The 71,486-nt window shown below is 41.9% G+C and overlaps 4 protein-coding genes across 7 annotated transcripts; 2 read left to right on the top strand and 2 right to left on the bottom strand.

Annotated features, from left to right (window-relative positions):
- Positions 1 to 578: 578 nt before the first annotated feature.
- Positions 579 to 13,033, top strand: LOC115135623 (steroid hormone receptor ERR1-like). 4 transcript variants are annotated; one of them, XM_029670518.2, is made up of 8 exons: positions 579 to 1,103; positions 5,308 to 5,425; positions 8,979 to 9,362; positions 9,517 to 9,633; positions 9,841 to 9,954; positions 10,580 to 10,747; positions 11,008 to 11,277; positions 11,782 to 13,033. In XM_029670518.2, the coding sequence occupies exons 3-8, from the start codon at positions 8,984 to 8,986 to the stop codon at positions 12,033 to 12,035; spliced, it is 1,302 nt and encodes a 433-aa protein (XP_029526378.2). In that variant the 5' UTR covers positions 579 to 1,103; positions 5,308 to 5,425; positions 8,979 to 8,983; the 3' UTR covers positions 12,036 to 13,033. The 4 variants fall into 4 exon arrangements, with proteins under 4 accessions (XP_029526378.2, XP_029526379.2, XP_029526381.2 ...); XM_029670519.2 differs by lacking the exon at positions 5,308 to 5,425; XM_029670521.2 differs by lacking the exons at positions 579 to 1,103; positions 5,308 to 5,425 and adding an exon at positions 5,718 to 5,932.
- Positions 13,034 to 24,252: 11,219 nt separating this feature from the next.
- On the top strand, positions 24,253 to 30,758 carry LOC115135638 (peroxiredoxin-5, mitochondrial-like). Its single transcript, XM_029670537.2, has 6 exons — positions 24,253 to 24,454; positions 27,558 to 27,692; positions 27,848 to 27,979; positions 30,139 to 30,177; positions 30,255 to 30,319; positions 30,476 to 30,758. Exons 1-6 carry the CDS (start codon positions 24,362 to 24,364, stop codon positions 30,582 to 30,584), a joined length of 573 nt encoding a protein of 190 aa, XP_029526397.1. The 5' UTR covers positions 24,253 to 24,361; the 3' UTR covers positions 30,585 to 30,758.
- Positions 30,759 to 30,964: 206 nt separating this feature from the next.
- LOC115135610 (nuclear RNA export factor 1-like) lies at positions 30,965 to 46,345 on the bottom strand. The gene is made up of 21 exons (XM_029670500.2): positions 46,142 to 46,345; positions 45,260 to 45,491; positions 45,021 to 45,156; positions 44,838 to 44,921; positions 44,589 to 44,693; positions 39,292 to 39,372; positions 39,099 to 39,168; positions 38,892 to 38,980; positions 38,704 to 38,811; positions 38,376 to 38,485; positions 35,330 to 35,366; positions 35,129 to 35,200; positions 34,960 to 35,015; positions 34,562 to 34,669; positions 34,390 to 34,448; positions 34,074 to 34,189; positions 33,940 to 33,982; positions 33,776 to 33,848; positions 32,380 to 32,562; positions 31,242 to 31,302; positions 30,965 to 31,125 (listed from the first exon to the last, which is right to left on the bottom strand). The coding sequence occupies exons 1-21, from the start codon at positions 46,173 to 46,175 to the stop codon at positions 31,087 to 31,089; spliced, it is 1,896 nt and encodes a 631-aa protein (XP_029526360.1). The 5' UTR covers positions 46,176 to 46,345; the 3' UTR covers positions 30,965 to 31,086.
- Positions 46,346 to 56,662: 10,317 nt separating this feature from the next.
- On the bottom strand, positions 56,663 to 61,818 carry LOC115135631 (seipin-like). Its single transcript, XM_029670531.2, has 9 exons — positions 61,587 to 61,818; positions 61,244 to 61,325; positions 60,951 to 61,094; positions 60,599 to 60,733; positions 59,202 to 59,299; positions 58,892 to 59,027; positions 58,685 to 58,757; positions 58,523 to 58,603; positions 56,663 to 57,744 (listed from the first exon to the last, which is right to left on the bottom strand). Exons 1-9 carry the CDS (start codon positions 61,793 to 61,795, stop codon positions 57,737 to 57,739), a joined length of 966 nt encoding a protein of 321 aa, XP_029526391.1. The 5' UTR covers positions 61,796 to 61,818; the 3' UTR covers positions 56,663 to 57,736.
- Between the last annotated feature and the right edge of the window lie 9,668 nt (positions 61,819 to 71,486).

Consider the following 71,486-nt stretch of genomic DNA (forward strand, 5'->3'; position numbering starts at 1 on the left):
AGAATTGACATTGTGTAGCCTAAGTAAATGCGGATTGCATAATCAAATAGCCACCTCAGAAATTAAGTAGACCTACAAATGATCAAACTGCATAGGCAATCCAAAGAGCAGCCTTTATGGAAGTTTGTAGGCCCAACTACGGGGTAGTTCTAGGCATTATATCGGTCCAACTATTTAACATTTCAAATGTGGGCTACACATTTAAATTTCTATTGAAATCCCTGAAACCTGTTAATTAAACAAATTATGGCATATTACTGGTTTGCATTGGAGCCTAGAGACAGTATATCATTCGATATTAGATACAAGAATAAACCAGGTAATGTTACTGTGCTTTCTCATGTTGGTAGTGAGAATGATCTAAATAGTATAGGACCTATATGGCCTGGGTTATGATCACAACATTTATTTTTCAATACATGGGTCGTATTTTTTTTAACTACACCAGTTAGTCAGGCAGACGCTACATTAGACTACCGTAGACCTAGGATTTTTCATTGTTGCTACGCCGATTACGCTAATATAAGGAGGCTGGATTGGAGGGCGTGCACGGATGTAACGGATTACGGAGACACAGCAGACGCAAATGGAGAGAGGGAGGAGAATGGATAAGGGATATACGTAACTAGAGCCTCAATTGTGGCAGCGAAAATAATATAGAACACACAGTAGGCTACAGAAAGTAACATCAATATGCGGGACTAGGCTGGATAAGAGAATAGCCTATGGATTAAATAGTCTACCAAATTGGGTTGACCAATTGTATCACCTGCAATCATTCTTTCAACGCTGTGGCCCTTGATACATTGTTTTTATTTTCAAGCAATAATTTTGGAAACATTTTGCGCTACGACGACTCGTCGCCTCTGAGATCCTGCTATTTAAATATAGGCCTACATAAATGTTATAGGATATATATTTTTTTGTTGGGGGGGGGGGTTCACGATCTGCATCCACTCTTATGGCAATGTCGATAACACCGTGATCTTAACTGTGGCTAAACCGGTCGACATACATCATTGTGGTGGAGTTATCTGTGACTTCCGTAGCTACGGTACTGCCTGGGTTGAGAACTCTTTCCAGCGATGTTCTCACAAATACATGTAAGTATTTCATAATGGTCAACATTGTAAATCTGTGCACATATTGTTTACTGTATTACTTTGGCTCGCACGGTTCCTCTATTCCGCAGCTGATTAACTTTGCGTGACAACGATAATGGTAACCGTGCGTGCTTTAATAATAAACTACCGAATGCTTTGGCATGTGTGTTGTGTCTCTAGGACTTCGTGACTGATCCATTGAGCAAGATCCACCCCCTCTATAACCTATTGTATATAGCCTACTTGTACTGTCAGTCTTCAGCACAATTTGGTCATCTACAGATTCCCATGAAGTCTACAGCATGTATCAATCCAACCAGATTGGTATGAAATGGAACCAAACACATGTATAAAGTAGCTTTACTTTAGCGATAGTGGATATGGTTTTTGGATTGCAATTGACTACTTCTGGTTTCTGATCTTTGCCTAACGCATACAATTATTTTCTCCAGGTAAAGGCTAGTCCTGACCAATAGTCTTTGATGGCATACTGAGTGACAACCATAATTTGAACAGTCTGATGCTTTACACAGTCATGTTCAACACACATACAGTCCAGTTTCTCAACTGCTGTTGAGTTAGTAACCTACATTTAATCGGTGTTCAGAATGAAATTGAATATGCAATGGCGTCAGTCCAGCTAAACCTTGGGTAGGGGAAAGCCTACTTTTACATTTTTGGTCTTGAGCTAGGCTTTATATATATATATATATACACTAGATGACTGACAGGGGGCACTGTTTTGAAGCCAACGCGCCTTCCCCCCACCGTTGTAAAACCGATTTTGGAAGCTATAGAAATGCATTTATTAATGTCTACATTTCTTTTTTTGCCACGGTTATTCTACCTAAATTCATACTTTAAAGTATATTGTGTGAGCTAAACATAAAAAATATAGAAACATTTTCCTTAATGTATACTTTTGGGAAAGTTATGTTACTGTCCCCACTACAACATACTTTAAAAACTTGTAATTTTGACAAAAACATTTTTCTATTTCAATACTGTAGAATTCCACTCATTCCTATGGAGGACTGATTCTTCTGGGGAGTGCCAATATGGCCGACCGGTGGTATAAAAGCCTCTTATTGCCCAATACATAGCATCAGCAATCCAGGGTTTATATACATCATTGTACACAACTGACACCCCTGGAATAGTCTCCCAAGGCAATGGCCTGTGCAAATTATGGCCCTCCAGGACCTGATTGAGATTCCTGATCCAGTATCCCTACACATTGTAAACATGGTACTGGAACTGACCCTGTATATAGATAGTATGCTTACTTACTTTATCATCTTATTCTTATTCTTCTTTTTATATCTTGTTTTTTTTCTACCTTGTTATTTTGAGTATTACATTGTTATTGATTACTGCATTGTTGGGTTTAGGGCTTGCAAGAAAGGTATTTCACTGTACTTGTGCATGTGACTTGAAACTTAAAGGTCTGATGCAGCCGTTTTTATCTCAATGTCAAATAATTTCTGGGTAACAATGAAGTACCTTACTCTGATTGTTTTCTTGGTTTTTACCATTTAAAGTTAAAACAAAAATATTCTTAGCTAAGAGCAATTTCTCAAACGAGAAATTTGCTTGGACTGTCTGGGAATTGTTTTGAGTGGGGAGGTGGAAATTGAAAACGAGCTGTTATTGGCAGAGGTTTGGAACTCTTTCTTATTGGTCTATTAACTAATTTATCCCATGGTGACGTCACCGTGGAAGGCCAAAACTCCCTTCCACCAAAACAGGCTGAAATTTCAGGTGGTCTTTTCAAACAGCTCTCACACTAAAGGACATTATAATTTTCACAATTTCACATTATTATTCCAACCTCCTATTGTGGAAATATAGTGCAGTCGGAAAATATTCAGACCCCATCCCTTTTCCACATTTTGTTATGTTACAGCCTTATTCTAAAATGGATTAAATAAAAAATGCCTCATCAATCTACACACAATACCCCATAAATGACAAAGCGAAAACATGTTTTTCAAAATGTTTGCAAATTTAAAAATAAATACAAAACTTAAATCAAGTTTACATAAGTATTCAAACCCTTTCCAATGAGACTTGAAATTGAGCTCACATACATACTATTTCCACTGATCATCCTTGAGATGTTTATATAACTTGATTGGAGTCCAACATTTGTAAATTCAATTGATTGGACATGACTTACAGTCGATGTCGGAAGTTTACATACACCTTAGCCAAATACATTTAACCTCAGTTTTTCAAAATTCCTGACATTTAATTCTAGTAAAAATTCCCTGTCTTAGGTCAGTTAGGATCCCCACTTTATTTTAAGAATGTGAAATGTCAGAATAATAATAGAGAGAATGATTTATTTCAGCTTTTATTTCTTTCATCACATTTTACAAGTTTACATGCACTCAATTAGTATTTGATAGCATTGACTTTAAATTGTTTAACTTGGGTCAAACATTTCGGATAGCCTTCCTTTAGTTCTGGCCTCCACAATCACCTGACAACCCAATTGAGATGGTTTGGTATGAGTTGGACCTCAGAGTGAAGGACAAGCAGCCAACAAGTGCTCAGTATATATGGGAACTCCTTCAAGTCTGTTGAAAAAGCATTCAGTGTGTTGCTGGTTGAGAGAATGCCAAGAGTGTGCAAAGCTGTCATGAAGGCAAAAGGTGGCTACTTTGAAGAATATAAAATGTATTTTGATTTGTTTAACACTTTTTTGGTTACTACATGATTCCATATGTGTTATTTCATAGTTCTGATGTCTTCACTATTATTCTACAATGTAGAAAATGTTAAAAATAAAGAAAAACCCTTGAATGAGTAGGTGTGTCCAAACCTTTGACTGGTACTGTATATAGTTAACTAAAAAACTAATACCAGACAAAGGAAGTAGAGACAGAAGGGTATTTTGATGATGCTGTTGGCATTGTTTGAAGTGTCAACTGTCAAGATAGGTTTACTGTGCTCAGAGCTCACAATGGTCATTCAAAGCCTTTTAAACCTTTTTATAATGCACTAGATGAGCTATAATCATGCAGAACTTGAGTTAGTAAACAGATGACACTATCTAGTAACTGTTTTAGACTTGTTATTTGTCTGTCGGGTAAACTGGATAGTTTTAAAGCTTCACTTTAGATTCAACTATTGTGATGCGTGTGAACAGTAGTTATGGCACTGTGTCATATCCCAAAGACAAGTTGTTGTTTTATTTACCTCAAATATGATGTTATACTTATACATGTAAATCAGATATTTTATCATTATATATTTTACCCAGTAATATACCCATTTTGTCATTTTATCCCCTAACATTTCTTCCAATATTTGATTTGCCCCCCCCCCCCCTTCTCTCAAAACTTTGTGAATTATCACCCAATTTAAGCCTTTGTGTGTGTGTGTGTGTGTGTGTGTGTGTGTGTGTGTGTGTGTGTGTGTGTGTGTGTGTGTGTGTGTGTGTGTGTGTGTGTGTGTGTGTGTGTGTGTGTGTGTGTGAGAGAGAGAGAGGCAGAATTGCAGTTACTCTATCTGTCCTTCAAGCTTTCCTGTGACTTTGACCTTTGGAATGTGTCAGAGGGTGAGAGTAAGGGGGAGGGGTGGTTGGGTGTAGTGTGCAGAAACATGTGCTTGAGTGCTTGTATGGTAATGAGAAAAGGCTACTGCAATGAGCTAAATTGTGCCTGTGAGAAAGTCAAAGCAATGGTTTCGACTTCTGTCTAGCAATTTAAACCAAATGGTGTTGATGAAGAGAACAGGACACAGTGTATGATACAGTCACTCAGTTATACCTTACTATTTGTTTTAGAGATTAGGAGTAGCTTAGTAGTTTTACAAAGCTTTTCACAAATCTCTGTAACTCTCTGTCTCCAACACACACACACACACACACACACACACACACACACACACTTTCTTGGCTATACATTTCCATACCCTAATAAGTTGGAAACACCTAGACAGAGTGCTTAAAATACAATTGACCCCTCTATGACAAGGATGAATGCTAGCATCTTCAGGCTTATGTTGGATAAAGCAACCATTTATATAGTGTTGGAGTTAAGATTTCGAAAATATAAAGTCAGAAATGGGAGACCAAGAGTTCATATGTTATGTCCTTGTCCTGTGATACACTCTTCAGGACACATGGATTTTGAACATGAACATAATAAGACATGGCGTGAGGAGAAATCAGTAAATGTTTTGTCTGCCTTCTTAGGTTTCCTAATAATTGGACTGTTCTACCCAGACCATAGCCACAATTCTAAACCAATAGAGAGTGAGTGTGGTTACCAGCAGAAGAGACCAATAAGGCTTTCCTGCAGCACAGCACACAGGTAATTGCTTTTTCTATGGCCTTTAATCAAATCTGAACCACCAATAATTATGGATGTAAAATAGCCAGTGATCTAAATATTGCTGTTGTGAAGTTGTATGCTGAAACTATTTTGAAGATATGTTCAAACTGATTGATTTTAAGCACTAAGATAAAGTGTTGGCCTCTCAGCCTGTGGATAAACCTCATGAAAGTTTGAGGAGTTGAATCATTTCACAGATCAGAAGGTAAAGTGTTTTTATTTTTTCCCCCTGCCTTTTGTCATATGCAGCGAACTGTAGTAGCCACTACCCCCGTACTGTGTCACCCATCTCTGTCATTGAAATATTAGTAGCTACTTCCTATCATGCACCAGACCTCCCATCTCTCCAATCCTGTCTGAAAACCAACATTTGAATTCGACACGTTTTTAGAAGCGTTATAGCGCGTTACCTACGTTGTGTATCCTGTCAACACAAACGCCCGTGGTAATATCGCCGAGGGCAACCAGATACTTGGGGAACTCAAGGTACCTTGAGGGAGTAGGGCTAGTCAGTTTGGTAACTAACTAGCTAGCTTAGCTAGAAGTAAGTTGATGTCACCTGATGAGGAAAGCCAACACATACGAATGGTATGCTAGCTAGCTACTGCTTGGTTATTTTCTTTAGCCCTTAAACTTGTGATGAACTAACTTTAGCTACCTAGCTGTTAACTAAATGTACGTTTTCCATTCAGCTAAATACCTGAACATCCACACAGATCTTAATAGTTCATATTAGCCCGAAAGGCTAGTTGTCTTGAGGGTGTACAAACGCCACACATGGAACTTGTTAACACGGCTAACTGTGATACCTAGCTGTAACGTTAGCTAATTGTATAGCCACATTCCTCGTCAATTCTAGCAACATAATAGGGATGTGGCATTCATTTTCTTATTGTCCTCACTCTTTCCTTTACCTGCTCGGTGGCATTCATTTTCTTATTGTCCTCACTCTTTCCTTTACCTGCTCGATGGCATTCATTTTCTTATTGTCCTCACTCTTTCCTTTACCTGCTCGGTGGCATTCATTTTCTTATTGTCCTCACTCTTTCCTTTACCTGCTCGGTGGCATTCATTTTCTTATTGTCCTCACTCTTTCCCTTTACCTGCTCGGTGGCATTCATTTTCTTATTGTCCTCACTCTTTCCTTTACCTGCTCGGTGGCATTCATTTTCTTATGGTCCTCACTCTTTCCTTTACCTGCTCGGTGGCATTCATTTTCTTATTGTGCTCACTCTTTCCTTTACCTGCTCGGTGGCATTCATTTTCTTATTGTGCTCACTCTTTCCTTTACCTGCTCGGTGGCATTCATTTTCTTATTGTGCTCACTCTTTCCTTTACCTGCTCGGTGGCATTCATTTTCTTATTGTCCTCACTCTTTCCTTTACCTGCTCGGTGGCATTCATTTTCTTATTATCCTCACTCTTTCCTTTATCTGCTCGGTGGCATTCATTTTCTTACTGTCCTCACTCTTTCCTTTACCTGCTCGGTGGCATTCATTTTCTTATTGTCCTCACTCTTTCCTTTACCTGCTCGGTGGCATTCATTTTCTTATTGTGCTCACTCTTTCCTTTACCTGCTCGGTGGCATTCATTTTCTTATTGTCCTCACTCTTTCCTTTACCTGCTCGGTGGCATTCATTTTCTTATTATCCTCACTCTTTCCTTTATCTGCTCGGTGGCATTCATTTTCTTACTGTCCTCACTCTTTCCTTTACCTGCTCGGTGGCATTCATTTTCTTATTGTCCTCACTCTTTCCTTTACCTGCTCGGTGGCATTCATTTTCTTATTGTCCTCACTCTTTCCTTTATCTGCTCGGTGGCATTCATTTTCTTATTGTCCTCGCTCTTTTATTTACCTGCTCGGTGGCATTAATTTTCTTATTGTCCTCACTCTTTCCTTTACCTGCTCGGTGGCATTCATTTTCTTACTGTCCTCACTCTTTCCTTTATCTGCTCAACCTGCCTCCTTCACAATCTCACGAATGGCTTTGCCCGGCTTCAAGTGCATTCAAATAGCTAGCAAAGGCATTGCTGCTAACACCTTAGCTTGCTAACTGGGGGGGTGAAGACCTCCCGGCATTTGTCAGATCATTTACATGTCTGTTTTGGCACTTCAAGTTTAAGACATGTTAATTTGTGAAGACTGGAAAATATTTTGATCTGTGGCTAGGGATCATCATTATCAGACAATGTTAATTATTGAATATCTTCACAGATGATGGGGAATTGATACAAAAAATAGTCATCCATGCCAAATGTGGGAGCTACAACAGCCGTACAATCTTTACACTGTAGTAGGGTGGACATGTTATGTAAAGGCATAAAGATTACAGGCCAGAGTGTACAGGCCAGAGTGTACAGCGTTTGAGAAGCATTGGGCCACTGGACCAAAAGAAGTACTATGTCCCACATTTCACCACCTGCTGAGTTGTGGAAAGGAAAGGAGGAGTCGGGGTAAACCCAGTGGCCTACAGTCTAGAGTTCAGACAGAAATTCCCTGTTTTACACAATCCCTGTCTGTGTGCTGTCATAATCCCAGAATCTCTGTATTTGAAGTTACATTTTTACATTGCATTTTGAAAGTGAATTGTACAATCACCCTTGCAAAAGTGTCAGCATTCAATAGAACACAGAACTCTGATGCTGTCTGTAGGTTCTGGTGGGACATAATGGAGAGTGTTTTCCATCTCCTTACTGGGAATTCCTTATGTGGGTTTCATTAAGGGATTGCTGCTCTTCTGCTGTGGATTAATTACCCTAATCTGGAGAGGGCAGAGTAGGTTGGAGCTGGGATTATGGTCTCTCTCACAGCCCGTAGCATTTTAGCACTCACTTTAGCACAAACATACAGTACTTCCCCACGCACGCACAAACACACTCTCTCACTCGCCCTTCACTCCCCATTCTCTGTCTCTTCAAAATATCCCATTATGTCAGATTATTCTTTGCTGGTTTGCAGCAGCCATTTTTCTTATAGGCTACTTGTTGTTGCTGTGCGGTATATTTATTAGGCAATAGGCACACACACTGCAAGCTCCAGTAGGCCTACATTTTTTGTTTATGTTTAATAAGGGAAAAGGACACGCATAGCGTGTGCAAACATCATGTTCAGTCTATGTAGTTCTCCGTTGAAGGCTTGACAGTCGACCCAAAGGAGTGTTCGTCGTGACTTGTCAGTTGTCAAGCTAGTGATATAATTCAGCGCCAGTTTTGATTATCTTAATGTTTTTTTAGTTAACTAGGCAAGTCAGTTAAGAACAAGTTCTTATTTACAATGACGGCCTAGGAACAGTGGGTTAACTGCCTCGTTCAGGGGCAGAACAACAGATTTTGACCTTGTCAGCTCGGGGATTCAATCTAGCAACCTTTACGGTTACTGGCCCAATGCTCTAACCACTAGGCTACCTGCCAGGATTGATGATTGTCCTGGTTGTCTGGATGGGCACATTAGAAGTGGGTGTGTGACAGTCTAATACCTCTGTCTCACTTTTTTTCCCTCCCTCCCCCTCCCATCGCTCTCCCTCCATCTGCAGTGACCATGTCTTCCAGGGAGCGTCGGTCAGAACTGTACATCAAGGCAGAGCCCAGCAGTCCAGATGGAGGTGGTGGGGGCCGGGCCAGCCCAGGGGGAGCCTCCTCAGACTCCTCCCAGAGTGGTGGAGGTGGAAATAGAAGAGATGGGGTTGGGCGCTACTCACCCCATCTGTACACCCCAGCCCTGCGCTGCCACTTCAAGGAGGAGGGTGGGGACGGGGCAGAGGAGGGATCCACAGGTAGCGGAGGAGGGCGGTGCAAGTATGCCCTGAGCACGCTACCTAAGAGACTGTGTTTAGTGTGTGGAGACGTAGCCTCTGGCTACCACTACGGTGTAGCCTCGTGTGAAGCCTGCAAGGCCTTCTTCAAGAGAACCATCCAGGGTAAGGATGCTTGTGGGGGTGAAGTTGAGTGTGTGACAGTATGAGGATTGAAATGGGGTAGACCTTGATTGCTTTGACAAAAGTCTTATATCGCTGTTTTTTTTCTTCCTTCTCATCTCTCCGTCCTTCTTTCCACCAACTTGCCTTACCTAAGGTAACATTGAATATAGCTGTCCGGCGTCAAACGAATGTGAGATCACCAAGAGGCGCAGAAAGGCTTGCCAGGCGTGCCGCTTCACCAAGTGCCTCAAAGTGGGCATGCTGAAAGAGGGTGAGCATATGATCCATCACCCTTAACTATTGGACTGGTCTGGTCTGGAGGCACTGTTTGATGCCTTGTGACAAGTAGTTATTTGATTAAGATCTGCCTCTTTATCTCCATCCTTCTCCAAGCAAAGGGAACTTTGTTGTCTCTCTTTCCCTCTCCCCTACTCTCTTTATCACGCTCTCTTCATTGTCGCGGTGTTGTGTGTCGTAGGAGTCCGTCTGGACCGAGTCAGAGGAGGGAGGCAGAAGTATAAAAGACGTCCAGAGGTGGAGAGCGCGACCTATCAGAGTGCCGCTTTACCGCTTAGGAAGGAAGGGGAGAAAGGTAAGGAAGGGACTGAGAAAACCGTGTCAGGTTCTGTCTTGAAAGAACACAACTGTGGGCCTCCAGAGTGGCACTAGAGATTCTGGGTTCAAGTCAAAGCTCTGTTACAGCCGTCCGTGACCGGGAGACCCACGGGGTGGCGCACAATTGGCCCAGCATCGACCGGGTTAGGGGAGGGTTTGGCCGGCAGGGATGTCCTTGTCCCATCACACACTAGTCACTCCTGTGTTGGGCCGGGTGTAGTGCACACTGACACGGTTGCCAGGTGTATGATGTTTCCTCTGACACATTGGTGTGGCTGGCTTCCTTGTTAAGTGGGCATTGTGTCAAGAAGCAGTGTGTCTTGGTTGGGTTCTGTTTCGGAGGATGCACAGCTATTGACCTTCGCCTCTCCCAAGTCTATACGGGAGTTGCAGCAATGAGTCAAGACTGTAACTATAAATTGGATGTCACAAAATTGGGGAGAAAAAGGGGTAAAAAGAAAGAACACAACTCTGCAGGCAAGTTTTCTAAAGAGCCCTCATTTCCCAACAAAACCATTATATTAACATAATATCTTTTGTTTTATGGTAAATGTAACAGCTGTTGTGCCATAATGCTTGCTTTCTGTGTGTGTGTGACCCAGGATCCTCCAGCATCATTGTGTCCCACCTCCTGGTGGCAGAGCCAGAGAAACTGTTTGCCATGCCTGACCCCCTGCAGCCTGATACGGCTCAGCGCACACTCACCACCCTCTGTGACCTCGCCGACCGCGAACTGGTCGTCATCATCGGCTGGGCCAAACACATCCCCGGTAAGGGGGGTAGGGAAGAGGGGTGGGTGAGGGAGGGAGATTGGCATGGGAAGAGAATGGAGGAATGTAGTATGGGTCCACGGTGAAATAAGTTGGTTGGAACTAGCCCTCAGCACTTATCAGTAGCCCTGCAGTGGTTCACTATGTCTTATTCAGGGACTAGAATGCTGTCTCTTTGTATCAGCTGTCTGCCTAGTGATTGAGCAGTCAGTCTGCTCTAACCCTAACCCTCCCTTCCCTTCATGTGTCCACCCTTGCAGGCTTCCTGTCGCTGTCCCTGGCAGACCAGATGTCGGTGCTGCAGTCGGTGTGGCTGGAGGTGCTGGTGCTGGGTGTGGCCTTCCGCTCCCTGGGCTGTGAGGATGAGGTCGTGTTCGCTGAGGACTTTGTCCTTGACGAGGAGATGTCTCGCGTGGCTGGACTGACAGAGCTCAACGCAGCCGTCAGCCAGCTGGCCCGACGCTTCCGCTCCCTGCAGCTGGACCGGGAGGAGTTTGTCATGCTCAAAGCCATCGCACTCACCAACTCAGGTAAACTAGCTATACAAAGTATAATCATAGAATATCCATCCAATCAGCATTATGTGGAGTGACATAACATGAAAATGTGATGAAAGCATTAGGTGAGACTGAAATATCGAACCCTCCATATGCACAATAAGCTACTAACATTCTTTATTGGAAGCACTACTCTACTTCAGTTTCATTTAGCAGATTGGTCCAAACAGTTTATTTCAGAGAAAATACACCCCAGAAAAATCAGCGCAGACAGATTAGTAAAGATTGTTGAAGTGCATAACTCCAGCCCTGAGGGACTGACAGACGATTACTGTAAACAGCAAATTCACCCCCACGGTCTGCTTAGCGTACAAAGGCACTATTTCTTTTATATTTGTCACGTTAGGGACCATTGCGTCCTATTACTTAATCACCTACGTTTACTGCCATACACAATCTTACAAAACCCTCTGTCCAAAAGGCAAAAGGAAGCTTTTAGAAATACACGCTGACCATGCTCGCCCTCTCCCCTGCCAGACTCTGTGTACATAGAGGACATAGAGGCGGTGCAGAAGCTGAGGGACCTCCTTCACCAGACCCTGTTGGAGCTAGAGTGCCAGCGACGCCCCGAGGACCCCCAGCGGGCGGGCCGTCTCCTCCTCACCCTCCCCCTTCTCCGCCAGACGGCTGGTCGCGCCCTCACCACCTTCTACAGCATCAAGACCCGAGGCGGCGTGCCCATGCACAAACTCTTCCTAGAGATGCTGGAAGCCATGATGGACTCGCCCTAGAGAGAAGAGAGGAAAGCCAAGGAAAGAGGATGCAAGGGCATGAGAGACAGGGAATCTGCAAAGAATGAATGGCTGGCTAGTGTGATTGGAGAAGTTTTTATTCGATTTTGATAATGAAGAATGTGGAGATTGTCTCTGGATTGTTTTTGTTTTTTTATCATCGACCTCTTCAGAGATTCAAGTGTGTTTAAAAACAGAGAGAACCCATGTACATTTATTAGATGCCCTCTGTGGAGGTTGATGGTGGAATATAACTCCTTAATACATGACCGCCAAACTTTGTTGAAAGACTCCAAGACTCGGTCAGTTCAAATATGGGAATAAACTACATCCAATCAATCTGAATGACAGAATCATATTAGATGTCCACTATCCCTAACCTTCAGATGATAAACTACTGAAGGACTGCAGTGAGATATCTAAGACCAGACTGTAACCTTGTGGCTAAGACTTTATGGCGAACGATGCAATTACCTCCCTCCACACAAAAGCCATACTAAAATACCAGACAAAGAAATAGCCATTGGCAATGACTGCAGTATGGGGTCAGACCGACATGCACCCATAAGAGTATTTGTAGGTTTCTCTACATACACAGTCTTACAATGCATTCATATGAATTACTTGCAATGTGTTTTTAAGCAATACTTTACAATTAATTGCAAGAAAAATAATAGTTGTGACTCGTATGGCAATGACTGGCTATACATATAGGCTTAGGTGGCCAGGTGGGTGTGGAAAAACTGCTTTATAAAAGGCTGTGCAATTGATTATTAGTCTAAGAAAAGAAGAGTATTATGATTGTCAACAAAATGTTGATGTGTCTCTTTACTTGGGAGTTGTTAGATTTTATTTATACTGTAAGTAGACTCAATGGGTACACAAAAAATGGAATACTGCTCAAGTAGTTGTGTGCGAGACAGAAGGGAAGGTTTACTGCAGTGTTGGCACCACATTGAAGCAATGAAGGTGCAGCAAAATCAGGGGGGGGGGGGGGGGGGGGGGCGACAGTTCTACTTTTTGGAATAATTGATTCTCCAGATCTCTTCGCTAGTCCTCTCCAACCAGTCTGATTCAGATGGAATGTGCTGCTTGAAACCGTTCGTTTGATTAACTGAATAGGCCATTATGAGTGATCAAATTGACTTGGGACTCAAATTATGAATTTAAACGGTTATATTTTCATTGTTGTGCCAGCGAAACAGATTGCTGCTGCTCTTGCAGCCGCTCAAAGACTGAAGAAAGGGACCTCTGTTGTTTTGACCTGGAGGTCCTCGTACTGTGTATGATCTTTGAACTGCAAGCATATCGGTGCCCAAATGGGGCATTGAATTGCAACACATTCAGCCTCATATGGGAAGCTCCAGCCCAGTCTGACAGATACCATAGTTTTAATCCTTTTCAAACCCACTGAGCACACACTGGTTGAATCAATGTGGCTTCCACACAATTTCAATGAAACTACATTGAACCAACGTGGAATAGACGTATTACTAGAAATAACTGAAAACCGTTTTGAATGTGTGTTTTCACTGTTAAAGAAAACGTTTGAACATGCCAATGAGAGCTGAAGCCTGTAAATGTAGGAGACGGTCCCTGACATGAATGATGGAATAGATTAGACTGGTTGCCACTGTTAATTGAAATTCATGCTTGAGTATCTGGATTTTCCAACGTAGTTTTTTCTTTCTTGGATTTTAAGGCTCTCGCATTTAAATTGTTACACTTGGCCTCAGGTTTGGTACTGAAATAAAGCAATCCATTGAGAATGTTGTGACTTATGTTTTTCAAATGGATTTTAGTATGAATTTTTTTCTTCTGACAATGCTTTGAATCTGTGAAGAAAACCATGTCCTTTAGGAATTGTTACACCATTACTGAATTGACATACTCCCCTCTTAAGTATCCCACCTACATTATCTGTCAGAGATTCTGCAGTCTGTTCACTCTCCCAAACAAATGTTCTAGATTTATAATGTACCCATTAATTTCTGTTCTTCATGGCTGTGGATTGTTTGCATTTGACGTTTTGATTTGTGACTATTTGAAATCTTTTTATTTTTTATATTTTTTGTTTTTTATTGAACAGTAGCATTAGGTGCCAATTGGCTCAACTCTGTTCTATATCTTGCGGTCTGATTTGTTCTTTGTTCAATCATTATTTTGTCATTTTGTTTCTCAAAGGCGACTTGGAATTTTTGAAAATGTGTAAACAAACATGGATGCCTGGGTCCAGTTTAAGAAAGTTGTAAAAATATATATATAAATGTTTGTGTCAATAATAACTAATATAATAATACAAAGGTAGTGTTTTCAGAAGGATACGCATTATGTAATGTCACTTTGTCTGTCATATATAGGTACGGTTCGGGGGGCATTTAGAGTATCACAATTTAGAGGATGTAAAATCATTGGTGGTTGTTGTAAAATGAGCAATACAAGAAATTACCAAAACTCTGTTTCACATTTCCTTGTATAGTCACAATGTAAATTCAACATAAACAGTAATAATAATAATAATGACATTTAATAGTAGTACTAAAGCTTATAACATGGAAAAGTTCAAATCAATATTTGTATTTTTAAAAATACTGTATTTAAAAGATTAAATGATATTTTTTACTCAATTTGCTGATATTTGTTGATACTCATTTGATCTTTTGTGTGGGTTTAAGTCAAATGGCTGTGAATGTCTGTGTGTGTATGTACTGTTTTTCAGTAAGCTACAATGGTTATTTTGATGTGACTGTCTAAACAAAATTATTAAATTACAGGTGCATTATTACTATGAAGAAAAGACAAATGCTACACTGAAGTAAACAAGGGGTAGATTAAAATATTGTAGGTGCTTTGTGTTTTGTAATAAATTAACACACATCATCACATTTCATTGGTCTCGTACGTCTTCTGTCATGATTTGTTTGTTAGAATGTTTGTCTGTCTGCTGCTGTCCTGTTTCCCAGTCATGTTATAAACTGTTTCCTGTCCTGCTCAGCAAAGTTCATGAGTCAGATATAAACACAGAGATCCTCTTAAATTAGTTCTAATATGCAATTATATGGATTGTGCCTTCAGAAAGTAGTCATACCCCCTTGATTTATTCTACTTTTGGTTGTGGTACAGCCTGAATTCAAAATGGATCACATTCTACACACAATACCTCATAAGTAAAAAAAATATGTTTTTAGAAATGTTTCTGAATACAGAAATATCTAAGTATTAACACCCCTGAGTAGATACTTTGTAGAAGCATCTTTGTCAGTGATTACAGCTGTGAGTCTTTCTGGGTAAGTCTCTCAGACTTTTCCACATCTAGGTTGTGTTACGTTTGGGGCAAATCCAATACAACACATCACTGAGTACCACTCTCCATATTTGAATTCACCTTTCAGCAGGATAATAACCTAAAACACAAAGCCAAATCTACACTGGAGTTGCTTAGTAAGAAAAGGGTGAACATTCCTGAGTGGTTGAGTTACAGTTTTGGCTTAAATCTATTTTAAAATCTATGGCAAGACCTGAAAATAGTTGTCTGGCAATGATCAATAACCAATTTGACAAGAGTTTGAAGAATTTTGAAAATATTAATGGGCAATTGTTGCACATTACAGGTGTGGAACGCTCTTAGATACATACCCAGACTCACAGCTGTAATCACTGCCAAAGGTGCTTCTACAAAGTATTGACTCAGTGTGAATACTTATTTAATTAGATATTTCTGTATTTCATTGTCAATTAATTTGAAAAAAAATCTAAAAACATGTTTTCACTGTAATTATGGGGCATTGTGTGTAGATGCGTGAGAAAAAATATATTTGATCAATTTTCAATGTGGAATAAGGCAAGGGGTGTACCTGAGTTCAATTTTGAGTCTCCTAGCAAGGGTCTGAATACTTATGTAAATAAGGTAATTCAGTTTTATTTTATTTGATAAATTCATCAAAATTTCCAAAAACCTGTTTTCGCTTTGTCATTATGAGGTATTTTGTGTAGATTGATGAGGATTTTTTATTTATTTAATCAATTCTAGTATAAGGCTGTAACACAACAAAATGTGGAATAAGTCAAGGGGTATGAATACTTTCCGAAGACACATTTGGAAACTGTTCAGACCCCTTCACTTTTTCCAAATGTTGTTACTTTACAGCCTTATTCTAAAATTCATTGAATGTAGTTTTTTTCTCATCAACCTACACACAATAACCCATAATGACACAGCAAAAACGTGTTTTTAGAAATGTTTGCAAATGTCTTCAAAATAAAAAAAACTTAAATAATTATTCATCCCCTTTACTCAGTACTTTGTTGAAGCACCCTTGGCAGTGATTACAGCCTCGAATCTTCCTAGGTATGACGCTACAACCTTGGAACACCTGTATTTGGAGAGTTTCTCCCATTCTTCTCTGCAGATCCTCTCAAGCTCTGTCAGGTTGGATGGGGAGCGTCGCTCGCAGCTATTTTCAGGTCTCTCCAGAGATGTTTGTTCAAGTTCAAGTCCATGCTCTGGCTGGGCCAATCAAGGACATTCAGAGACTTTTCCCGAAGCCACTCCTGCATTGTCTTGGCTGTTTGCTTAAGGTTGTATTCCTGTTGGAAGGTCAACCTTCGCCCCAGTCTGAGGTCCTGAGCGCTCTGGAGCAGGTTTTCATCGAGGATCTCTCTGTACTTTGCTCCGTTCATCTTGTCATCAAACCTGACTAGTCTCCCAGTCCCTTCCGCTGAAAAATATCCCCACAGCATGATGCTGCCACCACCATGCTTCACCGTAGGGATGGTAGCAGGTTTCCTCCAGATGTGACGCTTGGCATTCAGGCCAAGGAGTTCAATCTTCGTTTCAGCAGACCAGAGAATTTTGTTTCTCATGAGCTAAGAGTCCTTTAGTTGCCTTTAGGCAAACTCCAAGCGGCTGTCATGTGCCTTTTACTGAGGAGTGGCTTCCGTCTGGCCACTCTACTATAAAGGCCTGATTGGTGGAGAGCTGCAGAGATGGTTGTCCTTCTGGAAGGTTCTCCCATCTCCACAGAAGAACTCGGAGCTCTGTCAGAGGGACCATCGGGTTTTGGTCACCTCCCTGACCAAGCTCCTTCTCCCCTGATTGCTCAGTTTGGCCGGGCAACCAGCACTAGGAAGGGTGTTGGTGGTTCCAAACTTCTTCCATTCTAAAATGATGGAGGCCACTGTGTTCTTGGGGACCTTAAATGCTGCAGAAATGTTTTGGTACCCTTCCCCAGATCTGTGCCTCGACACAACCCTGTCTCGGAGCTCTACGGACAATTTCTTCAACCTCATGGCTTTTTTTTTTGCTCTAACATGCACGGTCAACTGTGGGACCTTATATAGACAGGTGTGTGCTTTTTCAAATCATGTCCAATCAATTGAATTTACCACAAGTGGACTACAATCAAGTTGTAGAGACATCTCAAGGATGATCAATGGAAACAGGATGCACCTGACCTCAATTTTGAGTCTCATAGCAAAGGGTCTGATTACTTATGTAAATAATTTCCAAAAACTTGTTTTTGCTTTGTCATTATGGAGTATTGTGTGTCGTTTGATGAGGGAAAAAAAAGTATTTAATCAATTTTAACATGGAGAACATTATCTATCTATGTGGATATTAGAGCAGCGGTAACTCACCAGAACTACCAGCATTACAACCAAGTATATGATTACCCTGGAGCAGATCCTTTGTTCGCTCTCCCCACAGCAATTGAACTTATTCCAGAGGCCAACCCAAAACATCACCGGTGGAGGAGAGGCACACGAGGTGGCCAGCTGGTTCGACTTTGGAGGCGGGCACACCACCCACCGCTTCCGAGTATATTACTTGCTAATGTTCAGTCTTTGGATAACAACGTTTATGAGCTCAGAGCAAGGATTTCTTTCCAGAGAGACATTGGGGCCTGTAACATACTTTGTTTCACCAATACATCGTGCAGACTATAATAAATATCTTTCCGGGAAGCAGAAGGGCGGAGGGGTGTGTTTCATGATTAAAGACTCATGGTGTAATTCTAGGAACATACAGGAACTCAAGTCCTTTTGTTCACCTGACTTAGAATACCTCACAATCAAATGTGATCTCCCAAGATCCCAAGAGAATTCTCCTCCGTCATTGCCACGGCCGTTTACATCACTCCTCAAGCCGATACCACGACGGCCCTCAAAAAACTTCACTGGACTTTATGCAAACTGGAAACAGCATATCCTGAGGCTGCATTAATTGTGGCTGGGATTTTAACCAAGCAAATTTGAGGACTAGGCTGCTGAAGTTCTATCAACATATTGACTGTACTACTCGCGCTGCTAAGTCTCTCCACCATTGCTATTCAAATTTCCGGAATGCTTACAAGGCCCTCCCCCGCCCCCCTTTCGTCAAATCTGACCACGACTCCATCTTGCTCCTCCCTTCCTATAGGCAGAAACTCAAACAGGAAGTACCCGTGCTAAGGACTATTCAACGCTGGTCTGACCAATCGGAATCCACGCTTCAGGATTATTTTGATCACGTGGACTGGGATATGTTCAGGGAGCTTGCGAAAATAATCTAGATGCATACACGGATACGGTGACTGAGTTTATAAGGAAGTGTATTGGAGATGTAGTTCCCACTGTGACTATGAAAACCTACCCTAACCACAGTAGCGCGAAACTGAAAGCGCGAACCACCTCATTTAACCATATCAAGGTGACTGGGAATATAGCAGAATATAAACAGTGTAGTTATTCACTCCGCAAGCTAACAAGCTAAACGTCATTATAGAGATAAACTGGAGTCGCAATTTAATGGCTCAGACACGAGACGTATGTGGCGTCGACTACAGACAATCGCAGACTACAAAAGGAAAACCAGCCACGTCGAAAGAGGCCGACATCTTGCTTCCAGACAAGTTAAACACATTCTTTGCTCGCTTTGAGGATAACACAGTGCCACGGACGTGGCCCGATGCCAAGGACTGTGGGCTCTCCTTCTCCGTGGCCGACGTGAGTAAAACATTTAAATGTGTTAACCCTCGCAAGGCTGCCGGTCCAGACGGCATCCCAGCCGCGTCTTCAGAGCATGCGCAGACCAGCTGGCTGGTGTGTTTACGGGCACATTCAATCTCTCCCTGTCCCAGTCTGCTGTCCCCACATGCTTCAAGAAGGCCACCATTGTTCCTGTACCCATGAAGGCAAAGGTAATTGAACTTAATGACTATTGCCCCGTAGCACTCACCTCTGTCATCATGAAGTGCTTTGAGAGACTAGTCAAGGATCATATCACCTCTATCTTACCTGCCGCCCTAGACCCACTTCAATTTGCTTACCGCCCCAATAGATCCACAGATGATGCCATCACCATCACTCTGCACACTGCCCTATCCCATCTGGACAAGAGGAATACCTATGTAAGAATGCTGTTTATTGACTATAGCTCAGCATTCAACACCATAGTACCCTCCAAACTCATCATTAAGCTTGAGGCCCTGGGTCTGAACCCCGCCCTGTGCAACTGGGTCCTGAACTTCCTGACGTGCCGCCCCCAAGTGGTGAAGGTAGGAAACATCACCTCCACTCCGCTGATCCTCAACACTGGGGCCCCACAAGGGTGCGTGCTCAGCCCCCTCCTGTAGTCCCTGTTCACTCATGACTGCGTGGCCAAGCACGCTTCCATCTCAATCATCAAGTTTTAGACCCAAGCCACCCCCTGTACCCGGACTTTGAACTACTCCCCTTTGGGCACAAGTATAGGGCACCCCTCAGCAGGAAAAACAGAACTAGACAATCATTTGTGCAAGATGTGATATCCCTCCTATTAGCTTGGGCTAATGTTCCTATAAATTCAGTAAGGCCAGCAGGCTAGTCTTTTTTTTTTTTTTGAATTACAAATGTTTTATTGGTATGTAACGGTTAATAAAGTTGTATTGTCAATTTTGTTTTGTATTTAAACACCACTTTAAACGTGTACATGACACTGCAACAAAATTTCCCCATGGGGACAATAAAGTAAGTAAGACGACACAACAGTAGTAGACTTGATTACCAACGATGACGAGACAGCCTACAGGGAGGAGGTGAGGGCTCTGGGAGTGTGGTGCCTGGAAAACAACGTCTCACTCAACGTCAACAAAATAAAGGAGATGATCGTGGACTTCAGGAAACAGCAGAGGGTGCACCCCCCCCCCCCCCCCCCCCCTTATCTACATCGACGGGACAGCAGCGGAGAAGGTGGAAAGCTTCAAGTTCATTGGTGTACACATCACTGACAAACTGAAATGGACCACCCACACTGTGGTGAAGAAGGCGCAACAGAGCCTCTTCAAACTCAGGAGGCTAAAGAAATGTGGCTTGTTACCTAAAACCCTCACAAACGTTTACAGATGCACAATTGAAAGCATCCTGTCAGGCTGTATCGCTGCCTGGAACGGCAACTGCACCGCCCGCAACCGCAAAGCTCCCCAGAGGGCAGTGAGGTCTGCCCAACGCATTACTGGGGCAAACTACCCGCCCTCCAGGACACAGGATGATGATGTCACAGGATGGCCGAAAAGATCAGCAAGGACATCAACAACTACTCACCCCACTATCATCCAGAAGGCGAGGTCAGTACAGGTGCATCAAAGCTGGGACAGAGACTCAAAAAACAGCTTATATCTCAAAGCCATCAGACTGTTAAACAGCCATCACTAACACATTAGAGGCTACTGCCTATGGGCATAGACTAGAAACCACTGGCCACTTTAAGGAATGGAACACTAGTCACATTAATAATGTTTACATACCTGGCATTAGTCATCTCATATGTATATACTGTATTCTATGCTATTCTACGGAATCTTAGTCACTTAATGTTTACATATCTTGCCTTACTCATCTCATATGTACAGTGGGGCAAAAAAGTATTTAGTCAACCACCAATTGTGCAAGTTCTCCCACTTAAAAATATGAGAGAGGCCTGTAATTTTCCTCATAGGTACCACAAGTGGACTACAATCAGGTGTACTTAGGTGTCTGGTTAGACTGTAAACTCTCCTTCCAGACCCATATCAAACATCTCCAATCCAAAGTTAAATCTAGAATTGGCTTCCTATTTCGCAACAAAGCATCCTTCACTCATGCTGCCAAACATACCCTTGTAAAACTGACCATCCTACCAATCCTCGACTTTGGCGATGCCATTTACAAAATAGCCTCCAATACCCTACTCAACAAATTGGATGCAGTCTATCACAGTGCAATCCGTTTTGTCACCAAAGCCCCATATACTACCCACCATTGCGACCTGTACGCTCTCGTTGGCTGGCCCTCGCTTCATACTCGTCGCCAAACCCACTGGCTCCATGTCATCTACAAGACCCTGCTAGGTAAAGTCCCCCCTTATCTCAGCTCGCTGGTCACCATAGCATCTCCCACCTGTAGCACACGCTCCAACAGGTATATCTCTCTAGTCACCCCCAAAACCAATTCTTTCTTTGGCCGCCTCTCCTTCCAGTTCTCTGCTGCCAATGACTGGAACGAACTACAAAAATCTCTGAAACTGGAAACACTTATCTCCCTCACTAGCTTTAAGCACTAACTGTCAGAGCAGCTCACAGATTACTGCACCTGTACATAGCCCACCTATAATTTAGCCCAAACAACTACCTCTTTCCCAACTGTATTTTATTTATTTATTTATTTTGCTCCTTTGCACCCCATTATTTTTATTTCTACTTTGCACATTCTTCCATTGCAAAACTACCATTCCAGTGTTTTACTTGCTATATTGTATTTACTTTGCCACCATGGCCTTTTTTGCCTTTACCTCCCTTCTCACCTCATTTGCTCACATCGTATATAGACTTGTTTATACTGTATTATTGACTGTATGTTTGTTTTACTCCATGTGTTGTTGTATCTGTCAAACTGCTTTGCTTTATCTTGGCCAGGTCGCAATTGTAAATGAGAACTTGTTCTCAACTTGCCTACCTGGTTAAATAAAGGTGAAAAAAATAATAATAAAAATTGTAAACCTCCACAAGTCTGGTTCATCCTTGGGAGCAATTTCCAAATGCCTGAAGGTACTACGTTCATCTGTACAAAGAATAGTACGCAAGTATAAACACCATGGGACCACGCAGCCGTCATACCGCTCAGGAAGGAAACTTGTTCTGTCTACTAGAGATTAACTTACTTTGGTGTGAAAAGGGCAAATAAATCCCAGAACAACAGCAAAGGACCTTCGGAAGATGCTAGAGGAAACCGGTACAAAAGTATCTGTATCCACAGTAAAACGAGTCCTATATCGACATAACATGAAAGGCCGCTCAGCAAGGAAGAAGCCACTGCTCCAAAATCGACATAAAAAAAGCCAGACTACGGTTGCAACTGCACATGGGGACAAAGATTGTAATTTTGGAGAAATGTCCACTGGTCTGATGAAACAATAATAGAACTGTTTGGCCATAATGACCATTGTTATGTTTGTAGGAAAAAGGGGGACGCCTGCAAGTCGAAGGACACCATCCCAACCGTGAAGCACGAGGGTGGCAGCATCATGTTGTGGGGGTGCTTTGCTGCAGGAGGGAATGGTGCACTTCACAAAATAGATGACATCATGAGGGAGGAACATTATGTGGATATTGAAGTAACATCTCAAGACATCTGTCAGGAAGTTAAAGCTTGGTTGCGAATGGGTCTTCCAAATGAACAATGACCCCAAGCATACTTCCAAAGTTGTGGCAAAATGGCTGAAGGACAACAAAGTCAAGGTATTGGAGTGGACATCACAAAGCCCTGACCTCAATACCATAGAACATTTGTGGGCAGAACTGAAAAAAAACGTGTGCGAGCAAGGAGGCCTACAAACCTGAATCAGTTACACCAGCTCTGTCAGAAGGAATGGGCCAAAATTCACCCAACTTATTGTGGGAAGCTTGTGGAAGGCTACCCGTTAAAGTTAAACTATTTAAAGGCAATGCTACCAAATACTAATTGAGTGTATGTAAATGTCTGACCCACTGGGAATGTGACGAAAGAAATAAAAGCTGAAATAAATCATTCTTAAAATAAAGTGGTGATCCTAACTGACCTAAAACAGGGGATTTTTTACTTGGATAAATGTCAGGAATTGTGAAAAACTGAGTTGAAATGTCTTTGGCTAAGGTGTATGTAAACTTCTGACTTCAACTGTATATAGTCTTATATGTATATAGTCTTAAATGTTGTGTAATTTGTTAGATATTACTTGTTAGATATTTCCTCACTGTCGGAGAGTGTTAGCCATCCGAGCTAAAAATCAAGGCATTTTTTCACTAACACCAATGAAACCGAAATATGTGCAATGGTTAAGTCTCTCGGGTTTGATTGGTTGGATCAGAGAGGACCCTGCTGAGACTGTCCTCTCATTGGAACGCTGGAAGAAGTGCAACAGATTTTGCTTCCCCTTTGCAGTGCTTTAATGACATTTAGTTCTGCATTTTAAAAAGGTATAATGGAAAGGCGGATAGCTCGTCAGTTGTCCAACTGAACGCATTCAACTGAGATGTGTCTTCCGCATTTAACCCAACCCATCAGAATCGGTATAATTTGTAATGATCCTATAAATATAATTTATCAATGTGTTAAGTGATTCATATGTAATGTAAGGTTTAGTGTAGTATTTATATGTGCTTGTTTCAATTTCATGAAATAAAAATAGTTAAATGGGTAAAACAGTGCATAGCGGTTGAAAAGGTAGTGTCAGGTTCCTGCCAGGTGGAGAGGCGGAAGATTTTAGTAAATTCCTTGCAACCAGACAGACGCTCGAGTTAAACCTGAGGTAATATCGAAGATTTGTTATAACTAAACCAAGATAGACCACAGCCTGTCGTTTCCAACGGGAACAAATGAGTCATAGTGGGCAGAACAATCTATGAGTTTGGCAGAGCCAAGCAAGAGTTAGCGAGATCCTATTGGCCCGTTCTAGTGACATCCCGTTGGGGAACGACTACTTAAAACGTTGACAAAGGGAAAAGTCTACAAAACTCAGTGCACTCTGTTAATAACAGAATTCTCGTTTAGGGGAAATAAAATCGAGATCAAATATTTCATCGATGACAACATTTGCAGAATATCGGCCATCTTCTTCCATATTCTCCCCCTGCCGGCCACTGGGCTTCCTCTACTACCATATTTGGCAGTGAGTGGAAACGCCAAGCGGATGATTCACATTTATACATCCGGTGAATATCTGCCTCATTGTTCTATCTGTGGTAACATTTGTAAGCCAATTTTTGTGACAGCCACACTGAATTTGCGGCAGCCAGCCAGTCTGTCCTCTGCTACCACTCGAACAACGTTAAAGGGGCTCGTCTCAACATAGGCCAATGATTTCCAGCTCAGCATTCCTCAAAGGGACTCGTGCGGTCCAGTGCTTCAGACCGTTACACACCACACTCATTGCCAACATGCCTATCAAGGTAAGAAATGCCGTCAGAAAAATGTTTGATCTAAACATAACGCTCCTTCATGACCTTGACTGCAAACTCTTTTTTTTATTTTTTAAACACGTGATTCTTCTATTTATTCTCATTGTTGTCCATGATGCAAACATCCTCCATGTTCAAGCCGCATTATCTAACGTTACTCGATGGCCATAGTGCCCTGATGATGGATGGGCAAAGCATGATCGACTGGTGCAATTCAATCAGTGAGCACGGTTACATGCACACGCAAACGAACTATAATCTGACTAAAACGTTTGACATGCTTTGCAAGAATACCATTTTCCTTAATAATCATGTTTACATGACACATCTGAAATAAGGCTAAAGTTAGCTGATGAGACGTTTTAATACATTCAGAAAATCGCCAAGCCAAATAAAAATTATACTACACAGTGACCATGTTATTTTTCCGAAGTCTATTTGACTTTGAGTTCGGACATATAGTTTTCACATACACTTTATATAAAATGCATATACTTTCCTAACTCACTTCACTTGAGCATAATACCCACCAGATGCATGCGTTTTGTTTTTACATATGTCTAGCCCGAATTTAACCGTACTTGACGCACATGCGCTTCGCTTTTCAACTAGCTAGCAAAGCGGAAGAGTGCGGCCCAACTCGGCGGAAAATCTATTTCTCTTCAGCAGGTAGCGTTTTTTCATTTCGCCCACCAAGCAAGGAGTTTTTGTATGGAGGTCAATGAGTTTCAGTTTGGTTTAAAAAACAAACATTTATTGCTTATTTGCTACATGAGATTTATTTGATGAAAGTCTATTCGATAATGCCTAAGTTAAAAGTGTACTTATATAAGTAGGACACGTGACATCTTGGCAACTTTGAGAAAAAAAACACTTTATAGGAGTTGCCTCAATGGCTATGCATATTCATAATGAGGCAAGTAGCATAGGATCTTTTCCATCGAATTACATGCGGTTGATGTCAACAACCCTCATCGAATATTCAAAAAATGATTACAGTAATGAGATGTATCCACCAATCCAAACAAGGGATGCTGTACTCCCATTAAGTGTCTTGTCAGTATATCTATAATCTTTGAAGCTAGCAAGTTGGAGTCTGTGTGTACTTCCGTTTGTGCCACGGTGAAGCCAACACATGACTTGTTGAAAATATTGAACACAAGCAGTACGTACACAGAACGAGGCTTCATGCCTTATGTCCACCAGATGCATCGAACTCTGCGTTCCAGTGGAAGTCATTCATTATCAATGGAGCAGTCCGCAAAGCTGCGTTGGGGGGGACCGCATGGGGCTGGGGTGTGTTCTGTGTACCTCATGCGTTCAATGTTTTCAACTCGTGCGTTGCTTTAATGTGTGGGGGTACAAACCGAAGTACAGACCCCAACTAGCTAGTTGAAAAGCGAAGCACATCCTCGTCAAGTATGGAAAATGCGGGCTAGACATCCGGCAAAACGCATATGCATCTGGTAAGCCTCGTTCACATTACTACTAAAAGCGTTCCGTTGCACTGGATGTCATGCATTTCAATGATGACGTCCACAACGGAGTGTAAACACAACGCCCCTTTGCGGTTGAATGCTCCATTGCGAGACGGATGATGTTGCATACTTTGAAATTGTTCAAATTTTGCATCTTCAGTCCAGCCAGAGTCCGTCGAAGAACCGGAAGTTACCAAAGTACAGAAGAAGATGAAAATATGTGGTTTTCGGTGATGGGTTTTATGGGATAGCTAGCAACTTGGAAACAATGACCCATTCCTATAAGTGAGTACTATTTTAATAGTAATGTTAAAATACGTTGGCTGTTAATCTAATTATATTATATAACTGTTGCCTCCCGTTTAAATTTATTGTGATGGTAATGGCGTTTGTTTTTGATTATTATTAGGTGGAGGTCGCTAGCTACAATGGTATCTTCAGCCTAGCTTTTAGCTAGCTAGCTGCTCTGCAGCACAAGCTAGCTTGATTTGCTATGAAATAAAAACAGTTGAGGAAAATGTTACTAAACAAAACATGTTTTATTATCACCTGAAACAATATATTTATCATGTCTTGAATGAAAAGGTCATATTTGTCAATCTCCCAAAATAAATGCTTTCTCTGACGAGAGGCAGTTGCAGTGTGTTCAGTGTGGTGCATACGTTGGCTTTATCGAACGTATGCGTCAAACTGTATGCGTAGACGGCTTGACAGAAATGGTAGCAGAAGGTGAATGTTGCATACATATCCAGATGATGCTGCATACTATTTTGCGCAGTGGCGGACGGTGTGTTTGAAGTTTAAGACTCTGAAGATGATGTATGGGCGTATTGAAATGTGTCACGGTGTAAACAGGGCATCAGCGGGTGGCTGGGACATGCACACATCAAATCCCCCGCGGGAACTCAGATTAATAGTGTTTTCATTGTCCTAATAATTTGAAAGATTGCTCAGAAAACCAGATGTTTTTATCGGTGTATGTTTACTTTGATTTTGACTTTACACCGATTTAGATAACTAATGACTAATGCCATACTCAGCCTTCAGTTTAATATTTTAACTATTAGTGTGAATGTAAACATACTCAGTCTACCTTTTTTTTATAGGTGCAAGATTAGATAACCGGATGGGGCAGGTTTGGAAACGGTTACCACATCATTTGTAGGGAATCAGATCTGATATATAAAGGCATATGGCACGAAATCAGCTTTTCTACTTACCACTTTAGACCCCTGTCCTTAGATTTTTCCCAACATGCCATTTTTATTTGTGTTAATATAGCTGAGTCAGTGGTAGACATACCAACACTGTGCATGACTGAGCCAGCTGCTGTTACTGAGTGCCCCGGAGAGGACTCTGCTTTTGGCTCTACACATTCAGCAAAGTCACGATGCTCCAGTAGTAACTTTTCAAGGCCATTGTGGTGCCAAAATGTCCATAACCACTCCCTGCAGGTCCAATACATTATTCAAATGTTGCTATACAGAGTAAAGTTCCAAATTCAATATCTGTGACTAATGGAATGGGGGTTGCAGAACCGAATAAGATTTTTTATTTTTCATGTATAACTTGATTGACCATCAACAGTGTTTGACTGAATGCTTCACACTCACTAGGTTGGAGAAAAACTTCCGGCAGTGGAGGTTCATGAGAATGAGCCAGGCAATAAGGTGTCAATGGACCAACTCTTCAAGGGGAAGAAGGGAGTTCTCTTTGCTGTGCCAGGAGCTTTCACGCCTGGGTGCTCCAAGGTAACCTCCTTTCAGATCATCCTCATTTCAATGAATTTACCTGGATGTGCATTCCTCTTTATTATTTTTTAAAGGTTTGTTCACTATGTACGTTCTGCATGCATCATCTGAAACCACTGTTTCACCGCAAGTCCTTTCTTGCTCTTATCCCTCAGACTCACCTTCCAGGGTTTGTGGAGCAGGCAGCAGCGCTGAAGAGCAAGGGTGTGCAGGAGGTCGCCTGCATCTCCATTAACGACGCTTTCGTTATGGCTGCCTGGGGGAAGGAGCATGGAGCAGGTGGCAAGGTGCAGAATGCTGTTTGAAATTAACAAGCTGATACCTTGACCTTCAGCCTTCTGAATTGTCTGTTCTTGTAGTCTAAATAGTGCATTATTCAGTCCTGGGCTGAATATCTCCCTTCTGTTATTCTGGTCTCCGGGAAATCTTAGTCATCTGGTTGCAAGTCTTTGTCCTAAGTAATCAATCTGCAGTTGCTACATAAATGTTTACTTTTAATTGAATTATATGTACCCAGTGATTATTGAATATAAATGACAAATGCTTCATGAGCTTATTTCTACTGTCCTATACTATCAGAACCCCATATATAACCTCTTCTTACTCCATTGTTGATAAACAATGTAATTGTAAACAAACACTCTAGGCTAAAAACTTGATTAAAACTATAATTTTGAGCTCATAGATGGCCTTGCATCCATAGCTGTCTAGGAATTTGAATGGTTACATTTCCCAAGCCCCGTCCCTCAGCAGTTTACCAAAAACAGTGGCGGGGTGTACGGCTTTGATGTTTTAACCTCAGATTGCCTCTTTAACATTCATTGGAAATATCTTCTTTCCCAGAGACATTATTACAACAAGCCCAGAACTGGTTAAATTATAGTACCAGTCAAAAGTTTGGACACACCTACTCATTCAAGGGTTTTTATTTGGACTATTTTCTACATTGTAGAATAATAGAAGACATCACAACTATGAAATCATGTAGTAACTAAAAAAAAAGTTAAACAAATCAAAATATTTTTTAGATTCTTCAAAGTAGACACCCTTTGCCTTGATGACAGCTTTGCACATGTGCTGAGCACTTGTTGGCTGCTTTTCCTTCACTATGCAGTCCAAACCATCTCAATTGGGTTGAGGTCAGGTGATTGTGGAGGCCAGGTTACCTGATGCAGCACTCGTCACTCTCCTTGGTCAAATAGCCCTTACATGGCCTGGAGATGTGTTTTGGGTCATTGTCCTGTTGAAAACCAAATAATAGTCCCACTAAGCGCAAACTAGATGGGATGGTGTATCGCTGCAGAATGCTGTGGTAGCCATGCTGGTTAAGTGTGCCTTGAATTCTAAATCAATCACGACAGGGTCACCAGCAAAGCACCATCACACCACCGCCTCCATGCTTCACGGTGGGAACCACACATGCAGAGTAGGTGAACGGATTATCTCCGCATCTCACAAAGACAGGGCGGTTGGAACCAAAAATCTCATATTTGGACTCCTTACACCAAAGGACAGATTTCCACTGGTCTAATGTTCATTGCGCATGTTTCTTGGTTCAAGCCAGTCTTCTTATTGGTATACTTTAGTGGTTTCTTTGCAGTAATTCACCCATGAAGGCCTGATTTCACGCAGTTTCCTCTAAACAGTTGTCTGTTACTTGAACTCTGAAGCAATTATTTGGGCTGGTAACTAATGAACTTATCTTCAGCAGCAGAGGTAACTCTGGGTCTTCCTTTCCTGTGGCGGTCCGCACGAGAGCCAGTTTCATAGTGCTAGACGGGTTTTGTGACTGCACTTGGAAGTTCTTCGAAATTGTCCGGATTGACTCGTTTATCTTTGCTTAGTTGAAGTGTTGCCATTATATGGACTTGACCTTTAACCAAATAGGACTATCTTCTGTATACCACCCCTACCATGTCACAACTGATTGGCTCAAATGAACAAAATTCCACAAATTATCAAGGCATTCCAGGTGACTACCTCATGAAGCTGGTTGAGAGAATGCCAAGCTGTCAAGGCAAATATTTTGATGTTTATTACAATGTAGAACATATTCCAGTTTTTTTTTTACTGAATAAGTGTGTCCAAAACTTTGACTGGTACTGTATATTGACATCTTTCAGTCTAGGCATGTTCTTGAACATGTTGCATCTCATGTTAGGCCGGGAATCAATCCAACTTTCAAAGGCAGTATTACGTTTGCGAAGATTGCATTCAAGGTAAAAGCTGCAGACGTCGGTTCAATTGGAAATGACCTTTTAATTAATTGCCATGAACGCTACGGCTTGGTTTCGGATTGAATCCCGGCCCTAATCTGCACAGGAGTGGATATAAAACATGTATGCAAGCATGAAATGAATATACCGTTTGTAGTTTATTCATAACATACAGCTAGTGTACCCAATTTATACTTGCATGTGTGGTGTCTACGGCCTGTCTTTTGCAGGTGCGAATGCTGGCTGATCCTACTGGCGCATTCACTAAGGTCAGATACGTCTTCAAAGCCTTTATTTACTTAGTGTACACTTTGTACACCGAATGTAACCCCCATTTTATTTACAGGCAGTGGACCTGTTGCTAGACAACGATCAGATTGTTGCTGTGCTTGGAAACAAGCGCTCCCAGAGGTGAGGTCTTTTCCCCTATATCAGTGTTAACTTGCTGCAACAGACTGTAGAGTGGGTCACAGTTAACACTTCTGTTTAGTCTCAACATTTGGATTTCACACTGCAAAAAGCATAATCAACCCCAATAAAGTAATTCATATGCCTTATGTCCCTCAGGTACGCTATGTTGGTGGAAGATGGCGTTGTAAAGAATATCAATGTGGAGCCTGACGGTACTGGTCTGACATGCAGCCTGGCCTCTAATATGCTCTCTGAGCTGGTGTAGGCCTGTTGGGACTAGCTCACTCCAACCAGACAGAAGTCTAACCTTAAGTTACAATGCACTGTCATACTACTTTACCTGACCCTTGTCACATGCCTGTGAAGATAGATGTGGTTTAATGGACAGACATTGTATTGTTCATAAACTGTGATTAAAGCAAAACATGTAGACTGCAAAGATGTTCAAGTTTTTTTCCACCTGCTTGGGAACTTTCTGGATGATGGCATGGCAGTCCAACTTGATGTTACTGGAGATTCACTAATTGCCAAATTCAACATGTAAAATGAACTCATCCTAGAGGTTTAGATATGCTTTAAAAGGCATAGTAGTTCATTTGAATACTTAAGGTTTGTGCAATCAACAATGCAAAATGACTACAAGCAGACATGAATACGTTCACTTTTAATTATAATGACAATGAAATGATTTATCTAGTAATCCAGGAGGGGAATAAGAATCAAAAGGGAATAAGTGACAATTTAAAAAGCTCCACAATCATTCCTATTCACTTTATGAAAGCGACATCTGGGATCTTTCCATGAGCCTGAGGAGAAACAGAAGTTCAGTATGAAGCTTAAGGGTACAAAACATTAAGAGACATTCAGTCAAACGAAAGCAACACACATTGCTCCATTCGATATACTAGGATCAAGCATTTACCTTAAGGTCTGTGAAGACCTGCCCTGCTCGGTTGAAATCCCACTCATTGTCCTGCAGGCATCTGAAATACATTGATCAAGTAAGTTAAAACCCAACATCATATGAAGCAGTGTTTCACTACTTGAGCCCACTTAGAATCTAGACCATGGCTGCAGATCTGTAGAGAGAAGGCACCCATTGTCCTGTCTGAAGCATAAGCGCTGCTGCGTTGCAACCTAGCGGTGGCAAAAGTCCTGGTGTGCCCATGTAAATGACAATAAGCCCTCCCAAAATGTTTTTGGCTCTAAAATAAGTTTGTGGTGAAACAGACCAATCACAGGCCCCGGTTGACTCAGGCAGTATGAAAACGACTACCATGACCACTTTCAACGTGATTTTTTTGTTGTTGGTACCATTCAGAAACATGGCACGCTTAAAAATCGGGAGTTTTCTATAGGAACAATTGGATGACATCAGCGCTACCACTATCTACTGGTTTTAGTGTCTGTCCACCCCCCGGATCCCTTTTCCCCAGAGCTGAAGATCCTAATCACATTCTGCACATGTTTCTTTAGATCTACTTTACACGCACACACACACACGGTACCACTCAATTGTGAATGATGCATATTACAGGTGTAACGTCCATGCAGCATCTGCATACCAACCATTTGATCTCAATCAGTTTCAAGGGGAGATGCTTTAGAACTTGAGTTAAACGGTGTGTTTCGAATTATGTACAGTGAGCAACCTTTACAGCAAATGGCGTAAAACTGTAGCATAGCCTACCTGGGTCTAATTTAATCAATGTACATATTTTGCATAGTGGCGCTCTGAGTTCTGGCTACATGATTACAAAAATGGACCAATCGATCCTCCTAAAATGAGATGTTTTTTTGTCTTACAGTAACGTTATTGGGTTCTGTTATGTACAATACTATCATTATGTGATCTTGCAGACATTGATTCAGCTTTGATCTAACTTTATTAGACAAGCAGCATTCACCAGAGTAGCCTGTTCTCTAGAGCACAGACTGCGTTAAGTAGAGAATCATGCGCAGACGCTTCAGAGCCTTTAGCTGTCGGGAAGCGGGTCCAGAAAAGTCAGATCCGCAGCCACTCTGTAAAATCTAATGCAAGTTAACTGTGTGCCACTCACTTCTGGGACCATTCCAGGTTCATGCCGGACTTTAGGGAGAAGGCAGAAAGCATCTCTTGCTGGGGAGCTGAGAGGGTGGGGACAGGGCTGCTGGATGGTGTGGGGGCGGGTGCAACAAAGGCCCGCCGGATCTCCTCAGTTGTAGCATTACGAACAAAAAGCTCGTCGTTTACTATGCAAAGACTGTTGAAACAAAGACAAACAAGAAAAGACGACATTACACATTTCCATTATCTTTTATTATACTGAGTTACAGTCAAGTCATCTAGCAGAGTTGTCAATACACTAAATAACCGAAAGACTGCTCGTCAAACATCTCATTCCAAAATCATGAGCATTAATACTGCTATAACAGCCTCCACTCTTCTGGGAAGGTTTTCCACTAGATGTTGGAACATTGCTGCGGTGACTTGCTTCCATTCAGCCACAAGAACATTAGTGATGTCGGGCACTGATGTTGGGCGATTAGGCTTGGCTCGCAATCGGCGTTACATTTCATCCCAAAGGTGTTCGATGGGGTTGAGGTAAGGGCTTTGTGCAGGCTAGTCAAGTTCTTCCACACCGACCTCGACAAACTACTTCTGTATGAAACTCGCTTTGTGCACAGGGGCATTGTCATGCAGAAACCAGAATGGTCTTCCCTAAACGGTTGCCACAATGGTGGAAGAACAGAATCTAAGGGGCCTAACCCAAACCATGAAAAACAACCCCAATCCATTATTCCTCCTCCACCAAACTTAACAGTTGGCATTATGGTAGCGTTCTCCTGGCCTTCGACCGAAACCCAGATTAATCCGTCGGACTGCCAGATGGCGAAGCGTGATTCATCACTCCACGGAACGAGTTTCCACTGCTCTAGAGTCCAATGGCAGTGAGCTTTACACCACTCCAGTCAATGCTTGGCATTGTGATCTTAGGCCTGTGTGCAGCTACCCAACAAACAGTTCCTGTGCTGATGTTGCTTCCAGAGGCAGGTTGGCACTCTGTAGTGAGTGTTGCAACCAAGGACAAAGCGCTTCAGCACTCGGCGGTCCCGTTCTGTAAGCTTGTGCGGCCTACCACTTTGCGGCTGAGCTGTTGTTGCTCCTAGACGTTTCCACTTCACAATAACAGTACTTACACTTGACCGGGGCACCTCTAGCAGGACAGAAATTCAAACCGACTTGTTGGAAAGGTGGCATCTTGTGATGGTGCCACGATGAAGGCCAGTCTACTGCCAATGTTTGTCTATAGCGATTGCATGGTTGTGTGCTCGATTTTATACACCTGTCAGCAACGAGTGTGGCTGAAATAGTCTAATCCACTAATTTGAAGGGGTGTCCACATACTTTTGTTAACATAGTATATTGAGGAACCATCTCTATGCTTGTGGTCTGGTACAAATGTCTAGACCTACCTTGTCCCTCCAGCCGGCACTGTGATGAACACCCGAGAAAAAGCTCTGACAGAGTCTCGGGATTTACCTTCAACTAGGGTGAAAGAGACATGGTTAATTACTTTTTTTGCTAATGAAAATGTAGGAAACAGTATAATACGTTTTAAAAGTTTTAAAAAGCATACCTTCTTTGAACACTCCAGTGACTGTGAACGACAGTAACGTGTTCTGTAAAAGTGGAGAGAGAGAAGAGATTGAAGCTATGAAATCAAGGATGGTCATGCATGCGAGTTGATGGTTAGAAGTGAATTCTACTCACGGTGAAGGTGTTGACGTCCACATTTAGCGATGCGGTGTCATGGTGCGTTTTGGGCAGTTCGTTCAGGAAAGCCACCACATTCAGACGGGTGTGCTTCAGTAAGCGGAATCGTGTGGCTGAAAGAGCAGAGGGCAAGAGGGTTTATTTAAGAACAAAGATGTTACTCTCAATGTAGTCTTTTACTTTGTGTATATGAGTGACTTTCACAACCAAGAGGTTTACTTTATTCAGAGACTAAATTTGCACTGAAAGAGACGACAATGACATCAACCATTACTTCTCAAAACTTTGAACTAGAGAATCAGAAGAGACTCACAGGGATCTTTGAGCTTTTTCAGGTTCCGAGTGTCTTTATGGTAATCTCCGAGACTGCACCTAGAGACAGTGACTGACTATGTTAGAAACAGGTGACAAATAGGTGCTGCTGAGCATGTTTATAATACACTGTTTATGCTGCTGGAGACATTAACAACTAGCCGAGGGGGTACCTGGATGGGTTCTGCATGGTAATGAACATGCTCAAGGAGAAGGTCGCTCCATCATGGTAGGCATCTAACAAAGGTTGTCTGTCCCCGGAGTCATACACACTGTAGTATCTACAAAAAAAGGGGGGGGGGGTTAAGTTACATCAGAAGAAACATACAACTTACATTTCCAATCGGTACAGATAGATGTTCTACCTATTGCAGATCAATTTGTCGTTTAAAGAATAATCCAAATTACATCAAATCATTCTCCCCTTTTGTTCTAACCATTTATAACAATAATATACATTGTAGCGAGTCAGTGTTTTGGGTTCAGGCTTAGTGTGTACAGTAATAATCTGTATCTGTGGATTCCATCGTCTTTCCCTGTTACACATATAAAGAGCTAAGTGCAAACTCACTGTTGTAGGAAGGCGAGGATGGGAGTCTTGATCTCTTCTGAGCAGAAGTAGCTGGCCTGTGACAGCAGTCAAAAGTAAAGAAATTGTAAAGTAAAGAAAAATCTCCTATTTTGACAAAGGTGATTACATGCACAGCCCCGAATGATAAACAATTGGTTGTATGTATTACCTTGCAGGGTGGAAGGGCAGCAGGAGTCACCTCCACATCAAAGACTATAGGAGGGGGGAGATCCTGACCATCCTAGTGAGAGACAGAGAGAGGTCAAGGAGAGAACTAAAATAACTCATTAAAGAGTTGAAAAGGTTTCACAAATACAATTATAATAATATCAAAAAACGGAATGGAAAAGGATGAATTTAGAATCCTTACCAGTTTGAGAAGCCTGGGGAACCTCTCTCTCACCGTGCTGTCCGACATTCACAAAAACACAGAAGATACAAGAGACGGGAGTTAGTGCTGCTGACCAAATATAAGAGACTCGGAGTCATCCCCCTGAATACCATTTAACCACACACACACACACACACGTTTGCTCATGCACTCACAGCCTCATCCATGGATAATAATCTCTAATAGCTGCCCAAATGTTGATATAATCCCTGTCCAGACAATTAACAAAAATTAGGGGAGGAATTTGGCCAAAGACCAATGGACTTGATTTGTCATTATCAGGGTGGTTTGAACTTCATATTTGATTGTTCAGGATAGACCACACCCATGCCTGATCATGAACTAATCAGCTCTGCATATCAGTGAAGAGGTACTTAATGTTACACGTCCTCATGTACTAATATGAACAGGGATACAGATAATACAGATAAATCAAATGTCAAATAAATCTACGGCGACAGTCCCGATTTCGCCACCCACCCCGGCCCCCTTTCCTGTGGCAATGTACTCACCCCTTTGTGATACTCACCGTCCCCCCTACACGCCGAAACACACTGACACACGCTGTCTTGGAAGGGGTGGTAGGGGTAGGGGTGTGAACGTTGGTTGTGAGCGCTCATACCAACAAGAGAAAGATCAGTGCTTTTCACACGCATAGGGGAGTGGACTGGTAATTCAGACGTGTGATGTGGCCAATGTGATTGGTAGAGTCCACAAGGGTGGTACCGTAGTAAAACTAGATGTTGCATGTTTGAGCTGTCCGATACACACGTCATAGAACCAAGAGATAGTGAAATGGAATCTAAAGACTGCAGGGATGAGATGTAGAGGTGATGATAGAGACTGTTGGAGATGAATGAATTCCATGAAGCAGGGTTATGAGGGGTTAATCCGTTACATAAAGGCTGGTTAAAGTTACACCCTGTCGTTTCATGTAGAAAGCAACTACACACTTGCCATCAGTGTATTTCACCAAAGCCATAGCGATATGTAGAACAGAGGGGGATGAGGGAAGCGCTAGACTCATGGTAACATAGAACAAGACAGAGTCGCCGTATCAAACCAAAACAGCAAAGGGGAGTTCACGAAAAGCTTTGATAGATGATGCAATGTCACTAGGAGTAGAAAACGAGTAAGTTGAGGAGGCCATGCACAGCATCCCCTTCAGATGAAGAAAATACACACAAATAGAACTGAAAAGATAAACAGAGTGATAGAGAACATGAAAGTTGGGCCCTGAGCACCACTACAGACAGAGCACTATTGGAAGTAGCTCTTTGTTGCTAGCATTGATTGACGTAAGAATGATACTGCATCTCACACAACGCATTTTGTACCAGAATAAATTATAAATGACATTTTGGACCCCACTTCAACTTTAACATTCCGGGGGTGGTTAAAAATAAATAAGGCATTCAAGCAAAGGTGTTTTTGTTTGATATTTTTAGGGAAACATGTTGAGAGCGATATCTGAGGACTTGATCAGTGAACATTGACATGACTGCATGTCTTTATGCCCACAGAAACTTTAAGAGTCATATCCTTAAAAGGAAATCAACTTCCTATATTGAAATCTCACTGATTGAGGGTCTCTCAATAAATGCATCTTTGTGTCCCTCATTTTCAAAGCCTCTCCTCCTCTCTGGTTGTTACATTCTGAGGACGTGTCCACCAACCTGCGAAAAACAAACAAGCCTTGAAGTAAAGGCATGTTAGACTTAAGGGAATTATGAGAAAGCTTGTATTTGGGGACTCTGCTTGGCTTTGTGGAAACCTCTCTCCCTCTCCAACCCCAGGCCTGTAGAGCAAATCTTCACCTTCGTTTTCTTCTTCACTTCAATGTCTTCTTTGCTTAGCATATACTGCATGTACGTGCGTGCGTACGATGTGGCCAGATGCACGGCTGTGCCTGTCTTAGGTTGTCCCGGTATCAAAGGTGGGATCTTACCCGTCATTGGCTAACCAGCCCTCTTCACTGGCCACATTTCAGGACCCGTTATAGGGGAGGATGGAAGGAGGTACCATCAGCCCAATCAGCATGTAGCACAAGCAGATAGTAAATACCATGTTTCCCATGTTTCCCATATGAATATTTAAGGAATCCCTTTCCACAATGCAATTTTCTTAATCCAAGCTCCTCCCAAAGTATGGGTCTCAATGACTACTACGGGTCAAAATGATGTGGTCAGTATTATCCAAGATAAGTGTGTGTGTGTGTGTGTGCTCGAGCGAATACTTCTCGACATTTAAATGATATGGATTTCCTTTCTTTATGTAAACATTTTATACAGAGGTGTCTGTAGGGGGGCACAGGGCCATCTCCACTGCAGAAAAAGATGGAAGGTGAGCTGCAGAGTTTCTGAGAGGTAGAGCGAGACAGACAAAGAGCACTAAGACAGTTGAACCTGCATCTAGAAGGGGGGAGGGGTGGAGAATAATTAAAGTGATAGATGTAGCCATTATCCTCAAATACACCATGTGTTAAGCTGGTTAATGTTGAGGTATATGGCGTGAAGAGGTTAATGGTTTGATCATGTCAAAACTTCGGCAGGTATGGCATGCATGGACCTTAAATTAAAATAATCATAAAGGTGGCATTACATTTGAATTCTGGTGCTTCCCCACAAGCATTGAGTAGGGTATTTGTAGGATTCCAACATAAACCAAAACATTGTCTAAGAACAAATCATCTGAAATCTTAACTTCTTCACCACATATGTTATTGTAGTAAAGTGGGAGGGCTCAGTGAGAGGCTCTCTGATAGGATGGTGTTCACTAAGCCACTCCAGTTCTTTCAAATTTGAGCGGCGCGTTACTATTCAGTAGTACCACACCCAACATGTCCTTCCTGAATCATATAATCCATAAATAACATAATTTCCCGCAGCACGGGAATTTTCTGAATACATTCAAGTTCCCCCTGAAATACAGGGAATAGAGAGCTAAACTACCCCCCACCCCCATACACCTCACAACACACTGTCAGCATCATACTATTACCCACCCATCCTGAGCACAGACTGACCTTATGTAAGAAGCATGGTCCTTGAAATAGTCGCAAAGGGGATTCCTCTCCAGCCATAGCTCCACCAGCTTAAGACCCTTGATCCTATCCAGCTCACGCTCTGTCTTTAACTGGAACGGTAGGGACAATAAAATCTAATCAAACAGCCAGTAGCCTAATTGATACTCTAAAGACCTGACAGAGAGAGAACTCCTAGTTCCCAAGAGTAGTCAATTTACTAAATTAATTATGAGGATAACTGAAAAGCAACAGAACTTTGTGCAATCCCAGTAAAGATCAGTGTTTGAGTAACAACCCATTGTGCCTCAACCAGACCCGATCTCCTCACCTCATTATGAGAAAGATTGAGTGTCTTCAAGTTTGGAGCCTTGTTGACCAGCTCTGACAGGTCATCCAGCCTAAACAGCTTGTTGTTGCTGATGTTCAGACAAACAAGCTATGGAAGGAAACAAGTAGGGATCAGTGGAAAGGAAAGCATACATATTATTGAGCTACAAGTAAGGGCCACATCCATACCTCTGGAATGTTCTCCTCAATTATCTTAATAACAGCGTGCATAGAGTTCTTTCTGTTCAATGTCACATCAATGTTCTGGGAAACCAGGTCTGTGAAAATCAGGGAAGCGTAGGACTGTTAGATGGCACTACCAAAATCCATGTCATATAATGTAAATGTACAGTGAAAAATATTTGATGTGACTAACTGCTCTTGCCGTGTGCTTACCTGGGTCTATCCGGATGTTGTTCAAGTCCAGGGCTTGTTGAGAGCCATCAAAGCGTTTAGCCATGCATTGCTAATGAGGGGGAAAAGGGTTTTAATAGACATTCAGCCCATACATCTCCATGCATAATAATATACTTTATTAAAACCCATCACTCCATCTCCTATTCATTAACAGCGGGTCTCCTAGTCTTACCTTTAAGTGCTCCAGATCAGCTGGCTTTAGTTCAGACTGAAGAAAGGAGGGTGGAGGACAGGGATTCATCAGTACAGTCACCTGGAAAGATGGAAGTTGGAGGAGTGAATGGCATGTCTTCTAATGAGTCTCCCACAGGGGAAATGGTTCTCCTTGAATTCCAATTGGAAGCCCTAATCATTAACCACCGCTTGACCCCTTCTCAAGATCCTAATGATGGTCCTATCCTTACTGATTTGCCATCCTCAAACCATTAACCTGGCCTCAGCTGTTTTTATATCAATATCAAATCATTTCTGGGTAACAATTAAGTACCGTACTGTAATAATCTCCATTAAAATGGGCAAAAATAGCCTTTGAGCGAAAAACTATTTCTCAATAAATACGTTTGCTAGGACTGCCTGGCTGTGGTGTGAGTTGAGGGGAAAACTGAAAACTAGCCGTTATTTGGACGTCTTTGTTATTGTTCTAAAAAACAAAATTTACCGCATGGTGATGTCACCATGCAAAGCCGAAACTTCCAACCATGCAAATCTGCTGATTAGTAGGTCCTGTGTAGTCCAGCAACAATCAGGAAATAATATTTTTTATTTATTTTTAAATTTTTTAAATCTCACTTTTACAGTGTTAGTTTAATCAGATGTTGTTGTACAATATGATATAAAACTAGGTCTGTCCTTGACTAAAACAGAAAGTTCTGTTCTTTTGGCCAATCGATTGGTCAAAAAAATAAGAACATGTACGTGTATTTCTCCATATACACACACACCCTGTGTTTTAGTAAAAATCAACTATATGTATTGAGCTCGCGCGCGGTTTGATGAAACAAGACATACCTCAAGAGGGTGCCAGAGATCTAGATAACCAGGAAAAAAAAAGGGGGAAAAACTTAACCTGACCCAATTTTTCTCCTCACTCAGATTCTGCTATTACGCTCCTGAAGTTGACAGTAATAAGCTACGTGAGGAGTCAGCAACCTTTCTCATGTTGAATGCCAATTCATCTTACTATTTCTACCGGTCTGCATGCCAGTTATGGTTTTCAGACTAAATTGACAAAACTCGTAAATGAAATAAACCAAAACTTGATTCTCACAAGTGGTTCCTCCTTTAAAAGTTGCGTCATACTGCGGCACACCTTGTGTGCTTCCGCAGCACGTCATTTAATTATCAGCCATTTTTCCTGTTACTGCAATTTATTGCTAGTTTGACCACCAGAGGGCATTCCGTATTGGCATTACCAGAGAATTTAAAACCTTTTTTGTGATAACATAGTATATGGGATTGATTTTAATAAATGTGGCTCAATTTGATTAATATTATGGTGAGAGAAAAACGAAACTCTCAGGGTGGAATGGAAAATATGGTGATGTACAACATGACTGTCGGGAGTAGGCTACAGGATTCTAAATTGTTTGCCCTCATTAGACAACTTTTTTCCAATATTTCTGTAAATCACTGATATTTATTCCCATAGTAATTCATTATGGATCCATAACTAAATCAACATCTGCATTTTTAAAGTATTTATCATTATTTTATTAAGGAAATGTGTTTATAAGGCCACTGTGCAGTCAACAATACATACTATAGAAAACATGGGAAAGTCCCTAATTCCTTACATAAGGGAGAGCAGGCCATGTCTGTACAACATAATGCAGGGCACGCGGGAGACCGGGGTTCAAATCCCCGTTGGGGAGGAAGGAGTCGGCTGTCTTTGTAAATAGGAATTGGTTCTTAACTGATTCTGTGTGTTATTTCATAGTTGTGATGTCTTCACTAATATTCTACAATGTAGAAAATAGTAAAAATAAAGAAATCCTGGAATGAGTAGGTGTCCAAACTTGACTGGTACTTGCTTAATTAATTTCAATAATATTATGGTGTTTCTATTCCATGAAAATAGAAACCCTCAGGGTTTCTGTTAGGATGGAATGGAAAATATGGAGCTGTACAACTGCATTTTGAAAGAGTATTTATCATCATTATTTTATTAACAAAATGTGTTTATTAGGCTACTGTGCAGTCTACAATACATACTGTAGTAAACATGGGAAAGTGTCTAATTCCTTACATAAGGGAGAGCAGGCCATCTCTGTACTACAGAATGTTGGGCACGCAGGAGACCAGGGTTCAAATCCCCGTTGGGGAGAAAGGAGTAGGCTGTCCTTGTACTGATTCCATAGTTGTGATGTCTTCACTATTCACTAAAATCCTGGAATGAGTAGGTATCTAAACTTTTGACGGGTACTTGCTGGAACGGAAAATGACGGTCGGCAGTACAGTACTGGGCTATTTACGAGGAAGGAGTAGGCTGTCATCGTAAATAAAAATGTGTTCATAAATGACTTGCCTAGTTACATAAAGTTTGCACTAAGAGCATAACATTTCTGCACCCTAATTTTCTAATTCTTGTCTAACCAATACCCAAATGGAGATTAAGAGAAAATAAACATCCGCATTTGAACGTCCTTTTTTCTCTTTATTTTAGAAAGCATAAATATGTTGAAGAAATACTGTACTGCTGTTTTGAGTTAGAAATGTAACACTTTAGAGTACTTAAGCATCGGATACATTGCAAGTTGAGGGATTTTCACAACAGTAGCCAGGCTATAAAAAGTATATTGTCCTGCTAATAGGAAACATTTGCATGATGGGCTACATTCTTTATTGTAACCACAATGTCACACATAATTTGTATCTACCTTTCCAATTACTTTTAGAGTTTGGGAATTACAAAATGTGCGCTTTCTTTTTAGTTACACTGTTTTAGTTTGAACGTGCAGACTTAAACTCCAATTAAGCCCTCTTGTTGTTTGTAAAGTCAAATTCAAAATTCAAAAGGCACTCGCACATCTGAGCTATCTTTTTGCAGGTGCAACAGCCGGATAAGATGAGGAAAAAGAGGAAGGAACCCGCACACTGCTCTTGATCGTATCACTGATCTTTAATAAGCTTTACATATCGTCCTCACAGCCTCCGTCAGCGCTTTTGTGAGTTTGCCACACCCACATCCATTCCACGCATCGAAAGGGGTTGGAGGCGAAGTTAAACAAATAAGTGCTACCAAATATAACAATATGCATTTCAAAAATATTCAAATCAAGTGGGTACATAAAACGTATTAAACACGTCTGTAAAACCACAATGGGGACATCGACCTAACAAGCAAGTTTTCATAAATCCTTGGGTACAGTGGAAGAAAAACATCATAATTCATGTTCAAATTTACAACAACATACATATGCGTATGTTGTTGTAAATTTGAACATGAATTATGATGAATTATGATGTTTTTCTTCCACTGTACCCAAGGATTTATGAAAACTTGCTTGTTAGGTCGATGTCCCCATTGTGGTTTTACAGACGTGTTTAATACGTTTTATGTACCCATATGCATTTCATCATTAAGACCTCTAGTAAATAATGTCTGGAGGGTGAAAATCCAAAAACATTCTGTCTGATTTTCTTTTGTGGCTGGCAGTTGGCACGGACCAATTTATCACGTAAATAAAACATGCCAGTGTTTCTTGACTGCATCTACCACTTTTTGCGAGTTCAAAGTATATGTAGTTGTGAACATTACAGAGGGTTCTTTAGCGGGTCTTTTTTGTAGCAGGTCATCTCGTGTTTTCCCCAATGCCAAATTAAGAGCTTCTTCCACACATTGTGGAGAGTAACCTCTTCTTAGAAACCTATTGCGCATCTCTGCTGCTTTTTCTAGATAGTCCTGAAAATGATTTGTTCCAAGTTGGAGAGGAGGGGCGGTTCACACCTAGCTCGGCTATTAGACAATTCTTTAGTAAAGGTTGAATAGTCTATTGTTCAGCTAATAGTCCATCCTGCTATGCTTGTGAAAAACAAATAATAATACTTTTTCCCCTTTCCACGTTAAAGAGTCCAATTGATAAGAGGTTTTTAGCCACAATAGGCCCCAACCCCAATGAATACATTTGGGTACAGTCGATAGCATGCTGGACTTCGGGCTAGAGTGTTGAGGGTTCGAAACCTGCTCCCTGCTTGTTATAATGATACACCTGGTATTGGATATGGCTGGGGAAAAAACTTGCTAAATAGGGATTTTTGTAAATTAACTTTGACAAAATAATACGCACAATTGTTTGCCGCTACATTAACTAACATATTCCTCTCAATTGTACAGTTTTTGCTGGACTAGTTATGACGCTATAACTACATACATTTGCTTCCCTGTAATGTTTTGTCAGCCATCTTTGCTGAAGTCACACTCGATATGATTAGTCATATAAAAACCTTGGGATCCAAATGCATAATGAGTGCTCTAATTCCTCCTTGTGGTGGTCTGGAGCAATGAAGCCGTGACACTGGGTACCTTCAAGTCCCGCAGTGTAAACTCGCAACTTTTAAAGGAGGAACCACTGTAGGTTGTGCACTCTGCCATCAATGTGTCCACTACGACAATGATTACGGGAAGACTGGAATAATAATATTGAACGCATTAAGATAAATTCCCAAAATCAAAGTAACAAACACTGTAGATTAGAAATTATAGGAATTAACGGTAAATGTACAACTGGTGATATATGTAATGGGGAATTGAATACACTAACAATTCACACAATGAAGTTATGAAATAATATACGTGCACAAATTGGTGGGAGAGAGCGCATTCTGGAGAGAGAAGTGGTATATCCGACATCTGCATTGGCCATGCAGCATTTATGACGATACGGCCTCAGCAGAAGTCAGGGCATTCATACTTCTTGAGCTTTGTGGAGCAGTTGTCAATGAAGTGAGTTTGTGTTTTCAATAGGATAAACCGCCCCCATCTACCGTCAACCAATCATGTCAATGCAGAGTTATACAGAGCCCTCCGCATTGTTACAAAATTTGGGAGGTGCAAGGTGATGGGGTACTGAGCTCGATTTGGCCTCTGCAGGCTCCGCAATTACGCATCCGACCACATCTTCAGATCAAACATAAATTGTCTTGTAGTTGAGGCCTCCGCAATGGATTAGTTTACTGAGATGGGTGCATGCATACACACACATATATATATATATACATATGTTACTGCTCGACTAAAACAATCGTGGTCCACTAACGGCCTAATGACCAAACAATCAAGAGGTCGATTAATTGGGAGTCAGCCCTATATAAAACACAGGAAAAATACAATTGACTGCACTGGGCCTTTAATTTAAAAATCCTGATGACATAATGCGTTTTCATGTCTGGTTCCCAGTCTGCCAAAATGTTCCACTTAACACTAATTGATAAAACTGGCAGAGATCTTGTGGAAGGAAAAAAAAAGTGTACCTTGTAGCCTTCTTTGTCTGTGATCTTCCGAGATACCTTTAACAAGGCATTCGCAGTGATGGAATCGTCAATATAGAACTGTGCTCGGTTGCCCTCTACTTGGTACTTTGGAAAACAGAGGTGTAGAAAGAACGTAGTTTAGGTTATATTAAAAACAATCAAATGAAACAATTTCAAGGGACATGGGAATTAAACTATTTATGGACTAACTTGACCACGCAAAAGAGCCATTAGGCAGTGGTCACTTACATGTACTGGGGTGAAGGGTATAGAGCAGATACTCTGCAGAGCTGTTATGAGCCAGTCTTTGTCATATTTCTTTCCATAGGGGACCTGTAAGAGTCACAACTTAGCATTGGTTAATTACAATCCAATCGATGACAGCTTAGTAGATCAGTAAAGCCACCCAATTCATTCACAATTTTGACTCACAAATATCTTGAACCAGGTATTGCGGCCATCTCCACCTCCATCCCCTCTGTTATTACCACGACCCCTGTGACCTCCACCTCTGCGGCCACGATCAAAGCGGTCATCACCACGGCGATTCGGCCTTCCGTAAGGGTTACTGGCAAGGTAAAACCATGAGAGGGTTAAAAGGATAACTTCTATGATAAAACCTATAAACATTTTAAATTAAATATTCCACCTAATTTGCATGACAAACCCACAATCTGTGTTGGGAGGACCCATCTTGGGAGTTGCTGTCTGTCATTGCCACATCTCCATCCTCATCGTCAAATCTCGCTCTGGGTCCCTGGCCGCCACTGCCTTTTTGGCCACCACGATATCTTGTTCTTGTCCCTGGTGCTCCTGGCCCCTGGTCACTATACATATGGGCCCTAAAAGGACCCCTGCCTTTGCGGTTGCGAAACGTTTGTCCTCCAACTCTGTCATCGTGATCTGATGGACAAAGTCATAAAAATGTGTTTTTGCTTTCACAGAATAAGTACTTCAACAAGGTCACGGCAATTAGCCTGGTAATGGCCCATATTTATTGTGATCGTCGTCTGTTATCATGCATGTTTGGCAGAAGCGCTAGCTAATGTATTATTTTACTACGCCAACACGTTCAGACTTGCAGCCACGTTACGATGTAGTTAGCTAGCTAGCTATGGAATTACTCAACGTTGCTGTTGGCTAGCTAACTAGTTACCTAACGTTACTTCTGTCACACAAGAGGTGTGAATGTTAGCTAGCCAGATATATATGCTGTCAGAGTGAGTATCAGCATGCAAGCCATGGGTCCAGTGTAATAAAACAAAAACAGTGCTAACTAACTTATAAACCACAAATAGCTGGCTGGCTGGCTAGCTACAGTATCTAGCTGCTTTCTGCGGATAACCCCTAACGTTCGCTGGCTTGTTTATGTAGCTAGTTAACGTTAACTACCTACGTATCAATTGATAGTTACTGTCGTATTACATTTAGTATTACGAAAAAAACTTTAGCTGACAAGGAAGAACATTGCTGTTAACAGGTTTGTTAGCGAACGTCAGTTAGCTAAGCCACAACAGCTAGCTAACGCGTTAGCTAACTAACCCTCATCGTACCGTTCTGGTAACGTGAATCGTCGGCTGTTGACATAATCAGGAACCGAACACACACTTAACACGAAGACGTAAGTCCAATAATACTGGATAATATCACTTCTATATCTAGATCAATTCGAGTTTATCATCCGTAGCTAGCAAAGACATTCACTTTGTTCGTAGCATGCAATGTATGACCCCGCAGTCTGAGCATGTGCATTCGATTTGAACTCGTTTTGCTCACAACACGCTCTGATAATGACGTCATGAACACTTAATTCTATAGCATTGTCTTCAATACACGTATTATGTGTGTGTAGTCCTCAGATGTTGGATCTCACACTGATCTCAGTGTGTGCATTTATTTTATTTTTTTGTTTCATAGTAGGCCTACCTGGGCCCATATTCATAAAGCATTTCAGAGTATGTGCTGGGCTGGTCTAGGATCTGATGCCTAGTTAAATAAAATTAAGAATCCGTTTGGCCTTTAGATTATTATCCTAGAGATGACCAGAGATGTTCTCTTGATAAGTGCGTGAATTGGTCCATTTTTTGTCCTGCTAAGCATTCAAAATGTAACGCGTAAGAGTAAGAAGCACATAATTTTCTTTAGGAATGTAGTGAAGTTAAAAGTAGTCAAAAATCTAAATAGTTAAGTACAGATACCCCCAAAAACTACTTAAGTAGTACTTTAAAGTATTTTTCTGAAGTACTTTACACCACTGGCTTTTTTCAACATTGGTGTGAACTAGGTACAAAGAAACCCCTGTCATATTTCACATTTCACATCAAAAGCCAGGAAGTTAGAGCAACATCACTGTTTTTCATACTAGAATAACGATACAGACTAACATCCTACTGCTAGGACAAAATTAACTAAAACTACTTCACCAGAAAATAACCTCATATTTGTTGTCTATCCTTAACATATGTAACAGATGTATATGTACTCTCCATGCGTTGTGTTTTCTCAAAATAAATCACTTCGGCCAGTGGTCCCAGTTGAGCATAATTTATTTCTGCTGTTGTTAAATGGGAAACAGCACGTTAGTTGTGCAGGGCTTAACGGTATTGATGGCTGTCGATGGCAAAATCCCTTGCATAGCATTTTCATACTGGGGAGACCTGACGTTCGCGATCTCCCCCTATCTGCAAGCGGGGCCAATCACAACACACCTTATTGTCAGAGTTGAACTAACCAATAAGAATGCTTGAACATTAAATACACATTTCTTTAGAGGCAAGTGGAAACATAACCAACCCTGTTACACATATACATGTATCGGCTTCATTTTACCTGATTAATAAAGATTGAATGTATTCGCTTTTCATTTATTAAGTTGGGCATTAAAGCTGACCAGTTATATACTGATAAAATTCACATTATCTTGAAGACATTTCAAATAACCTTTTATTCATACTCAAGTCAAAACATTCCATTAATTTCATTATTACCCTCATTCACATTTGAATTAACCTCACCAATTAAATTTGACACACACACATCAGACAATATCTTATTTTCTATAACAGTTTTTACCTATACGGATACTTTTCAACAAAACTCTACCAATTGTAACTTCACTTGTCCTTCATTGCTCCTTGAAACATTAAGTTACCTAAAACAGAAAAAAACGACATGTATTTAAAAGAAAAGTAAAATCGCGGACCACTTTGGAAACAAGTGTTTAATAAATACTTTTAAGTACTATCCTCTGGGAATACAATGTACATCTTGCTGTATATGTTTCGACCCAAATAAATACATTTAAATTCAATACGTGGTGGTCTTTGTAACAGCTCTAAAAAGCATATTTGCTCAAGGAAAGTCATACAATAATGTATTGATTTATATGGTAACCATAATAAAATCAATCAAATCAATTTATAAAGCCATCTTTACATCAGCTGATGTCACAAAGTGCTATACAGAAACCCAGCCTAAAACCCCAAACAGCAAGCAATGCAGATGTAGAAGCACGGTGGCTAGGAAAAACTCCCTAGAAAGGCAGGAACCTAGGAAGAAACCTAGAGAGGAACCAAGCTCTGAGGGGTGGCCAGTCTTCTTCTGGCTGTGCCGGGTTGAGGTTATACCAGTACATGGCCAAGATGTTCAAACGTTCATAGATGACCAGCAGGGTCAAATAATAATCATCATCATCACAGTGGTTGTAGAGGATGCAACAGGTCAGCACCTCAGGAGTAAATGTCAGCTGGCTTTTCATAGCCGAGCATTCAGAGTTAGAGACAGCAGGTGCGGTAGAGAGAGAGAGAGAGAGAGAGAGTCGAAAACAGCAGGTCTGAGACCATAGGCTTCAATCCCAGGCACCAAGACATTCTCAACTATGTTGGTGTACCTGCTCAGTCACATTCCTTAAGATTTATAACATAAAAACCTACCTGCATATTTGCCAGCTATGCCACTCCTTGCTGTTGTTGAACCATGGGAAATGCACAGGAGAAAACTCTCCGTTCCAACCAGGTGGCAGATTCATCAAGTAATTTGATGTTGAAATATCCACCCCCGACTGACATATTCAACACCTGCGTGAAGGGGTGGTTCCACATCAATGGGAAGGAGGCAATAGTGGTCCTCCTGCCAAAGATTAATCCACCGAGCATTGACCAGCTATGGTCCGTCTAGCTCACGCCCCTTCTGGCAAAGTTGTGAAGGTTTTGTTGCTGAATGGGTGGATATCCAAAAGAACATCTTCAACCAACAGTTTGGCTGCCTCAAGAGATGCTCAACCGCCCAGTGCCTTGTAAGCATGGCAGACCAGTTGTACAGAACAGCAGACACCAGAGGCACCTCCAGCACATGGGTCCTGACAGACTACAGCAAGGCCTTTGATCGTGTGGATCACACCATTGCAATGAAATACATTTTGCAATTATCTGTCCGACCATAGATCGTGCCATGGGTTTGTAACTTCCATTCCATTCCAGCAATACAGTACCATGATACTCTCCTGTGGCCTCCCCCAGGGCACAAGGCTTGGTCCAATTGTATTTGTGGTGCATCAGAGGGCACCCTATCCAACTCCCGGGCCTGAACCTCATCCAATCAAGACCCTTATGTGACACTTCCACCATACAGCAGGACCTCAACCAACTAGCCGACTGGTCAGATCCAAACAAGATGAAGGGAACCGAAGGTTCTTCATGATGAACCATCTTCACCACTTCCATCTCCCGCCGAAGACCTGACAGTCTACACCTGCTTTGTTCCTCCAGTGCTCGATTACGCTGCTCCAGTATGGCACCCAGGTCTCACAACACGACCAACTTGACAAGATCCAACGACGTGCAACCAAAATCATTATGGGCCCCACCTACAGCTCTGCATGCAGTGACCTGGGATTGCAGTCCTTGGAGTCCCACCGCACCCATCCTGCAGATCCTCTGCCCAGAAGCTTGCAAAACCCCAAGATTACAAATGGCTGACAGTGGCAGATCTACACAATCCAGTCACAAACTGAACCTTCCCCCTACTCTGACTGACAGACACCCGGATGTCATACTTTGTGAGACCACTTAATGCTACTTAACTGTAATATTGTATACTACATCTACTTTTTTCAATTAATTTACTGGTGCTGCAATTCAACTATGAGCTGCACGTGTAAAATTTTTAATAAACCTTAAATATAACGAAGGCTGAACAACTGTCATTGCTACGATTATTCAGGCAAGGTAATTAAGTAAGCATTTCAAGACTGGAGTGTCACGTTGGCATAAATGATTCATAAATGAGACAGACGCAGGAATGCGTAATAGTTTTTTAAAATTCAGCCCAAATTACGACGTGCGGTGTAAGGGAAGACCAAACAAACACATAACAAAACACAGGATAGAAATCCAAAACAAAAGAGCGAGGAGTTCCTCAAATAAACAACACACGCACAATGATTAACACACGGGATGAGAACCGTAATCTGTGCAATCCACGAGGCCACGAATGCCCAAAACACACAGCACAGGTACTCACACACACCAACAGACATTGTGACAATAATCGACCCCACCATGGTGAACAAAGGCACATAAATACAAGCAGTAGGAATATGGGCCAGGTGTACGCAATGAAAGTTCCGGACGGGCCAGTTGTGGCTGCTGAGGTGGCGTTGTCTGACGGACCCGTTGCGGCGACGTCGGACGGCCCAATTGCAGCTGCCCAAATTGCGGCAGCGCGGGATAGATTAGTCACAGCGTTGGACGGGCCATTCCCACTGTCTCCCTTAATGGTAGATTATTATGTCACGTTGGCATGGATGATTTGGGAGACAGACGCAGGAATGCGTAATATACATATTTGTATATATTTGCCCAAATTACGGCGTGCGTGTAAAGGCACGGGGACGAAGACAAAACAAACACGTAACAAAAACACAGGGCTGAAACCCAAACAAAAGAGCGAGGAGTGGTGGTGAACATTAGAGTGTTCGTGGGTCTTTTTTGTACGAGTTAATCTCGTGTTTTCCCCAATGCCAAATTAAGAGCTTCATCCACACATTGTGGAGAGTAGCCTCTTTTTAGAAACCTATTGCGCATCTCCGCTGCTTTTTCTAGATTGTCCTCTGTGGAGTGGTATATACCGGGCAGTCTGAAAAACTGGCTTCACTGAAGTCCTCTTTTTAATGGTTCAGGGTGGAAGCTGTACCCCTGTAATATAGTATTTCTGTCTGTTTCTTTTCTATACAGAGTTGTAAACAGGATTCCATTTGATTTATCAATCCACATATCGAGGTAATGAACACGTTTAGTATCACAATCAATAGTGAATTGGAGATTGGGATCAATGTCATTGAGTAATGCCATAAAGTCTGACAGCTCTTCTCCCGTTCCTCCCCATATGCAAATAAATGGCGTCAATATATAGATACCACTTCAGGACTTTATTCAAAAATTGATTTTCGTTTAATGTTAACAAAACGTTCTTCAAAAAGACCCACATAAAGATTAGCATAGCTCGGAGCGAATGTGGAGCCCATCGATGTTCCATTCGTTTGGAGGTAATATTCATCATCAAACCTGAAATAGTTATACATCAAAACATATTCAGCCAACTCTAGAATAAAGTTTGTTGGTGGGTATTCGTTTGTATCTGTCTCAAATAGTCAGCTAGGGCTTCTGGTATGTGGACTCTCAACATATGTGACCAAAATACAGTCTTCTGTTAATCCCATTATTGGTGAGATCTTGTTTATGAAGTCTATAGAGTCTTTCACATATGATGGCAATGCTTGCACGTGAGATTTAATAAAAGATTCTACAAAGTTCGACAATGGCTCTTGCATTGAGCCTATTCCTGCAACCACTGGTCTGCCTGAATAATTCAATCAAATGTATTTATAAAGCCCTTTTTACATCAGCCGATGTCACAAAGTGCTAATTGCCTTGTGTTTTAGGTTTGTGTAATTTCGGCAAAATGTACAAGCATGGACATATGGCACATTTGCAGCAAAGGTATTCATATTCATGTTTTGAGATAAGGTTATTTAATAGGGTTTGCTCCAGATTAGAGCATATATCCCTTTGGAACACCTGTATGGGATCAAAACTTAATTTCCTATAGAAATGTTCATTACTGAGTTGTCTCTGAATCTCTTCTTTGTATTTTTCATAGTCTAAAACGACCACAGCACTCCCTTGTCTGCAGGTTTGATAACCAAAGTTGAACCTTTCATTAGTTCATTAAGGGCCTGTTCTTCTGAATGCATTCGACTAAACTACAACAGGTATTAATCGAGGAGTTGTTAAATATAGGACAGAATTTGCTTTTGGGTTTAAAATGGGTACCAGTTCTTTGTTGGGTTTCTAGGCCTGAAACAGTGTTTTGAGAAAACATGTGCTTAAATTTAATCTTGCAAAATAATTGAAACAGATCTACTTTCGTATTGTATGATTTATCTGTTCATGTAGGTACAAAAGAGAGGCCCTAAGATAAGACTGAGACTTACACATCAGTGAGCTCTTTTTTGGAGAGGTTAATTACCGCATCCTGCTGTAGCTCCGTGTCCATGGCCTGTGATCCTGGTCCCCTCTGACCGCTTGCCTCTCCTACATTGTTCATTTTCTGTTGTGGAGCCTTGTTGTGCTGCTTTCGGGCAACAACAAAAAAAACAGTCTTGTGTGCGATGGTATCTGTAATATTTGTGTTGTGGAGAAATGACCAGGCAGGAGACGGGAGTACAGTTAGTTTTTCGTTTAGTCAAAACCCCTCGTGCTCTACAGTTCCCGGCACCCCAGTGCGCATGTGCATTTCCTATTAGGTGTAGTAACGTAACACTGCCGTAATACATTACTGCTTAGTAACAGCACAGTAACTAATATAAACAGATGTAGATCCCAGATACTACACTCCTCCCCCATAGTGTTTAACTCCCAGAGAACAAGGTAAATATGTTAGGTAACTACTAATGCAATATCTGAACAATGCATTCTTAAACATTTTTCAACTACTGGGTTGAAGCAGACTTTTCAGAGCCCAGCACAAATCCAGGGGATTATTCTGCCCCGAAGATGGAGTTTGTGTCCTAATAACTAACCCAGCTAATGTCCTTTGTCTTTCCTTTTATCTAGGACATATTAAAGTGTTTGTTTTACTGTCTGTTACCTCCTTAACCAGCTCAACTCACAGGTCAAGCTGTTGAGGTGCCCTTCGCTGTCGAATAGGTATCTCTGCTCCTCCTGGGCTTCCTGTGGTGGGCCAGGTTCGGGTGGAAGGTCAGGCTCTGTCTCTCCTGTACGTCCACAGTCAGGAGAATAGTCCTGGGGGTCGTTATTGTTCTTGTTCTCTCGGCATGTCTCTGCTGGGGCGTTGGACCGTAGCAGATGATCCACATGAACGTTGACCTGGCGATGACCAATTTGGACTTGGTAAGTCAAAGGTCCTCTGCGTTGCAAGATCACACCTGAGTTCCACAGGCGCTTAGGGTGTCTGAAATCACGTACCATCACCCTCTCTTCCTCTTTGAATTCTCTGACATTCTTTGAGTGTCTGTCATGAGCTTTCTCAATTTGAGCATAATTTTTTCTCACTTGGCGACAGAGTCCGTGATGCAAATGCAATAGGGTGTTCTTCACCTGACGGTAGAACATGTGAGATGACGGCTCCTACTCCGTATGGAAATGCATCACACGCGAGTCTCAGCTTCATCTCTGTGTTGTAGTGGGCAAGCCACTTGCTCTTTAGCAGACGCTGTTTGCAAGTCTTGAATGCTTCTTCGCATTGTGGGGACCAATTCCACTTTGTATCGGCCTGCAGCAGTTGGTGAAGTGGATGCAACAATGTGGACAAGTTTGCCACAAACTTTCCGTAATAGTTCAGGAGCCCCAAAAAAGACCTCAGCTCTGAGATATTTGTGGGTGCTGGTGCGTTTACGATTGCTTCCACCTTGCTGTTGGTTGGGTGCAGGCCTTGTGCATCAATCTTGTATCCAAGATACTCCACTGAGTCCTGGAGGAACTCACACTTGCTGCATTTCATTCTCACTCCGTATTTCTCCAGTCTTGACATCACTTTGTCCAGCACTACAAGCTACTCTCCAATGGTTGGTGCTGACACGAGGATGTCGTCCATGAAGCACACAACATGGTCTATACCGTCCAAGATCTGATCCATTGTTTGTTGGAATATCGCTGGAGCTGTCGAGATTCCATAGGCCAAGCGATTGAATCTGAATAGCCCCTTGTGTGTATTGATGGTAAGATACTGTTCTGACTCCGGATCCAGCTTCAGTTGCTGATAAGCGAATGCCAGGTCCAGCTTACTGAAAACCTTCCCACCAGCTAGAGTGGCAAACAGATCTTCAACGTTTGGTAGTGGATATTCCTCTGGTAGTATGCAGCGATTTACTGTGACCTTGTAGTCACCGCACATTCTGACGGTCTTGTCTTTCTTTGGGACTACAACAATCGGAGCGGCCCAGTCGCTCCTCGCTACTTTCGTGATTATGTTATTCTTCTGTAGGCGGTCCAGTTCCTTCTCTACTGCTTCCTTAAGAGCATAAGGAACCGGACGTGGTTTGTGAAAGATAGGCTTGGTTCCTTCTTGCACTCTGATTTTTGCTGTGAAGTCTTGTATTTCACCGTAGCCATCTTTGAAAAGTTCTTTGTGCGTCTCCAGCATGTTAGTGAGTGTAGCCTGACTCCCTGGTTTGTCATTTCTGAGACTGAAGATTTCTCCCCAGTTCAACTTGATCTTTTGTAGCCAGTTTCTGCCTAGCAAGGCTGATTTTTCTCCTTTAACAATGACAAGCGGTAGCGTCCACTCCTTCCATACCGGACTGGTACCTGGATCTGCCCTAACACAGGAATAGTGTCACACCAGTTCTCGTTTGAATATTTTCTACTACCACCAAACCAGCGTGTGTATGAAGAAAGGCGGATGGACCTTCCTCTTCTTGTGCTGCGTCTGACACTTTGTGCGCTCTTGCTGAGCGTTTCGAGGCTTTACACACTCTCTGTAAATGTCCAACCTTTCCACAATTGTGGCAATTTTCATTTTGGAATCGACATTCACTGTGATGATGATTATCTCCCCCACATCTGTAGCAACTTGGCTTAAACCTTTGAGATGTGGGCTGCTTTGTTCTTGTGTAACTTGAGGACGGGACTGAAAAAAGTGTGACTTTTGTGAGCTTTTTTCACCACGTGCATCACTGACCTTGTGAACACCTTTCTGACGTTCTGCATGTCCCGATAGCTCAATAGTATCTCTGTGGGCAAGCTCGAGTCCAAGTGCTATATCACAGGCTTTCTTAAAGGTCAGGTCCTTCTCTGACAGGAGCCTTCTGTGATATGCTTCAGCTGTGAGACCACATACAAACTTGTCTCGGAGAGCATCATCAACAAATCGTGCAAACTCACATGTACTTGCCAGCCTTTTCAAAGCAAGGATGTAGTCAGCCACGGTTTCCCTTTGACTCTGGTGACGTTGGTAAAATCTGAAACGTTCTGCAATGAGAATTGGCTTAGGCTTGAAATACCTTGAAAGAGTTTCAGTCAGTTCTGCATAGTTTAACTCCACTGCTTTCATTGGTTCAATGAGACCTTTCAGCAATCCATACTCAGTTGGACCCAAAACACTGAGAAATACGTCTGCTTTCTTTCCATCTTTGATGTCATTTGCAGCCAGCCAACGCTCAAAACGCTCCAAATAGGAATCAAAATCCTCTTTTGTAGCCTCAAACTCTGGTACTCGACCAATGGTTGCCATTTTCACAGTTAATTGTTCAGTTTCCTTATATTCCTTAATTTTCTGAATTTTCATCTAATTCTTCACTTCAGAAGTTTCTGCAATTACTTCATTCACTGCACTCATTTGTATTAATGTACACACTGTGTTACGTTCCTTCTTCCTTTTTTTTTCTTGCCAATATTTCTCCACTGAGATCGCCTAATTTCAATAGGTTCATTGAGACAGTTGTTTTTATTCAACCACCAGAGGGCAGTGTCGCTATTCTGGACTCCAATAGTCTTGCTACTTGGCAGCTCCAGAATACTGTACTAGCAGTGCTTAGCCTTCTCTACTGGCGAAAGAAAATAAAAAATAACTGACGAATTACATAATTATTTTGAGTTTCATTACTCACGCAACATTCTTCCCTTCAAGCAATGTCCGTTTATGTAGTTTAATCACCTCGTCGCCACTGTAATATTTGTGTTGTGGAGAAATGACCAGGCAGGAGACGGGAGTACAGTTAGTTTTCGTTTAGTCAAAACCCCTCGTGCTCTACAGTTCCCGGCACCCCAGTGCGCATGTGCATTTCCTATTAGGTGTAGTAACGTAACACTGCCGTAATGTATTACTGCATAGTAACAGCACACTAACTAATATAAACTGTCTGTAGGGAATTCACTCTCAGTGGATGCCTCTGTGGCTGCGTGAAAGGGAAAGGCACGTCGAGGGACTTGTGAGTGTGTAAAAATGTGAGCGATGATCCATGGTTCATAGACTCATCCAGGGTCCCCGTCTCTGACGCAGCATAGAGTCCCCTAGCTGAGGCACCTTGGGTCCCACCACTGCACCTCTATCCTGCAGATCAGCAGGCTCCTCTTCACTTGCATCGGTCTCGTAAATTTGAAGAGCCTCCACGAGCACTGGGGGCTCATCTGACGACGACTCTAGAGCCGATACAAGGAGGCAGAAGAGACAGTTTGAGTTAGGCTGAATGAAATGAGGCACCATCATCTACTTTTAAGGTCAATAAATAACCGTCAGAAGATAATGAAGAAATTATCATAATAGTGAAAAGGTTCCTACAAAACGACTCAAGAAGTTTGAAAGAGTCTGTTACCTGTTTGACACCTGCAAACCCGAAGGCTCCTTCAGTGAACCAATCACATCTGGTGTTTCCAGCTCCAGACAGAATGCAACAATGAAATGTGAACAGCAACTATGCTGAACATAAACAGTAGGTAACATTCATAGCATGATGTTACACAAAACATAAACAGAATCCACTACTACTCTTCACGTACAAACAAGCGTGTGGCTAAACTAGTAATCTAACACATTGAGACGAGTCAGTATAAATTAAATCAGCATCAGTTTATTTAAAATAGCTGGTTTCTAAAATTCTAATAGTTTGCCTAATTTCAGTGTATGTGATAAAACAAGCAGAGAAAGTAGAGAATCATTGTACCATCTAAATCACTGAAATATGCCCAAATATTGTATTTTCAACAATAATTTTGTTACCTATTTTGCCATCAATACATGTCACATATCAGTTTGCAAATCTATGAGTTAATAAAGCCAAAAACAAACATGGTCTCTTTTTCCTTTCTTGAGTAAGGCAGCTCCAAAATGCAAGTGTTTCAGCCTTTCTGTGGTGGTGGGGAAAATACATAGCACCCAAGGAGGTTCAATTTCCGAGCTACCACATATTTACATTAGAAGTGCCCATCCAAGAAGGCTCAAGGCAATTTTTTTACCTTTATTTAACCAGGCAAGTCAGTTATGAACAAATTCTTATTTTCAATGACAGCCTAGGAACAGTGGGTTAACTGTCTGTTCATGGGCAGAACGACAGACCTTGTCAGCTCGGGGGTTTGAACTTGCAACCTTCCGGTTACTAGTCCAACGCTCTAACCACTAGGCTACCCTGCCGCCCCGGCATTGGCTACAGATAAAATGACGTCAAATCACGTTATATCTACCGTAGCTTTGATTGGACTGATTCTTTAAAAATCTTAGCTAGCAAGCTAGACTAGCAGTCGTCATCATGAATCAAGTCGATCATTTACTGGCAAATCCTTTTCAATCCTTGTCATATGAAGAAAAATTATAGATAAACCGTATCGGTGCTCATCGGCCATAAACATTAGACAACAAGTTGGAAATCACAAATTCAACAATGAGTGGTGTGGAAGGAATCAATGGCTAACTGCAAGCGTTGCAAAGCAATCACTAGCCTGCTACTCAGTGGAGAGGGTGTGTGGTCCATGTCTGAGTTTAAGGGTTTCTTTTCCAAGCTTTAAAGGATAAACATTCACATGCAACATCATAGGCCAGAAAAGGTTGAATACATCGGCCATGTTGTCAATCCAGCATGGCTTCTGCCGCATCCAAAACAACTGGAAACTCGGAAATCTCAGACTTCAGTGAGTTCACCTTCCTGTTCAAGTGAGCACAGCACAACAAGGTGAGTCCAAAAATGTATTGTATACTGTAGCTAAGAAAGTAATACTAAATGTTTGTTGTGTAGTAAGCTGTTATTATTAGGGTGAGACACATGGGCTACTTTGGTCCCTTTCCCACTCATAACTTAGACTTCTGTTCTGACATGGTGGTGCACATGTAGCCTATAGCCTGTTGAATATTGTAAGAGCTTTCAGTGTCTGCTTATATGCCCCCTTTATTTTTCCTACGGTTCTGACTTGGTGTACAGGAAGAATACTGTACGAACGGCCCATGTCCTGAATTCTGTCGCTGTACATTTGAAAAAATGGTGAACAAATAGTTATATTGACTAAGTTATTCTTAGCTTGCTCATCAATTTCATAATTGAAATTACGGATTGTTTCTTATACGCACATCGTTTCCTTATGCCATAGTTTGTACATCTCAAATGTCAGTAGAAAGCACATTTGTTTAAGCAAGTCAGCCATATCAGCTATGCTTTTTAAAAAGGCAGTAAATGAGGCTGAATTATCTGTTTTGCTGCCAGACAAGGCTCTGCTGATAGCCAGGTGTAGCAGTGGTAATGGTGCGGAAAAGAAAAGAAAGCTCTGCTGTTGGGACAGCTTTATGTAGGCCCTAACAGTTTGTGGGCACAGTTCGTCACCATTATAGTGCAATTAATGTATTGTTATGTAGTGGCTTTCTGGCATGCATCAACATTTTGGTTTAATATACTTGTGTATACACTTTCATTCACACATTCACACCCTCACCTTTCTGTATTACTGATGCTTCTTGTCTAGGTTCTTCCAACTGTTCAGCAACATGATCATTGTCTTTCTGAGGAATTTTAGCTAAAACACATTCAGATTAACCATGTTATGTTTGTTTTACACAATGCGCATGATGCCTGTTGCAGAGTAGAACTCACTCACTTTGTGAGAAGGACATGCGCTTCCGAGTCTCTTCTCTTCTCCACTGCATGCGAGTCATGTCTCCCATCATAACCTACGGACAAGAAAAACAAAACAAAGTTGATGTGCTGAGGATCACCTCACAGCAGTTATATTTTAATGTAAGATATAGATGTACTGCAAAGATGGGGAACGTCCTATTACAGAGAAAATGAGACCGCATCTTACCCTGACCTGCTCGGGAGGCCAAAGTCCCCCCCATATAAACTGTAGGTATCCAAAGAGCACAATGACACTGAGGAAGGCAAAGTTGCTGGCCACACCAATCACTGCAGACGTCACCGGGAAATTGTACAGGAGGTATCTATTAAGACAAAGGGTTCAGATATAGGAATAGAAGAGGATGGAAAATAGGAGGAAAACAAAAGATACAACAGTAGGTAAGAACATCAAATGACATTCCATATATTTGACTTATTGGCCTCAAATAATCTGGATTTGAAACAGAAAAAAAATGATACTATTGGAAGGTCTGTACCTGATGCCAGTGAAGAAAGCATGGATCCTGAGCTGAACTGAATAGACCTGCACCCGCTGAGACTGAATCTCAATGACAGCACCAATAGTGGGTTGATACTGTAGCGAGAGAAATGTACAGGTAGAGAGAGCAGAGATCAATAAGAGAGAAAAATATTGACCTTAATACTTAAAATGACTAGTCTGAGTTGGCCAGTCTTGCAGACAATTAAAAGTCTAATAAAATGGGAAACTCATTCTTACTTTGAAAGAGGACATTTTTATTCCGACAGGTTGTATTTGTCTGGACTACTTTATAAATGAGGTCTGTCCAAGTACGGTGTAATTGAAAGCACATGAACATCAAATGCTGCTGAAAGGGAAGTATGCTTGGTCAGGGAGGGTTTCACAAGTAAATCAAATTACATCAAATAAAAATTAAATGGCTTGAGTGGAGCTGAAGGGTGGAACGAAAAATAACAAGATAACTAAATGTAAAATATACTGTGTCCGTAAAATGTATATAGGTTTTAGATCGTGTGAAACAGCAGAGTTGAAAAAGACACGGCAAATAGGATCACGGCACAAGGCAAGACCCAAATGCAGACACAGGAGGCAGATGGTTGGAGTCTTGCAATGTTTAGTCATCCAAAGGAGTAGGCAAGATCATTTGTCTGTCCACGACCAAATGTAAAAACCAGATCGGAGTCCAGGAGGTACAGAGTGGCAGACAGGCTCATGGTCAAGGCAGGCAGAATGATCAGGCAGGACGGTACAAAGTCCAGAAATAGGCAAGAGTCAAAACCGGGAGGCCCAGAAAAAGGAGAACGCAAAAATCAGACAAACGGGAAAACAGCTGGTTGACATAGAAACATACAAGACAAACTGGCACAGAGAAACAGGCAACAGAGGGATAAATACACTGGGGACAACAAGCGACACCTGGAGGGGGTGGAGACAATAATGATGACAGGTGGAACTGATCAGGGTGTGACAAATAGAAATCAAAACTTGATGGTGATGGGGCAAAAGAGAACTATTGTAAAATACACTGTGTCACTAAAATGAACATAGTATGTATAAGCTGGAAGTAGAAGTGTTGTTGTCCATTATTTTACTCCAATTGGGGGAGGGGTGGAAGGGTTAGGGGAAAATCTTCTTTTTTTAAAAAATACATTTATATATTTACAAAAAAATATATAGATGATGCAGAGCATTACATTGATGGAGCCACAATCTGCAATATTAAAGCTGATCTACCACCTCCCCTAAAAAAAAAAATTATACAGATAACTTGCAAATGGTAATCACAAGATCACGATGATCTGATTCAGTAGGAGGGCACAGTGAACTAAGTGCAAGCTCTGTGGGAGAGGAAAACAGATTTGACATGCACAGGCAACCACAAACAGCACTTACAGAATTGGCCTTGTAGTCTGAGAAGAGCTCAACCTCAACGAGCTGCTTCTGCTCCGTCATCCCAGTCAGCAGGAGAGGAGAGAACAGTAAAGTATTCAAGGTCTGCAGAAGACCAGAGCGGTAGTGCAGCATAGCCTGTTGGAGGAAAGAAAGCAGTCACTCAGAGGGCCCTACAATAATCGAATACATCACATTGTGAAGTATGAGAGGATATTTTATGTGGGGAGGAAACAGAAGGAACGGACACGTTATGTTCAACCAAGAACAAACTGGCGCTGAAACGCTTGGAGAGGCTCAATAGTGGGGTTTGATAGGAAGACAAACAGAATAAACTTGGCACTTTAGCACTCACAGAGCGCACCACAGCTGCAACTGTCTGGCCATTGTTGGTGTAGCAAGACATCTTAATCATGAACATGCCAAGCTGTTTGTTGACAAGCGACTCAGGCATTTCCAGCTCTAAAGAGATTCGATATGGCTGACCATAGATCATAACCTAGGAAAGACAGTGAGGGATAGAATACTGTGAAAGACAATGAGCATACCTGACTACAGCGATCATTTCTTAGCATATTGTAATTATATTAGCATCTACCTCAGGATAGACGGGGTGAGGGAAACGATGGTTATGTGTGAAGAGCATACCTGGTCTTTGCCATTCTTCAGCAGTGAGATGTTTGCCACAGGGAAAGAGCAGAGGACGGAATTGGGAGCATCACAGTCGGAACTAGAACAAACAGCGGCCAGGAAAAAAAGGTGTGACGTTGGGCCTATGCTTTTTACCTTGAAATGGTACTAACAGCACAAAATAGAAATCAGGTGCAACAGCATAGAGCATTTTGTTAAGTGTAGCTAAATGCCAATGCAAAAGCAATTATTTGTTTTTAAAATAATCCATTCAAAGTGAGTGAAAGGAGTAGAAAGACTGGATTTTACTTCAATTTGAAGAAAAAAAGGCACCAAACAAACTTTCCATGTCTCCCAGTACCTGTAGTGGTAGTGCACTGGTGTAGAGAAGCTGACGGTGGGCATATAGGAGTAGTAGAAGCTACCATAGAGGAAGACGGCCACCCAGACCAGCAGCGCTAAAACGCAGAAGAGGATGGCAGCCTGCAGTAAAGTACGACAGGCTCTGTGGAGAGTTACCCCCAACACAACTTGCAGCCACAGGAAAACTGGTCCCGTTACACCACCCATGGTGACCAACCCAGAACTGACTCTTTCCAGACGTTCCTCAGCACTAGCTGAGATCTCACTGCCTTTTATTCCCGTGGCTCCTGTCAAAAGCCCATCGCTATCTCTTTCGGTCTCTCTCTCTCTCTCTCTCTCTGTTTACTTGGAAAATGAGTTTATATTTTGAAGGTTATGGCGTCCTGTTCATTGGAAGACGCCCACTCAACAATGCCAACATTGGCCTGCTCATTTAAGTGAACTGCTGTACGGAATTATATCTATACATTTGTTACATCCCTTAATATAACATTCATTATTAGCTCATTTATCTTTTCTTTGTCTACTGCAAGTTTAAAATCTGATAATGAGCTGTTGACAGGTCTATAATATTATTTCTGTAGCAAGCTGTAAAATAGAAGAGAATAGCATTGAGACTTTAATGCAGATGGATACGGAATACAAAAGCACCATTCAAATCTACATCAGTCAGAAGATATAAATCATTCTGCTTTCAGGAATTTCTAGGAAAATAATTTCTAGGGCATCATACAATGAGTTTTAAGACTTTTTTTCTACACGGCCAATGGACATGTGAGTGAGCAATTAGACATACACACACACAAGACAGATATGAAACTGTAAAAGATAAAGGACTAGGGACTCATTCTATGACAAAACATTAAGTATAGCCTCATAGTTAGCTACACTACATGACCAAAAGTATGTGGACACCTGCTTGTCAAACATCTCATTCCAAAATCATGGGCATTAATATGGAGTTGCCTCCACTCTTTTGGGAAGGCATTCCACTAGATGTTGGAACATTGCTGTGGGAACTTGCTTCCATTCAGCCACAAGAGCAATAGTGAGGTTGGGCACTGATGTTGGGCGATTAGGCCTGGTCGGCGTTCCAATTCATCCCAACAGTGTTCGATGGGGTTGAGGTCAGGACTCTGTGCAGGCCAGTCAAGTTCTTCCACACTGATCTTGAAAAACCATTTCTGTATGAACCTCGCTTTGTGCACGGTGGCATTGTTATGCTGAAACAGGAAAGGGCCTTCCCCAAACTGTTGCCACAAAGTTGGAAGCACAGAATCGCTGTGAATGTCATTGTATACTGTAGCGTTAAGACTTCCCTTCACTGGAACTAAGGTGCCTAGCCCAAACCCTGAAAAACAGCCCCAGACCATTATTTCTCCACCACCAAACTTTACAGTTGGCACTGTGCATTGGGGCAGGTAGCATTCTCCTGGCATCTGCCAAACCCAGATTCATCACTGTTGTTCTGAACACCTCTAAAACAAAAGTAATGTGGTTTGGTAAGAAGAATGCCCCTCTCCCCACAGGTGTGATTACTACCTCTGAGGGATTAGAGCTTGAGGTAGTCACCTCATACAAGTACTCAGGAATATGGCTAGATGGTACACTGTCCTTCTCTCAGCACATATCAAAGCTGCAGGCTAAAGTTAAATCTAGACTTGGTTTCCTCTATCGTAATCGCTCCTCTTTCACCCCAAGCTGCCAAACTAACACTGATTCAGATGACCATCCTACCCTTGCTAGAATACGGAGACATAATTTATAGATCGGCGGGTAAGGGTGCTCTCGAGTGGCTAAATGTTCTTTACCACCAATGCTCCTTATAGGACACATCACTGCACTCTATACTCTTCTGTAAACTGGTCATCTCTGTATACTCATCACAAGACCCACTGGTTGTTGCTTATTTATAAAACCCTCTTAGGCCTCACTTCCCCCTATCTGAAATATCTACTGCAGCCGTCATCCTTCACATAAAACACCCGTTCTGCCAGTCACATTCTGTTAAAAACCTCTTGAGTGTAGGGGGCAGTATTTTGATGTTTGGATGAAAAACGTACCCAAATTAAACTGCCTATTTTCTTAGGCCCAGAATCTAGAATATGCATATAATTGTCAGATTAGGATAGAAAACACTCTAAAGATTCCAAAACTGTGAAAATATTGTCTGTGAGTATAACATAACTGATATTGCAGGCAAAAACCTGAGGAGAATACAACCAGGAAGTGGCCTCTATTTTGAAAGTTCCATGTTCCATAGCCTGCCTTCGCTCCATTTAAAGGGATATCAACCAGATTCCTTTTCCTATGGCTTCCCCATGGTGTGAACAGTCTTTAGACATAGTTTCAGGCTTTTATTTTGAAAAATGAGCGTTGATATATTATTATTATATATTATACACTGCTCAAAAAAATAAAGGGAACACTAAAATAACACATCCTAGATCTGAATGAATTAAATATTCTTCTTAAATACTTTTTTCTTTACATAGTTGAATGTGCTCACAACAAAATCACACAAAAATTATCAATGGAAATCAAATTTATCAACGCATGGAGGTCTGGATTTGGAGTCACACTCAAAATTAAAGTGGAAAACCACACTACAGGCTGATCCAACTTTGATGTAATGTCCTTAAAACAAGTCAAAATGAGGCTCAGTAGTGTGTGTGGCCTCCACGTACCTGTATGACCTCCCTACAACGCCTAGGTATGCTCCTGATGAGGTGGCGGATGGTCTCCTGAGGGATCTCCTCCCAGACCTGGACTAAAGCATCCGCCAACTCCTGGACAGTCTGTGGTGCAACGTGGCGTTGGTGGATGGAGCGAGACATGATGTCCAAGATGTGCTCAATTGGATTCAAGTCTGGGGAACGGGCGGGCCAATCCATAGCATCAATGCCTTCCTCTTGCAGGAACTGCTGACACACTCCAGCCACATGAGGTCTAGCATTGTCTTGCATTAGGAGGAACCCAGGGCCAACAGCACCAATATATGGTCTCACAAGGGGTCTGAGGATCTCATCTCGGTACCTAATGGCAGTCAGGCTACCTCTGGCGAGCACATGGAGGGCTTTGCGGCCCTCCAAAGAAATGCCACCCCACACCATTACTGACCCACCGCCAAACCGGTCATCCTGGAGGATGTTGCAGGCAGCAGAACATTCTCCATGGCATCTCCAGACTGTCACGTCTGTCACATGTGCTCAGTGTTAACCTGCTTTCATCTGTGAAGAGCACAGGGCGCCAGTGGAGAATTTGCCAATCTTGGTGTTCTCTGGCAAATGCCAAACGTCCTGCACGGTGTTGGGCTGTAAGCACAACCCCCACCTGTGGACGTCGGGCCCTCATACCACCCTCATGGAGTCTATTTCTGACCCTGGCAGTGCTCCTCCTACTCCTCCTTGCACAAAGGCGGAGGTAGCGGTCCTGCTGCTGGGTTGTTGGCCTCCTCCACGTCTTCTGATGTACTGGCCTGTCTCCTGTTAGCGCCTCCATGCTCTGGATACTACGCTGACAGACACAGCAAACCTTCTTGCCACAGCTCGCATTGATGTGCCATCCTGGATGAGCTGCACTACCTGAGCCACTTGTGTGGGTTGTAGACTCCGTCTCATGCTACCACTAGAGTGAAAGCACCGCCAGCATTCAAAAGTGACCAAAACATCAGCCAGGAAGCATAGGAACTGAGAAGTGGTCTGTGGTTATCACCTGCAGAACCACTCCTTTATTGGGGGTGTCTTGCTAATTGCCTATAATTTCCACCTGTTGTCTATTCCATTTGCACAACAGCATGTGAAATGTATTGTCAATCAGTGTTGCTTCCTAAGTGGACAGTTTGATTTCACAGAAGTGTGATTGACTTACATTGTGTTGTTTAAGTGTTCCCTTTATTTTTTTGAGCAGTATATGTTGTAAAAACAACCTGAGGATTGATTATAAAAAACATTTGAAATGTTTCTACGAACATTACGGATACTATTTGGAATTTTCTTCTACGATGTCGTGACTGCTCGAGCCTGTGGATTTCTGAACATAACGCGCCAACCAAATGGAGGTATTTTGGATATAAAGATCATCTTTATGGAACAAAAGGAACATTAATTGTGTAACTGGGAGTCTCGTGAGTGCAAACATCCGAAGATCATAAAAGGTAAGCGATTTAATTGATTGCTTTTCTGACCTTCGTGACCAATCTACTTGGCTGCTAGCTGTTTGTAATATTTTGTCTACTGAGAGAGATGTCCTTACATAAATGCTAGGTATGCTTTCGCCGAAAAGCTTTATTGAAATCTGACACGCCAGATGGATTAACAACAAGCTAAGCTGTGTTTTGCTATATTGCACTTGTGATTTCATGAAAATTAAATATTTTTAGTAATTTAATTTGAATTTGGCGCTCTGCAATTCAGAGGTGGTTGACGAAAATGATCCCGCTAATGGGATGGGTGCATCAAGAAGTTTTAAAGGTCCCCAAAGCACACACATCCCTGGGTCGCTCCTCTTTTCAGTTCACTGCAGCTAGCGACTGGAACGAGCTGCAACAAACACTCAAACTGGACAGTTTTATCTTAATCTCTTCATTCAAAGACTCAATAATCGACACTTACTGACAGTTGTGGCTGCTTTGCATGATGTATTGTTGTCTCTACCTTCTTGCCCTTTGTGCTGTTGTCTGTGCCCAATAATGTTTGTACCATCTTTTGTTCTGCTACCATGTTGTGTTGCCACCATGTTGTTGTCATGTTGTGTTGCTACCATGCTGTGGCGTCATGTGTTGTTGCCTTGCTGTGGTGTTGTCTTAGGTCTCTCTTCATGTAGTGTTGTGTTGTCTCTCTTGTCGTGATGTGTGTTTTGTCCTATATTTATATTTTTGTTATTTTTTATCCCAGCCCCAGTTCCCGCAGAAGGCCTTTTGCCTTTTGGTTGGCCGTCATTGTAAATAAGAATGAGATGTTATCTTACTTGCCTAGTTAAATAGTTAAATAAAGGTTAAATAAAATTACAAATTGTTTTTAAAAACAATGAGTTTTAAGAGTTTTTTCTTTACTGCCAATCAACATGTGAGAGAGCAGTTAGGCATAACAAAAACATTAATGCCTCTACTGATCCTACAGCTTGTCACGACTTCTGCCGAAGTCGATGCCTCTCCTTGTTCGGGGCGGTGCTCGGGGGTCGACGTAACCGGTCTTCTAGCCATCATTGATCCATTTTTCATTTTCCATTGGTTTTGTCTTGTCTTCCTACACACCTGGTTCCAATCCCATTCATTATCCTGTTGTGTATTTAACCCTCTGTTTCCCCTCATGTCCTTGTCAGAGATTGTTTGTTTGTTCATGTAGTTTGTGTTGGTGCGCGTTGGGTCCTCGTACCCACGTTGCTTTGATTATGTATTATGGTTTTGGAGCTGTGTTTAAGTTATTAAACTACTCCATTATACCAAGTTCGATTCTCTTGCGCCCGACTTCCATGCCACCTATACACATGTCGATGACACAGCTATTGTAATTAGTTATACTGTTAACAGTTACACTGTTAGCACTGAGGCAGTGTGCCCTAGGAAGTCCACTGTGTGCAGCTCACCCTGCACAAACATAAATAGCATGAACATGTCTACTTCTGCTAAGCTTTCCAGTAAAACAATGAAAACAAGCAAGCATCCCAGAAAAGTGTGAAAAATAGCCCACGTTAACATATGTAGCTTAAGAAACAAGGTTTATGAAATCCACAATTTGTTAGTAACAGAGGACATTCATATTCTGACGATCTCTGAAACTCACTTAGATAATATCTTTGATACAGTGGTAGCAATACATGGTTATAACATCTACAGAAAATACAGAAATGCCAAAAGTGGAGATGTTGCTGTTTATATTCAGAACCACATTCCTGTAAAGCATAGAGAGGACCTCATGTTAAATCCTGTTGTAGTAATAAGGTTACAGGTTCATCTGCCTCACCTAAAGTGTTATGCAGGTGAGTGAGGACCCAAAAGCGGTTTAACAGAAACAGAGACATTTAATGTCAAAACACAGGGAAGACATAGATCCTCTTCAGATGTATTGAATGGCAAAATAGACAACCCGCAGAGAGGGCGACAAATAAATCATAAAGTCCTTCTGATATTACAGAAGAGTCCCCTTCTTAGCAGCAGAGGAGAATAGCAGGGTTAGCAGCGACAGACTGCTGGTCTCTCTGGGTAGGCGCGGGTTGTAGAGGACAGAGGTACCTGATCACACGTAGCATCAGAAGAACAGGCAGATTCCGACAGGACGAGACAAGGGTGAAGCAAACGAGACGATAGTTTGGTTCTGGCATGAGAAACTCAAACGAGAATCTGACAAAGACAGAAGCAGGAACAGAGAGAGAAATAAAGAACTAATCAGAGGGAAAAAAGGGTGAACGAGGTAGTTAGAGAAGATGAGGAACAGCTGGGGGAAGGAAAGGAAGAGAAGGTAACCTAATACGACCAGCAGGGGGAAACGGAGTGAAGAGAAAGAACAGGAACAAGACATAACATGACAATACATGACATAAAGTCCATTCTGGTGGGAAGCTGCTATAGACCACATAGTGCTAACAGTCAGTATCTGGATAACGTGTGAAATGCTTGATAATGTATGTGATATCAACAAAGAGGTATATTTTCTGGGTGATTTAAATATTAACTGGCTTTAATCAGGCTGCTCACTCAAGAGGAAGCTTTAAAATGTAACTAATGCCTGCAACCTGGTTCAGGTTATCAGTCAACCTACCAGGGTAGTTACAAACAACGCAGGAATTAAATCATCAACATGTATTGATCACATTTTACTAATGCCGCAGAAACTTGCTTTAAAACAGTATCCAAATCCATCGGATGTTGGGATCACAATATAGTAGCCATATCTAGGAATACCAAAGTTCCAAAGGCTGGGCCTAATATAGTGTATAAGAGGTCATAGAATAAGTTTTGTTGTGATTCCTATGTTGTTGATGTAAATAATATTTGTTGGTCTGTGGTTTGTAATGAGGAGCAACCAGATGCTGCACTTGACACATTTATGAAATTGCTTATTCCAGTTACTAATAAGCATGTACCCATTAAGAAAATTACTGTAAAAAATGTTAAATTCTCAAGGATTGGTGGGGAATTGAAAAACGGTATGGTTGAGAGGGATGAGGCTAAAGGAATGGCAAATATAGTGCATTCGGTGTATTCAGATCCCTTGACTTTTTCCACATGTTGTTACATTACAGCCTTATTCTAAAATGGATTAAATAAAACAAATGATCATCAATCTACACACAATACCCCATAATGACAAAACAAAACTTTTTTTTTTATGTTGGCAAATGTATAAAAAAACAAAAACAGAAATACCTGATTTTCATAAGTATTCAGACCCTTTGTTATGAGACAACAACATTGACATATAAGCTGACTCGGTGAGCGAGTTTATTAGCAAGTGCATCGGTGATGTTGTACCCACTGTAACTATTAAAACCTTCCATAACCAGAAACCGTGGATTGATGGCAGCATTCGCGCAAAACTGAAAGCACTTTTAATCATGGCAAAGCGACTGGAAACAAGACCGAATACAAACAGTGTAGCTATTCCCTCCGCAAGGCAATCAAACAAGAAAATCATCTGTATAGAGACAAAGTAGAGTTGCAATTCAATGGCTCAAACACGAGACGTATGTGGCAGGGTCTACAGTCAGTCACGGACTACAAAAAGAAAACCAGCCCCATCGCAGACATCGACGTCTTGCTCCCAGACAAATTAAACAACTTCTTTCTTCTTTGCTCGCTTTGACGACAATACAGTGCCACTGACACAGCCCGCTACCAAAGTCTGTGGGTTCTCCATCTCCATGGCCAATGTGAGTAAAACATTTAAATGTGTTAACCCTTGCAAGGCTGCCGGCCCAGACGGCATCCCTAGCCGCGTCCTCAGAGCACACCAGCTGGCTGGTGTGTTTATGGATATATTCAATCAATCCCTATCCCAGTCTGCTGTGCCTACATGCTTCAAGATGGACACCATTGTTCCGGTTCCCAAGAATGCTAAGGTAACTGAACTAAATGACTATCGCTCGGTAGCACTCACTTCTGCCATCATGAAGTGCTTTGAGAGACTAGTCAAGGATCATATCACCTCCACCCTGCCTGATACCCTAGACCCACTCCAATTTGCTTACCGCCCCAATAGGTCCACAGACGACACAATCGCCATCACACTGCCCTATCCCATCTGGACAAGAGGAATACCTATGTAAGAATGCTGTTTATTGACTACAGCTCAGCATTTAACACCATTGTACCCTCCAAACTCATCATTAATCCTGTCTCAGAGCGCCACGTACAATTCCTTTGACCTCATGGCTTGGTTTTTGCTTTTACATGCACTGTCAAATGTTGGACCTTATGTAGATAGGTGTGTGTCTTTCCAAATCATATGAGCGGCTCGCTTAACCCGGGAGACAGCCGTACCAATGTGTCGGAGGAAAATCTTACAACTGGCAACCGAAGTCAGCGTGCATGCGCCCGGCCGCCACAAGGAGTCGCTAGAGCGCGATGGGTCAAGGACATCGCAGCTGGCCAAACCCTCCCCCAAACCATACGACGCTGGGCCAATTGTGCGTCGCCTCATGGGTCTCTTGGTCGCGGCCGGCGGTGACACAGCCCGGGATCGAATCTGGACTGCGCCACTCGTGAGTCCTACTGCAACACTTAACAAAGAGCTGCAGTTAGTTTCAGAATGGGTGGCAAAGAATAAATTAGTCCCAAATATTTCAAAAACTAAGAGCATTGTATTTGGAACAAATAATTCACTAAACCCTAAACCTCAACTGAATCTTGTAATAAATCATGTGGAAATTTAGTAAGTTGAGGAGACTAAACTGCTTAGAGTAACCCTGGATTGTAAACTGTCATGGTCAAAACATGCTGATACAAGAGCAGCTAAGATGGGGAGAAGTCTGTCCATAATAAAGTGTTGCTCTGCCTTTTTAACGACAGTGTCAACAAGCCAGGTCCTACAGGTCCTAGTTTTGTCGCACCTGTACTACTGTTCAGTCGTATGGTCAAGTGCCACAAAGAGGGACCTCGGAAAATTACATTTGGCTCAGAACAGGGCAGCACGACTGGCCCTTAAACATACACGTAGAGCTAACATTAATAACATGTATGTACGTCTCTCATGGCTCAAAGTGGATGAGAGATTGACTTCATCACTACTTGTTTTTGTAAGAAGTGTTGACAAGCTGAATGCACCAGCTGTCTGTTTAAACTACTAGCACCCAGCTCGGACACTCATGCATACCCCACAAGACATACCACCAGAGGTCTCTTCACAGTCCCCAAGTCCAGAACAGACTATGGGAGGCGCACAGTAATACATAGAGCCATGACTACATGGAACTCTATTCCACATCATATAACTGATGCAAGTACTAGAAACGGATTTAAACAGATACAAAATACACCTTATGGAACAGCAGGGACCGTGAAAAGACACACACAGGCACAAACACACATACACATGATAAGATACGCACTCTACACACATGTACACATGGATGTTACATGGTAAATATGTGATAGTGGAGTTGATAATTGGCCCTCTTTCTGGGACTCACCCACAAACAGGGCCAAGCCTGACCTGCTGAGGAGTGACGGACTCCATCCTAGCTGGAGGGGTACTCTCATCTTATCTACCAACATAGACAGGGCTCTAACTCCTCTAGCTCCACAATGAGCGTGTTATTTCTTACATTGGTACCCCAGGTCATCTTAGGTTTCATTACATACAGTCGAGAAGAACTACTGAATATAAGAGCAGCGTCAACTCACCATCAGTACGACCAAGAATATGACTTTCCCGAAGTGGATCCTATGTTCTGCCTTTCA

Source organism: Oncorhynchus nerka, linkage group LG10 (assembly GCF_034236695.1).
Source record: "Oncorhynchus nerka isolate Pitt River linkage group LG10, Oner_Uvic_2.0, whole genome shotgun sequence".
NCBI lineage: Eukaryota > Metazoa > Chordata > Actinopteri > Salmoniformes > Salmonidae > Oncorhynchus > Oncorhynchus nerka.

Bases quoted from the DNA above. Each gene is read 5' to 3' on its own strand.
- LOC115135623 (XM_029670518.2), top strand. From the start codon at position 8,984: ATGTCTTCCAGGGAGCGTCGGTCAGAACTGTACATCAAGGCAGAGCCC. The intron at 10,748-11,007 runs GTAAGGGGGGTA...CCACCCTTGCAG, and splicing joins CTGGGCCAAACACATCCCCG to GCTTCCTGTCGCTGTCCCTG. The intron at 11,278-11,781 runs GTAAACTAGCTA...CTCCCCTGCCAG, and splicing joins CATCGCACTCACCAACTCAG to ACTCTGTGTACATAGAGGAC.
- LOC115135638 (XM_029670537.2), top strand. From the start codon at position 24,362: ATGATTTCCAGCTCAGCATTCCTCAAAGGGACTCGTGCGGTCCAGTGC. The intron at 27,693-27,847 runs GTAACCTCCTTT...CTTATCCCTCAG, and splicing joins TCACGCCTGGGTGCTCCAAG to ACTCACCTTCCAGGGTTTGT. The intron at 30,320-30,475 runs GTGAGGTCTTTT...TATGTCCCTCAG, and splicing joins GGAAACAAGCGCTCCCAGAG to GTACGCTATGTTGGTGGAAG.
- LOC115135610 (XM_029670500.2), bottom strand. From the start codon at position 46,175: ATGTCAACAGCCGACGATTCACGTTACCAGAACG. The intron at 38,812-38,891 runs GTATGGATGTGG...TTCCTTCCATAG, and splicing joins TTGAGGAGAACATTCCAGAG to CTTGTTTGTCTGAACATCAG. The intron at 34,670-34,959 runs GTGAGTTTGCAC...CTTTTTTTGTAG, and splicing joins ATCCTCGCCTTCCTACAACA to ATACTACAGTGTGTATGACT.
- LOC115135631 (XM_029670531.2), bottom strand. From the start codon at position 61,795: ATGGGTGGTGTAACGGGACCAGTTTTCCTGTGGCTGCAAGTTGTGTTG. The intron at 61,326-61,586 runs GTACTGGGAGAC...TGTTTGTTCTAG, and splicing joins CCAGTGCACTACCACTACAG to TTCCGACTGTGATGCTCCCA. The intron at 58,604-58,684 runs GTGAGTGAGTTC...AATGTGTTTTAG, and splicing joins GCGCATGTCCTTCTCACAAA to CTAAAATTCCTCAGAAAGAC.